Genomic DNA, 60,948 nt, shown 5'->3' on the forward strand with positions numbered 1-60,948 from the left:
CCTAGATCCAAGCATTAGGGTTTGCATGAGCACATAGGATGTTCTTATGGCCAAAACCCATCAAATATGTCATATCGTAATTCAATGTATCATGCTTGAAAACCCAAATCATAAAATAGCAACATGTCAAAGTACAAGCCCAAAATATGTCAAATGCGGAAAATCAATGCATGTGTGTATGATGTGCTGCTACCGCACCAGCTCTTTCCCCTTCGCTGAAGAGGTACCTGAAACCAAAACTATAAACTGTAAGCACGAAGCTTAGTGAGTCCCCCCCATCTTACCACATACCATACAATCACATACAATTTTGGGGTGCCCGACCTACCCTGTACGGCCATTATGAGGTGTCGACCTACCCGTGTTAAGCCATTCTGGGGTGCTAACCTACCCATGTCAAGCCATTCTGGGGTGCTGACCTACCCATCGGTCCTAAAAACCGAACATCGGGGACTATTCCACCCTCTACTGCTACAATCACATATATCATAACATAAACATATTGTCAGACATATCTGGGGTGTCCGAACTACCCTTCGGTCCTAACAACCGAGCTTGGGGACTATTCCCCTCCTACTACCACTATCACATATAACATATCATGCCAGCATATAAACATATCATCACATACTGTCAGACATATCTAGGGTGCCTAACCTACCCTTCGGTCCTAACAACCGAACTCTACTACTATCACATATAACATATCATGCCAGCATATAACATATCAGGTAGTAACAATCCTAGATGATATCACAAAGATAGTCATCTAACATACAACTCCTACTGGTGGGCCGACATTGTGGCCGTAGACCCACCGCTACTGGAAGGTAACTAACCTCGTACGAGTAGCTAGTGATAATCTGTGCGGGAAATTTCAGTCTGTTGCTGCTTCGGAAATCCTCCAACTATAATCCCCACATAACACTCGGTCAGAATCTGATATATACTCTTAGGGTAAAATGACTATTTTGTTGGATTAGTGTCTAAGTCCATAACTTTTTTGGTATGTACTTGACCCGATTATGAGCATGGTCCTTTTGGGTTGCCTTCACCATAGCAATATGTAGGATTAATTAAGGAGAGAAAGGTTTAATTATGATTTATTAATATATTATAATAATAATATATTAAAGGAGAAATCATATTGTTTAATTAATATTAGTCAAGAATTAATTGATAATTAATTTTATGGCTAAAAGATATTAATTAAACTTAAGGGACTGGAATTGCAATTATAAGATAATTGCAAGAGTGGGCTAATGGACTCTATAGAGTAGAGTAGACGGAATTTATGGGGAAGCCCATAGGATTTCGACCATGACTCTAAAGAAAGGGATCCATGGGCTGCTTGGGGCCTAAGCAGTCAAATTAGGGTTTCCTAGTTGAAAACCCTAATACCCTACATGTATATAAAGGACCCTTAAGCCCCAAAAAAGTGGACAAGCCTTCCTCTAGGGGTTCTAGACGTTTTTGGGCAGCCTCCTCTCTTCTCCTCTTCATCCAAGTTGCTTAGTGGTGTTTGTGACTCCATTAGAGGTGTAACATTTGAGGCACTAAGCTTTCTAAAGCTAATGATTAATTGTTATTCCTATATAACAATCAAAGGTAAGATCTAAACCCTATTTTATGTTAATATGATTAGTTGTATGCTAGATCTACGGTTTATAGCTTTGGATATTCAATTGCATGTTCATTAGACAAACTAGATCCAAAAGCTATTAGGGTTTGCATGTACACCATAGGAATGATGTATTGCTCAAAACCCATCAGTGGTATCAGAGCCAAGGCTGCTTGTTTGATGTATTTGATGCTATTGTGGATTATTCTTGCTTAAAAATCAAAAATTAGCCGAGTCCATGGTTGAACTCGACGAGTCCATGCCTGACTCGACGAGTCAACACGTCAGAAAGAGGTAACTTCGGGATTTTGTGCTCCTTTGGCTGTGGGATAGTTACCAAAAACGTTTTTTATTGATATAAATCAAATTTTTATGATATTGGGTGATTATCTTTGCCAAAATAAAAGATAACTTCATATTAATTAAATAATTATTTCCTTATATGATTAGATTTAATTATTTGGATTATTTGGTGAATTATCTTGCAAGAATTTGGACTAGGTCAAATTAGATAACCACCAATTAATTGTTAATTGCCTTATCTGAATTTTGTGATCTACAATATTCTTGATAAAGTTTGGAAAAGTTTCAAATTACTCCCTTTAGGTTTTATAGTTTAAATTTGAACTTAAAAGTTTTGTTTTTAAAATTTAAATAAGTTAAACCCTAATTTTTTAAATGTTTCAAAACTTGCCCTCAAGTTTTGGAATTTAAAAGTTGATTAAAAGTTTAATTTTGAAAATGTTAAATTCTAAAACCCTAGTATTTTGAAAAGTTCAAATTTCACCCTTATGGTTTTATTAATTAATTAAGGTGTATAATTAAAAGAGATTTAATAAATCCATAAAGTTTTGGTTTACATTAGTTAAATTAAAAGTATAATTTATTAAATTAGACCACCTAGTATTTTAAAAGCGTAAAATACACCCTTATACTATGTATAACATTAAAAGTCTAATATTATATATGTATAACTTAAATTGCTAGTCTTACCGTTAGTAGGCCTCATTCACGAAGTCGATCTATAAGGGGGGTATAAGGTTATGGCCTATAAAATGTTCGTTTAATGCGTTTCCACTCTCACCCACCGCTTCCTTGATTGGTGGAGGGTCGTTAGCCGAACGGGTAGGATAGGGCAAACCCTCTTCTCATTAAAAGTATAATGAATGATAAAGTAACTAAATGTTTACAAAATACCCAATCTTAGTTACTTTAGGCAAAAGTGAATTGATGCAATTCCATGAAATTAAACTGTGTGCCCTTGCGAAGATGTTAGTGGAGTGTGTGTGGTTAACCGGCACACTAAATGGTTCTAAGCAAAGGTAGCAAAGGGTGACTCAATGTTTGCCATAGTTCGGTGGAGCATGTATGGTTAACCGACACATCGAATAGGTGACTGTAACATTGGAGGCACCATGTAAGTTTGCATGGTTATTCACACCCTGATTTGTGATCCTCGGCATCCCAGTCACAAATTGAGGGGCATATCGAGATTTAAACATGCCATTGAAAAGTTCAATGAATCTCAAAAGATCTAGGAATTTTCAATAGATTTGAAACTTAAATTTCCTTTTTTGTTTTTCATTGGTGGAAATTGTTAAATCGTCATCTACCTACCTTCAAATATTCTGCAACTAGATTATGGCATCCCTCTTCTAGGTTGTAGAGTATTGTGTTGGATCCTAGCCTCGATGTTTCATTTGGGTGTCACATCAAGGATTCTAATCAACTTAACTTGAATTTTCTCCCGTTTTGTAGATGTCAACGTATGACAACTATGGTCTTCCCAAATCCCGTGGAACAAGCTTTACACATGAAGATGATATTCCACGAGTCGATCGAGGAACAAGAGATCATGCTTCACCTCCTCCAAAATTTCTCCCTACCCCACAAGTTCAAAGGCTTGAAAAAGTTCAAGCTCACTCAAGCCCTATTGGAAATTAAGCACGAAGATGGGAAACATGTGTGTAGAGATGAAGTCACACATTGATAGGTTAAGGATGTTGGGTGTCGAGATTTTAGGAGAGTTGGTTGTTGGCTGGGTTCTTCAATCGCTTAATGAATCATATAGTGAGTTCGTTAGAGATTACTATATGATGGATCACGACGTGACCCTCATTGATCTCACCTATTTGCTTATAGCGGCTGAATCAGCAATGATTTGGCATGCTGGTCAAGCAAATTTGTCTGGTGAGTAAAACTCCCAAACTGCAATGGACACTGGCAACATCGGAATTCTAGAAAGAACTAAGTCTATGATTGTCCAATGTGTTGTGCCAAAGGAGTCCATTTGCTTCTATTGCCAAGAGAATCGGCATTAGAGACGAAGCTGCCCTATTTACCTGAGAGATCTAAGAGATGGGAGAGTCAAAACATATGGCTCTACTTCAGGTGAAATCCATCAACTAACTCTTTTAAGTTCCTATTCTAGATTCTTAATACATGATGTGATAAGATTACATTTTGATGTTTTGTAGGATCGAAGAAAAGAAAGGAAGCTTAAGGGAAGAAGTGAGCTGAATGTAATCGTGAAGAAATGGATTTCGATCGCATTGCTTGAAGATTAGATTCTTGAGCTACTACTTGGAGTTAGAATAGATTGCTAAGAAATATGTATTAACATAGTTTTTCAATTGAATTGCATTGTAGGGACAAATTTTTCCGCAATAAAATAAATTTTGATTTTATATTATTTATTTATCCTTGCAATAGCGTGTATAAAAAGTTGATGTTTGGATGTTTCTATTATTAGCAATAATGGATTTGATTCTTAATTATGTTATTTATGGAAATGTCGAGAATTTACCAAATAAGGAGAGTTCCTCATCGCCCAAGTTTCAATTGGACAAAAACTTGGAATCATGCAACGTGTATTGTATGATGAATGAAAAACATTCACATTTGGGAAATTTAAACTAACTCTTTGACAAAGTGTCAATTGAAGGACTAGGATATCAAGTACACTAGGTTATGAACTGATTTAGTCCACCACAAGAGTGACAAAGATATTCGTCATGATTTACTAAAAGTTTAGTAAATATGATTATATTTATAAGATTAAGTGTAATTCTGAGTTGATTGAAAGAGTTTCAATCAATATCAGAACGAATGAGAAGAATCAAGTAAGCAGAAAGATAAAAGTTTCTCTATTCTAAGAAGAAGGGATAGTACCTTTTATTATGTTTTATGATAGGTCTTAATGATTAAGAACCATATCTCAATTGATCCTCTAAGTGAGTCTTAGTACATTTGTATGTCTAAGAAGAAGAATCGAGAATTGTGGAAATGGTTAAATTAAGAAGTCAATCATACTTCGTTCCAATATCAAGTCTTAGAGTTACACTCCAAGATTGTGAATTGAGTGACAAGTCTTAAGAAGGTTTATAACACTCAACAAATGTGGAATTTGGAAAGTTTTCTTATTCTTGCACATTTGAAATTGGTAAGTTATGTTGTCTTGGATAAGATAAAGGCCAACTCGGACCAATTATGTGAAGTGTTTTGTCTTGATAAAAGCTACACTAACTCTTGAATATTTGTTTGTCAATAAATGTTTCTTGACAACAGAATATTATATGTCAAGGAGTCAGTGTGAGTCTTAATGGTCTTGAAAGGTTTCAAGAACAAATCAAGAATAAACCATATCAATCATCATTAGCACACGACTTAAGGTTTACAACGTGTTGACACTGTTTTGTTTATGTGCCATTCCAATTGAGTTAATTATGCATGTGAGTTCTATGAGTTCTCATTTGAATGCATAAAGAGAAAGCACCTTGATCGATGGAAAGTACATTGATATGTAAGGGTAAGTTGCTAAACTACTTGGAAGACATGGTGGGCACTCGTGTTACCATAAGGCAAAAAATCTAGATTGAGAAAGTTCGGTCCATATGAGTTTGGATTTGTCGCAAACCTTGGTTTTAGCAAATTCACATGGATAGGAACACATACACCATAAAATCTAAGTGTCATAAGATTCCCTCCTTCATGAAAATGACTGTGAGGAAATTCTTTCACTAAGAGAGATTTTAAGAAGATAGCAATTGTGAAAATTGTATTCTCGAATTCGATTATGGTTACAGAATCCCTTTCCATAGTTCGAATTGTGAGATTTGGCAATTAGTCTGATATTTGGGACTTATTGATATAAGTTCTGAATTGTTTAGATACACATATGAGCTATCTAAGGCAAAGGTGTATAAGTTTAAGAAGCTTAGATAAAGTCTTATCCGAGCATCTAGTATTAGAAATATGAACTTAAGAAATTCAATGGGTATTGTTTTCTGGAAGTTCAGTTGTTTTCTGAATACATGTCAAAGCTAGTGGGAGCATAAATGTTATGCTTATATGATAATAATCATCACGATAGTGGGATCATAAATGTTATGCTTGTATGATTATTAAGGCAAGTATTGCAAGTTAGCAATATTAATTATAGAAAACAAGAGTTATACTTTGCAAAGTCGTAAGGGTTGAAAAGTTGTTTTGCTATAATTAAGGGAGAGAATATTGTACTTTGTTTCAAAATCTAAAGCTTAGGTTGAGAAATTTTAATAAATTTAGTCAAAGGATACATAGTGTGTTCTTAAATTTTGATTATGATTACGACATCCCTCTTCATAGTTCAAATTGTAAGAACGTGACACATAAACTATTATGGCAGAAGATTGATAAAGTATCGCATCTTTATGTAAGACATTATGCATTGGGGTATAGGATCGATTGCAAGTGCTGTAATAGTTGACCATTCTAAAATTTTCCAAATGTCTAGCACATTAAGAGGGAAAAAAGGACAAGAATCGGTTTTGACTAAGATAATCAAAGGACGATCCAAAGTTCGCTGAGGATTGGTCGCTTGTGAGTAGTTGGAAGTATGGTATTGGATGGACCATATCATTATTATGAATAGATAAGATTCTAATAAGAATGAGTTGTCATATGGCAAATATGGAAATGTTTCCATATTGGGAGTTGGATATTGAGAGTCTATGTCTAGATTAAAAAAATTTATGCAAAGGATGTTCAAAGGAATCTACTTTGAGTGAGAGACATCACGTCTATGGAATTGTCTTGTAAGAAACTTCAATAGAGGACTTTGTAATTTCATTGGCAATAGTCATTGTGACTTTAGTGCATTGACATTACCAAAGGATCGTTGCATGAAACGTTAGAATATAACATATTCTATAAGTGGCAAGAATTTGATATTCTTACACTAGTGATAAGGATTGGGAGTTGTGAAATGAGTGTGATTGGAAATGTGTTCATTTGATCTATTTCACAAAGTAAGGACCGTGGGTAAACATTGTGTGCATACTAAGAGCATGGGACAATTGTAGCAATAATTCAAGTAATAAGTTAATTAACAGAAACAACAAATTATGAGTAATCGATATGGTGATGAATAAAAGGTGTTTTATTTATACTCAAAGGTTTGGGACCATATAGGATTAGTATTATCCTTGTGTTTCGCTTTGCATGTTTTGATTTCCTGAATAATTAATTATTTCAGAATAATCAAATTATTCGAATGGTCCACAGTCGTTCATATGTTGGAAGTAGGTATGAATGAAGACTGTCATGAATTGGTTTGTAGATTGTCTAAAGTGTATTAGACATAGCAAAGGTTTGCTGCAACGTTCATGAGTGCTTATGAATATGATTTTGAGCATTGGATTAAACCCACACTCACAAGAATCACTTCATGGATTTTATCACAAGTGATTATGAGTCGATAATATTGTATATTCTTGAAACCGAGACGTGTGAGTTGTTATTTGCTGGTCGGTTGCACATTGATAATAAGTAAACACACCAGTAACTTGGTGTCATAAAACTTCTTGTTGTGTGCAATTCAATGAGTGAATGCAAGCGAGCATATGAGTCGAAGTTTATCCATTCCTTTTACCCAAAGTGGGATAAAAGCGATATCTTTGGGCCCCATCGATGATTTAGTGATGGCACCTAAGCGCTTGGCCAAGCCGAGACTAAGTTGATGTGTTCAATTGTAGTCTGTTGTCAGTCGTCATAAATCGGAAGTCGGGAAACAGTATAGACAGAACGATTAAAATCTATGTCTCATGTCTATACGATATCTAGAATGGAGGAATATATGATCCCTTATCTAAAGGACACGATTCTGATAAGATCAGAGTTGACAGCAACTTTTGAAAGCTACGATTGCTAATTAGGATCTGAAGTTATACGCATAATAGTTATTAGACTTATCCAAGTGGGAGACTGTTGGATTAGTGTCTAAGTCCATAACTTTTTTGGTATGTACTTGACCCGATCTAAACCCATTAGAGGTGCAACATTTGAGGCACTAAGCTTTCTGAAGCTAAGGATTAATTGTTATTGCTATATAACAATCAAAGGTAAGATCTAAACCCTATTTTATGTTAATATGATTAGTTGTATGCTAGATCTAGGGTTTATAGCTTTGGATATTCAATTGCATGTTCATTAGACAAACTAGATCCAAAAGCAATTAGGGTTTGCATGTACACCATAGGAATGATGTATTGCTCAAAACCCATCATATTTTACCCCTGACCAAGTCCAAGTCAAAGTCAAAGTCAAAGTCAACTTCTAGTTGACCCTACTCGCCGAGTTGGGTCGTCAATTCGTCGAGTCCCTATCCCTTTAACCGTCCTTATCCACAACTTTACTCGTCGTGTTTAGCAACGACTCGACAAGTTCCCCTTCCATATAAACCTCGAACGAACCTTCATCCGACTCACTGAGTTGTATGAAAAACTTGTCGAGTTCGCCTTCATCAGATGAACAAGTCATGTCCTCGACTCGCCGAGTTTTATGAACAACTCGTCGAGTTCATATTCAAGAGTTGGGAGATTGCCTTGGACTCGCCGAGTCTGTTCATGAACTCGCCGAGTTCCATGAACTCCAGGTCTAAGGCTAAGTCCAGTATGTTGGGTCACTCCTTTGGACCTTCTACAACCCTTCTAACACCCAACTGAGTTCTTTTGACCCACAACAGATTTGGGGACTTCATGCCTTGGACTCGCCAAGTCGATAACGTCCAAGTCCCATTCCTCGATTTCTGATGTACAACCCTTGTCCAAATGATAGATTTAAGCCCCTAAGCTCGATCTAGCACGTAAAGTTATGAACTTTACATGCATGCATGGGACTTTTGAGCCTAAAAGGCCCTAAAATGGCTCTTATGTTGCATGGGACCTTCCTTGAGTGCAAAAGCAACCCCAATCTGCCTTGTGACCCCTCCCAGGTCCTAGATCTGAAGTCTTGACCCCCAACCATTCTTGTAATCATGGTTGGTTACCTCATATGGCTTAAAAGCCCTAAATCTTCCCCAAAAAGGGATCTAACAAATGAACAAACAAGGTATAGAATTTATACCTTTCAAAGGCTGCAATGAAGAACCAAACTCGAACTCCTCTGTCTCCTCTTGATTCCCTTGAGCTTTTCCTTCCTCTTTGTGATCCAAACCCAAAAAAAATCACTCAAAATCTTTAGATCTTGCACCAAAACGCTTAGGGTTTGCTATGGAGGGTTTCTGGGAACACTAGGGACGAGTGGGGGCTAAATGAGATGATTAAATAGGGTGTAAACCCTCGAATTAGGGTTTTTGTCCAGTCAGAGCCTACTCGTCGAGTCTGGCTGCCGAATCGACGAGTCTGATACTTAAGTCTCACCTCCCATCCCGCTCTTACTCGACGAGTTGGCCCTTCAACTCGCCGAGTCCCAGGCCAAAAATGCAAAATACTTAAATAAAAATCATACCAGGAACCAGGTGCTACAAATCTCCCCCAATTATTTCAAACTTCGTCCTCGAAGTCTGCTGCTCGTTCCTGGAAAAGCTCTGGGTAATGCTCCATCATCTCATCCACCGGCTCCCAAGTCCACTCCGAGCCCTTCCACTGTTGCCATTGCACCTTCACTAGCTCCACCCTCTTGTTTCTCAGATCCTTCGACTTCCGGTCAAGGATCTCCACTGGCCGCTCAATGTAATTCAGGCTGTCATCAAACTGAATATCCTCTAAAGGTACCCCTGTTGAGTCGTCCACCAGGCACTTCCGCAGCTGAGAGACGTGGAAAGTGATGTGGATCTGGTTGAGTTCAGCTGGCAGGTCCAACCTGTACGCCACCTTGCCCACCCGGGCGATAACCCTGAAAGGCATGATGTACCTGGGGCCCAAATTGCCCCGCTTCCTGAATCAGATGAAGCCCTTCCTTGGAGACACCCTCAGGATGACCATATCTCTTACCTAAAACTCCAGGTGTGAACGGCACTTGTCGGCATAGCTCTTCTTCCGACTCTATGCAGTCTGAAGCCTGCTCCGAACCTGCTGAATCCTCTCTGCCGTCTTGAGCACCACTTCAGTGCTCCCCATGACCCTCTGGCCAACTTCACCCCAGCATATCGGGGTCCTGCACTTCCTCCCGTACAACATCTTGAAGGGAGGACGATCAATACTCGAATGATAGCTGTTGTTGTATGAGAATTCAGCCAAGGGGAGGTAAGTATCCCAGCTACCACCAAAGTCTAGCACGTACGCTCGCATCATATCCTCCAGAGTATGGATGGTCTGCTTGCTCTGACCATCCGTCTGCGGGTGAAACGCGGTGCTAAAATACATACGAGTACCCAGCTCGTCATGAAACTTCTTTCAGAACCTGGAAGTGAACCGAACATCTCTATCTAAAATCACCGATACTGGCACGTCGTGCCGCGCCACCACCTCCCTGATAGAGATGTTGACCAACTTTTCGGCCGAAATGCTCTCCTGAATCGGAATAAAATGGGCACTCTTGGTCAATCGATCGACGATGACTCAAATCAAATCCACTCCTCGCGCGGTCTTGGGAAGCTTTGTGATAAAATCCATTGTAATGTCTTCCCATTTCCACAGCGGGATATCCAACGACTGCATCTTGCCATGTGGCCTCTGGTGCTCGGCCTTGACTTCCTACAGGTCAAGCACCGCTCCACGTACCATGCTACATCCCGCTTCATGCAGGGCCACCAATAGTCCAGACGAAGATCCCTATACATCTTTGTCGCCCCGGGATGAATGGAGAGTCGAGATTTGATCACCTCCTCCATCAGAACCTGGCGCACACCCCCGTGGTACGGTACCCACACCCTGAGGTGGAGGGTCAACAATCCTCGGCTATCATAATCGAAGGAGGAAACTTGGCCTACAATCCGCTCACTCTTCCGATGTTCCTCCTTCATGGCCTTTTGCTGAGCCTCTCGAATCTGCTCCAACAGTGGAGTCACCACGGTCATCCTCATGCAAATATCTCTGATCGGTGCGGCCTTGCGGCTGAGCGCGTCTGCCACCACATTGGCCTTCCCCGGGTGGTAAAGGATCTCGCAATCATAATCCTTCACCACGCCCAACCACCGACGCTGCCTCATGTTTAGATTTGGCTGCTCCATGAGGTACCTCAAACTCTTGTGGTCCATGTAAATGGTACAACGGATCCCATAGAGGTAATGACGCCAAAACTTGAGGGCAAACACAACAGCACTGAGCTCCAAATCATGTGTCGGGTAGTTCGCCTCGTGAGGCTTCAGCTGCCTCGAAGCGTAAGTGATGACATGCCCTTTCTACATCAATACCGCGCCCAAACCCAAAATAGACGCATCGCAGTACACAACAAAATCATATACGCCCTCTGGTAGGGCTAAGATCGGCGCCTCGCACAATCTCTATCTTAGTGTCTCGAATGCGGCCTGCTGCTCAAGCCCCCAACGAAAGACCACGACCTTCCTCGTTAGCCTATTCAGGGGTACGGCTATCTTGGACAAATCTTGGATGAATCTCCGATAATAGTCTGTTAATCATAGGAAACTCCGAATCTCAAATGGAGACCTCGGAACCTCCCATCTCATCTGTAACATCCCAAAATTCAAGACTAAAAATTTCTTTTAATAAAATATTACTTAAAGTAAAATCATAATTTTAAAACATAAACAGAGTATTAGTTTTCAAAACACATGTTCATTATCAGAGTAAAACAATCCCAGGCTGACTAATCTACGGTGTGTGCCATGCGATCATCCCGAGCTCCATCATCCGCTACCGGAAGCACCTGAAACCAAAACTGAAAACCGTAAGCACGAAGCTTAGTGAGTTCCCCACCATACCACATACCATGAAAACATACAACAAACATACTGCTAGGCTATTTTGGGGTGCCTAACCACCCTGTACTGCCATTCTGGGGTGCCGACTACCCGTGCGGCCATTCTGGGGTGCCGACTACCCGTGCGGCCATTCTGGGGTGCCGACTTCCCATGTCAAGCCATTCTGGGGTGCTAACTACCCGTGTCAAGCCATTCTGGGGTGCTGACTACCCGTGTCAAGCCATTATGGGGTGCTGACTACCCGTCGGTCCTGACAACCGATCCTCGGGGACTGTTTCACCCCCTACTGCTACTTACACATATATCATACATAACATATTATCAGATATATCTGGGGTGTCTGACCTACCCTTCGGTCCTAACAACTGAACTCTACTACTATCACATACGCATATCATAACGTAACAGATTATCAGGCATATTTGGGGTGTCTGAACTACCCTTCGGTCAACTTGGGGACTGGTCGCCTCCTACTACCTCTATCGCATATAACATAACAGGCCAGCATGCAAACATATCCTCACATACTGTCAGACGTTTCTGGGGTGTCTGACTACCCTCCGGTCCTAACAACCGAACTCTACTGATGAGCCAGGGAGCCCCGTCCATGCTCCTACTGATAGTGAGATACGGGCCCAGCCCGCGCTCACTCTTTCCCTAACTTGGGCCTCGCCCCTGATCTGCTGCTAATGAGATGTGGAACACCATCCACACTCTGATGTTGGTGAGGTACGGGACCTCGCCCACACTCACCACCCTACCAGGCACATACAAGTATCACACAGACAACAAGTATAAACTATCACATAAACCATTCCTTGGGCGCCCGCCCGCTAACATTGGACCTCGTCCTGAACAACATACTAGCATACGATGCCTAGGGCTAACCCCCGGGTCTTCTACTCATGTCTATATGGGCCGACATTGTGGCCGTAGACCCATTCACACAAAGGGAAACTCACCTGATACTGCTGAACTGCTGTTGCTAATCCCTTTGACTGCTACCTGACCACTGACTCCGAACTGCTGCTCCACTAGCTCCCCGAGCTACCAATATCAACATAACACTTAGTCTAACTGACCTTCAAAGGTCAACTAAGTCAACTCTTGCCAAAGTCAAAGTCCTGGTCAAAGTCAACCTCCCAGGTCACCCTACTCGCCGAGTCACCCTATTGACTCGCCGAGTTCATATGTTCAGAGTCCTTCTATTCGCGACTCGACTCGCCGAGCCAGTCCATGACTCGCCGAGTCTACCGATTACCAAGTCCTGACCTGTCCAACTCACCGAGTCTCTATTCGACTCACTGATTCGAGTCTCAACTCGAAGGGTTTGGGGTTTCGCGACCTGACTCGCCGAGTCCAAGAACAGACTCGCCGAGTCCAAGACAATCTCCATCCAACTCGCCGAGTTGTTCTTTCAACTCGCCGAGTTCATGCCCAACTTCATCTGACTCGACGAGCTGTTCATCCCACTCGTCAAGTTCCTCCTCATCTTCAAGCTACTCGCCGAGTCCACTCAAAGGACTCGCCGAGTCCATCCGGTCCTCCATACATGCAGAGGACTTTTGAGTCATGCAGGGACTCAAATCTGTAGATCTACCCTTCCCAGGCCTATTCCTCACGTAAAGTTGCAAACTTTACGTGTAGAGAAGGAGATCTAGGCACAATCCACCATAAACTAGGGTTTAAGGCCAAAGGGGCTCCAAAATCGACTCAAGGGTTGATACTTTATGCTTCTCCAGCTCATAACACACTTGGATCTGAAGTAGCAACTCCAGATCCGGCTTCTAGCTCGCTTGGGTGGTAAACCATGGCTTAAAAGCCCCAAATCTCACAACCATAGAAGGTCTAAAAGAGAGAAACAACTTATTACCTTCAGATACTCAGAAATGTTCCCCAAGTCTTCAGATCCAAGACCACTTCTTGAAGCCTCAATGATTCCCTTCTTCTTCTTCCTTCAAATCACTCAATATGGCCTGGGAGCTTGAATGGGCAACAATGGGGTTTGGGGTTCGATGCTCTGGGTGCAAGAGGCAGTAAAGGGACCCTAGGAAGGAGGTTAAGGCGTTTATAAAGGCTCCAAGTCCCGAATTTAGGGTTTTCCTCGCACAGGCCAGACTCGCCGAGTCACCTTGGCCGACTCGCCGAGTCAGTCACTTACTCCTCGACTCGGATCCCGCTCGGACTCGCCGAGTCCCTCCTTGGACTCGCCGAGTCGACCCCTAAACTTAGGGTTTTCTTTTCTTTCTTGGCCTTCAAAACTCTGGGTGTTACATCATCACGGCCTCCACTTTCGTCGGGTCCACTGATATCCCGTTCTGGTTGACAAGGTGCCCAAGAAATTGCACCTCGAGCAACCAAAACTCGTACTTGGAGAACTTAGCATACAAGTTCTCCCTTCTCAAAGTCTCCAAAACCTCTCGCAGATGATCCCCGTGCTCCTCTTGTGTCTTGGAGTAAACCAATATATCATCGATGAAAACTATCACAGACCGATCCAACATCAGTCTGCATACGCGGTTCATGAGATCCATGAATGCGGCAAGGGCATTGGTGAGCTCGAAAGGCATCACCACAAACTCATAGTGGCCATAGCTCATCCGGAACGCAGTCTTCTGTAAATCCTCCTCTCTGGCCCTCATCTGGTGATATCCTGAACGTAGATCAATCTTGGAGAACCAAGATGCTCCCTGTAGCTGGTCAAAGAGGTCATCAATTCTCAGAAGTGGGTAACGGTTCTTCATCGTTACCTTGTTTAGCTCCCGATAATCTATGCACATGCAATGCGACCCGTCCTTCTTCTTAAAAAACTGGATCGGGGATCCCCAAGGCGAAGTACTCGGCCTGATAAATCCTTTGTCTAGTAGTTCCTGCAGCTGTGTAGACAACTCCTGCATCTCGGGAGGAGCCAACCGATACGGTGCCTTGGCTATCGGAACCGCACCAGAGACTAGGTCGATCCTGAACTCCACCTGTCGCTCCAGAGGTATCCCAGGAAGCTCCTCTGGGAACACATCTGCGTAGTCTCGCACCACCGGAACGTCACTCACCGTCGCCTTCCTGCCTCCCGGGTATCCATGAAATAGGTGACATATCCTGTGCAACCCTGCTGAAGGTAACGCCTAGCCCTCGCTGCCAAACATAAAGATGGTCCTCGCTGTGGCCTCTCACCCTGAATCACCAGCTCTCCCCCACTTGGGGTCCTGACTCGCACCAGCTTTTGTGCGCAATCTATCACTGCCCCATTGGGGCTCATCCAATCCATGCCTATAATCACCTTGTTCCCTCGCAACGGAATAGGAACCAGGTCTACCAGGTAGCGCTCCTCGAATAATCTCAGCACACAATCTCGGAATACTGCTAATGCTCGCACCGATCGATCATCGACAATCTCTACCTTTAAAGGGAAATTCAACATGCCCGAAGACTCAGAAAACCTCTTGCTGAGTGCAAGAGAAACAAAAGATCGAGTGGCACCTGAATCAAACAACACCTGTACTGGAATACCGTTCACATGGAACGATCCTAAACATGTATATACAGAGCATATATCAATATCATAAACGTCGTATAAATAGATCAGGGGGAAAGAATCATACCCGTCACCACATCGGGTGCGGTGAGTGCCTCCTCGGTAGTCAACTGGAAGGCCCGACTCCTCACCAATGGAGCCTCTGTCTTGCCCTTCCGGTCATCAGTGATCCGTAGGGTTGCTGGAGCTGGCGCCTTCACTGGCGTTGCTGCTGTCAACTGGGGGAATCTGGCCTTCTTATGGCCCCTCTGGTTGCAGTGGAAACACAGCAACTCAGATGTTCAAATAGTGGGTGCAGGGGCGGTACAATTCCTGCTGAAGTGCCCTGTCTTGCCGCACTTGTAGCAACCCGACGATCCCAACCTACATGCTCCCTCGTCTGGCTTGCCGCATTTCCTGCAGCGGCCCTGTCCTAACTGGCCTTTCGGCCTACCATCTGATCCCTTGGGCTTCTTCCCTAAAGCCCCAGTCGTCTGCCCCCCCTTTACCTTCCTCTTCTAAATATGCTCCATATCAATCTCCCTCTCCCTTACACTGGCAATCATGGAATCCAGGGTAGGGCAAGCTGAAAAACTAGCATGCTCCCGAATGTTGGCTCACAGCATGTCATGGTAGCGGGTCCTCCTCATGTCCTCATCTCCCGCATACTGGGGCACCAGTAACGTCCTCTCCCGAAACTTGGCGGTGATCTCCGCTACAATCTCCGTCGTCTGTCTCGTGTCTAAGAACTCCCTAGCCAACTGTTGGAGCTCCACTGCAGGTGCAAAATCCGCTCTGAACCGAGTCACAAAGTCCAGCCACGTCATAGCCTCAACATCCAAGGCTCCCAGAGAGTCACCAACCGACTCCCACCAATCTCTTAAGCACCCTATTGCAAATCTCACCTTCGACCCCTCGGGGCAGAAGTTGGTCAACTGTGCAGACTCAATGTCTGCAATCCATTGCCTGGCAGCAATGGGGTCCTTCGCCTCATAGAAATCTGGTGCACCACTGCCCCTGAAGTCCTTAAAGGACAGTGTGCATGATCCTGACTGGCTGGTCGCCATGTCACTCCTGAACGCCCTGAGGCGATCCTCCATTAGCTCGACAATCCCTTCCTTGATCGACCCAAAGATGACTGGGGTTGCATCAAGGATGCCTCTAGTGATCTCGGACGCGATGAACTCGTGTAGCCTCTCATCCACTGGTTCAGAGCCTGAGCCCGAACCCGATTCCTCTCCTGAGCTGCCAACTGCTGGCCTCGGACGTAGCACCACCATTCTACAATACACAATGACAACCGTCAGTGATACTGATGCATCTACAGGGATCACACCTATCACAAGTTCCTTGGTCTTGCCTCAGCCTTCCTTGATTCAAGTACGGATCCTCTGCTTTCAGTAGTACGGGCCCATACTACCTTCCACATCTATCCGTACTCTCCTCAAGAACTGCCTCAACTCCACCAAGTCACTACTACTTCTACTGATCTCTGCTACTCTCATCCTAGGCTTGCGCTATGGAAAATCTCTGATTCTACCCAAACCGGTCCTCAGCTGCTGAAGGCCTCCTTGTAATGCCAATTAGCCGTCACCTGAATACCATCACATGTAACGAGGCTCAGATAATCCTTCGAGTAAAAGACTCGTCCCTACAATGGTTAAACTTAAATGAGAGCTGTACAATAGGGCCAAATCCAACACTCTGAGATTATTCAACCCTGATCACATGTGACGTGATGTATTCACCTAATGGCTAACTCCCATCATTCAGAGTCCCACAGAGCACAAAGCAAGCAACATTCGGATGCAGGAAACTACTCAACCAATTTTATCCTCATAACGAGAAACTGTACTGGCATACCATGCTAAGCTCATACTATAAGGCATAACCTAAACATGCTATCCTACTAATGTCTACTCAATAGTAGCATGAAATTCTCACAAGCTGAAACACATAAAGCAGGCACATAAGGCATCATTCCTAGATCCTTAGCCCTATTCTAGCATGCTGTTCTACTGAAGCTGATAAACATAACATAACTTGTATGGGTACTTTAGGGAATACTTACTTGAGCTCGGCCGGTCGCGCACATCATACACTTCGTTCTTTCTCAAAACTCCTTTAAATTATCCTTTAGAAAAACATTTTCTTGTGAAAGCTTTTAATCCCTCGATTTGAGTCCAGACACCCCCGAGGGCGTGTCCGAATCCCTCAAACCAGGGCTCTGATACCAACTTGTAACATCCCAAATTTCGTGTCCAAAAATTTCATTTTTAATTAACTGATTATAAAAACATTCATAAGAATACAACGTAAAAATATGTCATTTTGTAATTTAACGTATCATGCCTGAAAACCCAAATCATAAAATAGCAACATGTCAGATTACAATCCCAGAATATCTCAAATGTGGAAAATCAATGCATGTGTGTATGATGTGCTGCTACCGCACCAGCTCCTTCCCCTTCCCTGAAGAGGTACCTGAAACCAAAACTGTAAACTGTAAGCACGAAGCTTAGTGAGTGCCCCATCGTACCACATTCCATTCAATCACATAGCATACTATCAGACAATTTTGGGGTGCCCGACCTACCCGGTACGACCATTCTGGGGTGCCGACCTACCCGTGTTAAGCCATTCTGGGGTGCTGACCTACCCATCGGTCCTAACAACCGACCCTCGGGGACTATTCCACCCTCTACTGCTACTATCACATATATCATAACATAAACATATTGTTAGACATATCTGGGGTGTCCGAACTACCCTTCGGTCCTAACAACCGAGCTTGGGGACTATTCCCCTCCTACTACCACTATCACATATAACATATCATGCCAGCATATAAACATATCATCACATACTCTCAGACATATCTAGGGTGCCTGACCTACCCTTCGGTCCTAACAACCGAACTCTACTACTATCACATATAACATATCATGCTAGCATATAACATATCAGGTAGTAACAATCCTAGATGATATCACAAAGACAGTCATCTAACATACAACTCCTACTGGTGGGCCGACATTGTAGCCGTAGACCCACCGCTACTGGAAGGTAACTAACCTCGTACGAGTAGCTAGTGATAATCTATGTGGTAAATCTCAGTCTACTGCTACTCCGGAAATCCTCTGACTATAATCCCCACATAACACTCGGTCAGAATCTGATATCTACTCTTAGGGTAAAATGACTATTTTACCCTTAACCAACTCCAAGTCAAAGTCAAAGTCAAAGTCAACTTCTAGTTGACCCGACTCACCGAGTTGGGTCGTCAACTCGTCGAGTCCCTATCCCTTTAACCGTCCTTATCCACGACTCTACTCGTCGAGTGTAGCAACGACTCGACAAGTTCCCTTTCCATATGAACCTTGAACGAACCTTCATCCGACTCGCCGAGTTGTATGAACAACTCGTCGAGTTCGCCTTCATCAGATGAACAAGTCATGTCCTCGACTCGCTGAGTTGTATGAAAAACTCGTCGAGTTAATCTTCAAGAGTTGGGAGATTGCCTTGGACTCGCCGAGTTTGTTCATGAACTCGCCGAGTTCCATGAACTCCAGGTCTAAGGCTAAGTCCAGTATGTTGGGTCACTCCTTTGGACCTTCTACAACCCTTCTAACACCCAACTGAGTTCTTTTGACCCTCAACAGATTTGGGGACTTCATGCCTTGGACTCGCCAAGTCCCAAAACGGACTCGCCGAGTCAACAACGTCCAAGTCCCATTCCTCGATTTCTGATGTACAACCCTTGCCCAAATGATAGATCTAAGCCCCTAAGCTCGATCTAGCACGTAAAGTTACGAAATTTACGTGAATGCATGGGACTTTTGAGCCTAAAAGGCCCTAAAATGGCTCTTATGTTGCATGAGACCTTCCTTGAGTGCAAAAGCAACCCCAATCTGCCTTGTGACCCCTCCCAGGTCCTAGATCCGAAGTCTTGACCCCCAACCATGCTTGCAATCATGGTTGGTTACCTCGTATGGCTTAAAAGCCCTACATCTTCCCAAAAAGGGATCTAACAAATGAACAAGCAAGGTATAGACTTTATACTTTTCAAAGGTTGCAATGAAGAACCAAACTCGAACTCCTCTGTCTCTTCTTGATTCCCTTGAGCTTTTCCTTCCTCTTTGTGATCCAAACCTAAAAAAAATCACTCAAAATCTTTAGATCTTGCACCAAAACGCTTAGGGTTTGCTATGGAGGGTTTCTGGGAACACTAGGAATGAGTGGGGGCTGAATGAGATGATTAAATAGGATGTAAACCCTCGAATTAGGGTTTTTGTCCAGTCAGAGCCTACTCGTCGAGTCTGGCTGACGACTCGACGAGTCTGATACTTAAGTCACGCATCCCATCTTGCTCCTACTCGATGAGTTGGACCTTCAACTCGTCGAGTCCCAGGCCAAAAATGCAAAATACTTATATAAAAATACATACCAGGAACTAGGTGATACACAATGTGTGTGATGCGTGCAATCAGTCGAGCTTAAGTAAGTTTTCCCCAAGATACCCATACATGTTATGATATGATTATGAGAACTGCATGTTAGATTAGGGCTAAGGATCTAGGAAGGATGCCTTATATGCCTACTGTATGTGTATGAGAACTACATGCTAGATTAGAGCTAAGGATCTAGGAAGATGCCTTATATGCCTGCTATATGTTCTTGATTAGCTGCATGATAGTACTTATCTCTCAGTGATAGGATTGCCTGTGCAGGTTATGCCTGATTGTATGAGCCTTAGAGTCTCATGCCAGTATAGATTCCTGATAAGAGGATATAATGATTTGATTGGAGTATGCTGGTTAGATTTTGCATTGTCTGAATGTTGCTTGCCTTGTGCTTTGTGGGACTCTTAGTAATGTGAGCTGTCTATTAAGTGAATATGCTAAGACACATGTGGCACATGCTGGATAATCTCAGAGTGATAGATTTGACCCTATCGCATAGCTCTCGTCTGAGTCCAATTGTTCTAGGGATGGATCTTTTACTCGAAGGATTATCTGATCTTTGTTGCATGTGGCTATATTCATGAGGTAGCTAGTTGACAATACTGGGAATCTTTCAGTAGCTGACGACTGTGTGGGTTTGGGAACCTAGGAAAGCCTAGGATATGTTTCAGTGGGTTAGTAGTGAGGATTAGTGAGACTTGGGTACATCAGCTTAAGGAAGTGACTTGGAGGATGTAACACCAGCAAAAATTAGGTCAAAAATAAAATATAATAAAATTAAAAGTCAAAATTAGCCGACGATGTCTAAACGAGAGTTGTAGAGCATAATCTCACCTTCACGTCGATATAAAGAACGTCGAAAACGGAGTTCTTATGCAAAAATTATGAATTTATGAAGTTCGGGGCGCGAAACCCCAAAACTATCAAAGACCACAACGTGAAATCAATGTTCACGACGTGAAATGTCTTTTGACACCCCCTGGAGTCTGCCAGACCCAACTTGCGATGACGCATGCAGTGACGATCATGCCCACGATGTGAAAATACTGTTCACGACGTGAAAATGAAGAAATCATCCCTATAAATAGAAACCAAAGGTCTCGGGTTTAAGCTGCTCGTTTCTCTTCTTCTAGCCACTTTTACTCTGCGTTTAGCATCTCGAGACTACCCCCACGCCCCAGTTACGTGTCCAGATCCCGACGAAGGCTCTTTCCAGTCGAAGTACTGCCCGAGTTTAGTCTCGTCTTCTTCAACTCACCACTTCTATCAAGTGAGTTCATACCCCCATTTCTATGCTTTTGAATACTTTTTAAATGTTTTTAACACATTACAGGGAAAAATACAAATAAACACATGGTTAATCTTGTTTCAAAACATCTATTATTCGTTATACCTTTCATATTGTTTTTAATACATATCATATGGATCTGTTGACATGAAAAACATCTTACCTTACTTTACCCTCTCAGAATGAAACATGATTATAAATACTATAAGCTTATTTATACGTTTTCATCATATCAAGGGTAACTATTTTTTAGTATACCATTTTTATACATACAAGAACATCCACCTTTTATTATGCCTTTGTTAACATTGTGAAAAAGGATAATCATTTCAGAAACAACATTATTCATTTTAATACGGGACTTAATTGAGAATCTGTGAGACATTCATCTTCATTATACCTACTAAGGTACCGTTAGAATTCCTGTTTTATAACCAAAATCTCCCGTCCGGAGAACGTGAAAAGTGTGTATAGATCTATACGGGACAAATGATCCCGCGCCCTGACTACTAGCTACAGTCCCCGGGGTGACAAGTGTCATCTCATTTCGACGCCTGAAGAACTTCGCTACAGGCAAATTATGATAGTACGGTTATGAAAACTCACGAGATAGACAATTATTATGGTATTATGTTTCCACGGGGAAAATGACTATTACAGTCACTTTTCATTTACAAATACGATCTTCTTATAGTGTTGTTTTATAATAAGACTATACATCGTTCTTTTGAGCATGCCATAGTTGCTTACAGCTTACGGTCTTGGTCATTTGAGACTGTATTTCACTTTTAGGAAAATAAGGGATTTTCCTGGTTCAAATACATACAGTTTATACAACGATCTTTCATACTCATTTCATACATCTAATAGAAAATAAGGGATTTTCTGGAAAACATACACAAACTTTTGAATTGCATTCATTTTCTCAAAACACTACTTATGAACTCACCAACTTAATTGTTGACACTATTTCTTGAAATAACTTGTATTTTCAGGAAACCGCTAATCAGGGTTAGCAACTACTTTTGTGGATTAACGCTCTGGCGTTAACATCATCTTTTGGAATTCATCATGTTGTATTTGACTTTTAAACATGTAATAGATACAATCATGTAAAATTTTCAAATATATGTTATGGTGGTGTGTACTTTGTTTGCTATTCAATTGTTGTGATACCGAATATGACGTCCTCCGCCCCCGAACGTTTCCGCCGTTCTGGTTTGGGGTGTGACAGATTGGTATCAGAGCATTATTTATAGCGAACTAAGTATACCAAAACCATTTTTGATATACACCTATAAACAAAACTGGGCAAAAACACTCTGAGTGAGAGTTATACTTTTAAAATGATATTTTTATAAAGTATACATGCATACATTATATAACAGGGCCAATATCATAATGAAAACAATATAGAAGTATTATAGATGAGTTGTGCAATACAGGTATGCCTTGGAATATGTAATCGGGACTGGGATGAATATAGCATGATCAACTATATTTGTCCGAGAGCCGACCAGTATATGCCAGCGGATAGCTATAGTGGACAACAAGTCTAAAACTTATCGAACTTATAAACCTTAGAATCAAACATAACATTTAGAATACTATAGGAGTATTTTATGCATACAATAGTTTAACTTTGATGTTCAACCTTATGTGCCTTAGTTCTGGAAAATTCTTATATCCCTATTCTCGCACAGATGCAATGGCCGGATTCCATCTACCAGGGGATCCCTACTACCCGAACCAAGACAGTGGAGGAGGGATAGAGAATGATCCGGAAGAAGAATTCAAGGAAGAAATGCACGAAGACTCCAATTCCGAAAATAATAACCTACCCTTAGTGACTCCAATCTAAAATCCTAATCCTCGACCGGGATTTCATGGCGCGACACCTCTGTAGGCAATGAACCTGAATAGGTGTAGTCGCAAACAGGGTCAACCCCCTCCGTTCAATGGAGACCGGAGCTTCTACAAACTGAGCGAGGGAGGCTCGATAGACAGAGTCCTTCCTATACTAGTTCGTCGGATGGCTCGCAACGATGAGCAAGGAAGGGCAACTATCCATCGAACCGAGGAGAATGATGTTCGCATCCGACAGTTGGATTCAGCTCATGGAAGAACCATAAATCAAAATGAAGCTTTGTAGAGAGAGCTAACTGAAACTCAAACTAAATTCAGGGAACTTCGAGCATGCCATGCAAGGTATGAATTGCGCATGCTCGAGATGGAGCGTCAAATAGTAGAACTCAAGGCTCATCCAACCAGTTCCTGTAGCAAGTAGAGGATACCCTACTTACTCCTCCTTTTGGATTGTGAAATAACCTTAGTATGTACTCCGAGTAGTACTCTTTTCATGTAAATATCCCTGTCTAGCAAGTACTGTTTTACTAGATCTTTGTGCTGTCAAGTTTTGCTTGTGTGGTATATTGTAGACCTACCCCAAGGTCGAATCTTCCGAATTCTATGTAACTTTATACCCACTACTATAATAGACATCTTGTTTCTTTTAAAGATCATCGCTATCAATTCATACTTTGGCTACATAGGCAGTTCATGTCATAAACTGTTATAGCAACTCACTACACTATCCCTGTCGATCAAATCTATTGTAGTTCAATTTTATTGAACTCAACAACACCGGCGAAGTCTTGCCACCATTTCATATGTAACCCTATAGCTGGAAATGCCTTCTCGCTATTCAAACAAACTCAATCCTTCGATAAATCCAACTTTTCTATCACATACACCCTTTAGAGAAAGAGACAGTTACCATAGAATAACAAACCTTTACAACTTCAACTAAGGGCAATCAAAACAATGACGGAGATTAAACATGCCTGAGGAAAAGCAAGGACGTCGTATATATAGATACCAGGCTATAACAAATCAGTACCACCGAGGATAGGACTGAGAATAGAGGAAACCACTCGTGAAGCATGCGAGGTGGTAGAGAACCTGATACGTCAGAGTAATAAGTAATAATTATTATTACCTAATGAGTTGGTAATTATATTACTCACGCTATGAGATAGGTACATCACATCCTTATTCATAACTTGGAATAGTAAGAAATATACCCTCTCCCCAAACCCATGAAACTGGATCGACTTAAGATTTCAACATCCCTACCCTAAATTTCTAAAACAAAACTTAAATACGATACCTATTTCAACCCTCAATCACAAATACATCATAAGGAATGTCAGTCGAAACATTAGAAACCGAATAACAAAATGAGGAAATTATAATTATAGAATCCAACTAACAACGATCATAGTTATCTAACCACCTCATTTCGCATCATGTAACAGAATCATGTCTTCACATGGAAGTAACCGACCAACCAACGAAACACCACTCCTGCATATAGACTCAGATATTTTTCAAGTTACGGTCACAGCCGCCGTGACAGCCATCATGGCACATCTCAACACAAGAAACACGAGTAAAACTGGGAAGGATGTCAAAAATTCAAATGTCTGTGACAACCAAGGAAATTAACGAATGTCTACCCACAAGGATACTCCAAACCACAAACCTAGTAACACGAAAAGAAAGTTAGGGAATGAAAAAGGGGGTAGTTCAAAACAAGGGTCTACCAAAAGACAACAGATAGTGACAGCTCACAATATTACTGTTCCTACCACCCCCACACCCACAAGGCCATACAATAGCAACCAGCCTAAGGGGGCAGTTCAAATGTAGAGGCTAGGAATGATTACGGTTAACCTATCACTGCAAATGTGTATGCAACTTGTATACACAAGGCGGTGATAAGCGGACCAGGTAAGAATTCAACCATGAACTTCAAAAAGAAATGACATGTATTACGAGTGAACAATGCTAACATTTAGATGAACATAATCAAACAAACCCAAATCCAGACAACCTCTACTGGTCGAAGCAATAGACGGAGTAATGAAGGTCCGCAGGAACACCCACGCAAGGATCTGGGCTCACTAGAGAACAAGAAAATTCAAATGGAACATAAGTACACACATATTTCCTCAACAATTGAAGTCCTAGTCAAAATGCGATTTGCGGGACGAAATTCTCTCTAACGGGGGGATAATGTAACACCAACAAAAATTAGGACAAAAATAAATATAATAAAATTTAAAGTCAAAATAAGCCGACAAAGTCTAAACGAGAGTTGTAGAGCATAATCTCACCTTCGCGTCGATATAAAGAACGTCGCAAAATGGAGTTCGTATGCAAAAGTTATGAATTTCTGAAGTACGGGGCACAAAACTCCAAAACTGTGACAACCCGAAATTTCTTCCGTTCATACCGTTAAAAATAAATCAATTCAAAATTTATTTATGCTCTTGTCAATATTATTTTGGGTCTAATTAAATGTTCTAAGCTTAGTACAATTAAGTTTTGGGTTCAAAAACGAGGTTTTCTAAATAAAGGCATAGTGTCTGGGCCAAACACCCCTTCGAGAGGAGTGTACGGCCGCAAACTTGAGTTTACAGCCGTACACCCCCACCCCACCCCTTGGCCGAAAACTCACCCCTATATAAGGGATGAGTGGCCTTCATTTCAATCTTTTAAACACTCCAAAGACTTTCTCTCTATACAATTTTCGAGTTTGCTCAAGGATCCCCCAAAAATGTAAGTGATTCTTCCTCTTGATTGTGTTTAAACCTCATATCTAGTGATAAAATCATGTATAAACTCGTTCAATCTCATCTTTGATTAGATTTTCTCTCTCACCAAGAAAACCAAGAATATACACTAGTTCTTGGTGGCTAAAAACCTCATTTCAAGCTCCTTAGCAGTAAGTAACTACCATCTATGCTTGATATCTCCTCCTTGGATCCCAGCTCACAAGTACTCTACATCTCGCTAGCATAGGCTACCCTTCGGTAAGCCTCTCCTAAGCTCCTCACCGCTATCTACTCACTCTTAAGCATCTCATAACAGCAACAACCTCCTAGGCTAAGGCATCACAAATCAGGCCACTCTAGTCCTATCATGAATACCTAGCCTACTCTAGCATGCATATCATAACCCAACATATATCATAGTATTTCACGTATCATAACACTTAATGTAAGGGTATTTTGGAAAATCACCGTTCGGGCGCTGGCTGATCGTACACACGGCTCTGCTCTGCTTGTTTCCAAAACTCTTTTACTTTTTGAAAATTGTTTTATTATTAAAAACTTTCCTCAAATCCTCAGTTTGAGTCCAGATACGCCCGGGGGTGCATCCAAATCCCTCAAACCAAGGCTCTGATACCAACTTGTAACGACGTAAATTTTTCAAAACAATTTTCCATTTCAAAATGTAACTTCATTCAAGACAAACCATAAAATCCAATGTAACATTATCATTATACAAAACATATCAACTCCCAAGATCAAAACATATCCAAATCCGCATGTGTGTGTACGAGTCAAGCCGACGCCTTCCTGCGATCATCACTAGTACCTGAAACATATTACACATAAACACTGTAAGCATAAGCTTAGTGAGTTCCCCAAAATACCACATACCACGCATATGCCTTTCCAGGTCATACTCTATGGGATCTTCCAATCCAGGTGTCTCAGGGGACTTCTGTCCCGGGTTCCGGTAGACCTTCCGGTCCTACCCGTAACGACCTTCCGGTCCGTACCCTCTTGACCTTCCGGTCCTTACCATACATATCATACATAGCACATACATATCAAATAACAACATATAACACATATATCACATCATACAGGACCTTCCGGCCACACATAAGTACCCTTCCAGGTATAGTATAGTGAGAAGACTCACCTCAGATGTCTCGGTAAATCTCTGACTCGGTAGAAATACGATCTAGCCTCCGCCTAATCACATAGAGTAAATACTTTCATAAATATAACTGTCGATGCTAGACTCAAACCTCCCTTGGCACCCTCAGAAGGGTAAAAGACCATTTTACCCCTTTCTTGGCTCAAGGCCCCCACTGTTGACCAAACCCTAAAAGTCAACAAAAGTCAACGGTCAAACTTTGACCCGACTCGTCAAGTGCACTTGGGCGACTCGGCGAGTCTACACGTTTCCACTATCTCTCTAGTCTCACTTGGCACGTCGATTCTTTCCCCTTGCTCGACGAGTTACACCTGGCATGAATCGTGGGGCCACCCGGACTCAACTCGCCGAGTCTCAAGATCAACTCGGCGAGTTCCGCCTTGAACTCCAGTCCTCTATCCCCCTTCTGACTCATCGAGTCATTCCCCCAACCTAGTAAGTTACTCACTGAGTGATTTACAGGAAACCCTAACCCTACTCGTCGAGTCTGCCCTCGGACTCGGCGAGTTCATACCATGCACAACTCAAATGACCTCCTGAGGTCAGATCTGTTCCTTTAATCCATAGATCTGACCTTCCCAAGTATGATAATCACATAAAGCTCGGATCTTGACACTCATGTGACGTCTAGGTTGTTTCACTTGGTGATTTAGCCCCAAAAACAACATCCTAAGTTCATTACCTCCATAGCTCAACATAAAGCAAGTTGGAATAAGCTCTTTAGATCACTATGGGTCCAGATCTGAAGTCTCAATATGAAGAGGGGCCATATTCTCACAAATCATTCCAATAAAGGACATAAAAACTCTACATCTATGGATTACTTCAACAAAACAGACAAAGGATAGATACAATACCTCAAAGATGAAGTCCTTTGCTCGAAATCCCCAGATGCACAACCTCCTTGGTCTCCTCTAAGCTGGAATCACCTCTTTCTTTCAAGAACCAACCACAAAGATCAAGAAATGGCTCCTTTCCTTTCACAAACGCTCTAGCTCTTTTAGGGTTTCTCTCTGGGGTTTGGTAGCCACAAATGACGGCCCTAAAGGACTTTAAATAGGTCCCAAACCCGAGAAATTAGGGTTTCATTAAACAGCGTGGACTCACCGAGTCCACTCATGAACTCGTCGAGTCCGGTCGTGAACCCGGATAAGAATTCGCGACCCTACTCGACGAGTCTAAGCACCAACTCGTCGAGCCCTTCCACAAACTCCAAAATAAATGAATAAAATAATATACCTGAGAATTCGGATGTTACAAATTCGTAATTTGAGAATTTTGCGTATAACTTCTCTTTTCTTAGCATTTCCAAGATTTGTCGGAGGTGTTGGCTATGTTCTTCTTTACTCTTCGAATAGATGAGTATATCGTCTATGAACATGATCAAAAATTTGTCCAGGAATGAACGACACACCCGGTTCATTAAGTCCATGAACATCACCAGTGCATTTCTTAATCCAAAGGGCATCACTACAAACTTGTAATGACCATAACAAGTTCGAAAGGTTGTTTTGGGAACATCTCCTTCCAGGACTCGCAGTTGATGATATCTGGATCTCAAATCAATCTTTGAGAAATAACTCACTCCTTGGATTTGGTTGAACAAGTTGTCAATGCGTGGTAGGGTATATTGATTCTTGATAGTGAGCTTGTTGAGTTCCCGATAATCGATGCACATGCAGAAAGATCCATCCTTATTCTTTACGAACAGGACTGGTGCTCCCCAAGGTGAGAAGCTCAGCCTGATGAATCCTTTGCTGAGTAGTTCGTTTAATTGGCTGGATAATTCCTACATCTCAGCTGGCGCTAGACGATATGGCGACTTAGCTACTGGAATAGCTCCGGGAATTAAATCGATGCTAAACTCGACTTGTCGTTCTGGTGGAACTCTTGGAAGATCTTCAGGGAAGACATCGGGAAAATCGCAGACTTCTAGAATGTCTTTGATGTCTTTCATTTCTTTTTTCCTTATCTACCACATGGGCTAAGAAGGCATGGTACTCCTTACGCAGGTATTTCTGGGCTTTGACTCAAGAGATGATTTGTAAATTGGTATCGGGTTTGTCACCATAAATGACAAGAGTTTCGCCGTTTGGCAGATTAAGGCGAACGACCCTTTCATGACAAAGTATATCGGCATGGTGCAGGCTTAACCAATCCATACCGATGATGACATCAAGGCTCCTTATAGTGATCAACATTAGATCGATTCGGAAGGAATGTTTGTTTAGAGTTAGTGTGCAACCTACGTACATATTGTTCGTGCTTTCTATTCTATCGTTTGCCATTTCTACTGTAAGTATCTTATTGAGTGATTGAGGGTTCTATTTTAGTAAGTGTTAGAATTTATGACTCACGAAACTCCTCTCCGCACCAAAATCAAAGAGTATGGATGCATAAGCGTTATTGAGGAGAAACGTACCCGTAACCACTGTGGGATTGGCTATTTATTCGTTCTGCCCTATTGCCGACACTCTTCCTATGCCACCAGCATTCCTTGCCTTAGGGCAATCTCTCTTGTAGTGTCCAGCCTCACCACAACCATAACACGCCTGGCCCATGCCGAATCCAGGAAGTTGGGTGATTGGTCGTGCTAGTGCCTTACAGAAATGGGCAGTGTGCCCTTTCCTGTTGCAGTTGTTGCGGTGCATCTCCCGAAAATTTCCGTTATGATGGAAATTGCATTTTACACACTTTTGTAGGTTCCCAACATATTGTTTTGCTGGAGTAGGGGTAACAGGGACAGTAGTGGGGGCAGTAGCGGCATGGATTGCCACTATCTGTTGTTTCTTGGAAGGCTCTTGCGGAAATTGACCCTTTCTCTTGTTCCAAAACTTATTCTTGTTGTTGTTGTTGGTACTGTTGTTGTTGTTGTTGTTGTTCCCTATGGGTTGCTTCAGAACGGCATTCGTGAAGCCTTGGCATATTCCATGGTCAACGAGAGCTTATGCCAACTGTTTGGCACTATCGAAAGTGACTGGTTTGGAGGCTAGTACACTTCCTTGAATCTGGGGCGACATTCCCCAGATGTATCTCTCGATCTTCTTGCTCTCAAGAGCAACCATCCCCGAGCAAAGGATAGCCAAACCACTAAACCTATTGGTATAGGTTGTGATGTCCGAGCCTATCATAGTAAGGCCCCAAAGGTCCTACTCGAGCTTTTGTACTTCGCCCCTTGGACAGTACTCTTGCATTAACATTTTCTTTAGATTCTCCCAGCCCATAGAATTTGCCACTACCAGCGTTAGTGACTTGACATGGCCATTCCACCACGTCAGAGCTCTCTCGGAGAATGTGCAGGCAGTAAACTTTACCTTGCTCCCTTCATGACATGAACAGATCTCGAAAATCGCTTCTTTTTTCTCTATCCACTGCGATAGAGCCATTATCCCTCCGGGTCCATTAAAAGGTATGGGCTTGTTATTGGTGAAGTCCTTGTAGGTGCAATCCCCTGAACAACCCTGATGTTGGCCATTTGTAGAGCTATTTATTCCCATCCGGACCCATTATTACTCATCTGTGCTATTGTTGCTGTCACTGCAGCTATTACAGCAGCTATTAAGACGACATTATCCGTTGATGGAGGTGGTGGTGGTGGAGGTGTTACGTTGTTGACATGAAGTGTAGATCTAAGAGGCGACATCGTGCTGCTAAAGAAATAAAATGAAGACCATAAGTCTTTAATGATTGGGAGTCGCGTGTTACTTAACTATTTTCATCAATTCATGAATTTGATTGACCTACCCAAAGTTTTGAACTTGATTCATAATAAAAGTTTGTAGAACAATAGATAATCTTATGAATTTGAGTGGTGTTCAAAGAATTAACACACAAAGGACTTTCTTCATATATATTAAACATATGTTGAGTTACATTCTGAAGTTAGGAAAATTTTGACCCTTCTAAGGGTCTCCGATACAGAAGTTAAAGAAAAGTAAGACTTTTAGCCGAGTTCCTATTCTATAACAAAATTTTGGGATTTGGGCAAGTACTACTTGCAACGTAGGTTGTGCTTGGAGCTCGACTCCGTGTCTGATTGCTTTTCCTCCATAAGGCGTCTATCAAAGGCGGCTTGTTGTTCCCTCATTTCCCTTATCTCGGAGAGAGTTGCAATTAGTTGTTCTTGGAGTGCGTCGGTGTGGAGTTGGGCATTATCCTGCAACCTGTCCAGACGCAGATGTCGGAGTATGAAATTGTACTTCCACGTTGACTTCACGAATCCGGTTTGCTTGAACCCCGAATTGATAGGATTGGTAGGCTAGTTTGCCCACTATGACCGGGAGTGCTCGGTCGGCTGAACCTCCACCCTTGACGTCGTAGAAGTCCCGACACATGCTGTAGGGAGGGCGTAATCCTTGTTGTCGGCTCCAATGGTGAATGTAACTTCCCCAAATGGGAGTTGGTCCCTGAAAGTTTCCCCCAAATGCAGGAGGTTGAGCGATTGGTGGGTTGATTACATCTGGCTATGAGTCTGTCCCAGAGTCTTCCCCTTCCTCCAACTCTATAGGTTCCTCATCTTCTTTGGGGTCTTCCTCTACCCATCCTCCATTGCCCTGATTTGGGTAGTAGGGATCCCCGGGTGGATAGAATCTAGCCATTTCGACTGTACGAGAATAAAGATATGAGAATTGTCTAAAATTTAAAACATGTAAATCTAAACATGTAGCTTAAAATATTGTAATTACCAAATACTCCTATAGTATTTAAATTTGTATGTTTGATAGTAGTGTTATTTTGGTAAGTTTTGACTTGTTGCTCACTATGACCATTCCTCGACATACAATAGTCCGACCTCGGATAAATATAGTTGATCAGGCTATATTCGTCCTAAATCCGATTACATATTCCGAGGCCTAGTCGTAGTGTCCAACTTGTCTTAATACTTCTTGTATAGTTCTAACTTATGAAAATAAATCGTTGTATGCATGTAGTTGTGCTTTTATGACTCAAATAATTTAAGTTAAATGAAATGCGGTTTAGGTGTAAAAAAGTTTTGTCAGAGAGTTTTAGTCCCTATGCATTTATAGTTTATATATCTTTTATGGTTCAATATACTTAGTTCACTATAAACAATGCTCTAATACCAATCTGTCACACCCCTAAACCAGAACGGCGGAATCGTTCGAGGGCGGATGACTTCATGTAGTATCGTAACAGTTGAATACATAGTAAAGAAAGTAAAATCAACCATCATATATATATATATATATATATATATATATATATATATATATATATATATATATAAGTTACATTGTTGAAAGATACTTGTTTCAAAACAAATTACAATATGATGACAAAATGAGTTTTAAACCGATGCCTTAGCGTCACTTCTCCAAAAGCTGAAGTTTACCTGTATTACTGAATCCCTGAGAAATATAAGTAGATTTGAAAGAGTAGATCGACATTTGAGCTGGTGAGTTCATAAGTATTTGATGTCAATGTTTGTATAAAATTTGAATGAAATTGTTTGTAGACGTTTGAAAACTCCTAGAAAATCCCATATTTCCTACTAGTATAAAAGTTCTTCTACCAAGACCTGACTGTTTTGAATGTTTGCTTCTAGAAATCCAATATTTTCCATAAGTGTGTGGTAGTTTAAAAGTTCCAAAATTGTAATGCAATAATGTTTTTCATGCCTAGAATAGTAGATTTATGTATGTATAAAATCACTTAGGCATTTGATAACCCCGTAAATCAACATGTTTTTAATACTCCATGTGAGTTTTATAACCATGTTATTGACCCAGACTGCCTGTAACAACGTTCTTCAGGCGTTGGAATGTTATGGCGTTTGTCACCCCAGGCCTGTCGGTCTAACTGTGGCTAACAGTTTAGGTGCGGGATTGTCAATCCCGTATAGATCTATACACAAGTATCACGCTCTCCCTACAAGAGATTATGGTATATAATGTAGGGCTTTAACAACATACTTGAAAGTACGTGAAGTTTGAATATCTCACAAAACTTAGTATCAAATAGATTTACGTATGAAAAGTCCATTTGTTCTTGTACATGAAAGTATTTCCTTGATATATTACTTATAGTATGTAAAATCTCATGATTTCCTTGTAAACTATACCTATTATAGTTTTTCCAAAAGTGTGTTTCGTTTGTATGGTAAACCCTAGTGTAATGTTGACTTTGTATATAAAGTATAACCTTTGTAATAACATTGTTGAACATTTATACTCAAAATATAAATAAAGTTTTTGATAATTATATAATAACATGTTTTATTCCATAAGGACAAAGTGTTATCGTGATATGTTGTATGAGAACGTTTTCGTATGATAGTTATAAATCACATATGATTGATTATATAACAAAAAGTATAGCATAAGATTGATGTTTTTCACACGAGGATAACCGTGTGTTTACTTGTATTCCCCCCTAAAAGTATTTAAAAAGCATTTAAAAAGTATTTAAAGTGTGTTTGTAGGGGTATGAACTCACTTGATAGATTGAAGAGGGTGAGACGAAAACCGAGCAGAATTTCGACCGGAGAGACTAATTTCTTGGGATTCTCGAGAATCTCGAGAGCGTAAAACCTTCCTTAGGAACTTGGATGTGAAGACCGGGACTTCGGGATATTTCTTGCACGCAAAATGAGGTAAAAACGCGAGAGAAGGAGAGAAAATGAGCAAGGAAACCCGGAACCCTCGCATCCCTTTTATAGGGGCTGGAACCCTCGCGTACGCGGGGTGTACCTCCGGGTTACGCCGGGCGTACCGAACGTCATGCATGACGCACTTCGGATGGGAGGTGCGATGGGAGAGCCTGTGGCCGATGGGACGAGACTCCTATCCTCTGGTACGCGGGGCGTAAATAGATTTTCCCAACTTCTAAACTCCGTAACTTTTGCTTACGATCTTCGATTTTGGCATTCTTTATATCCACGCGTAAGTGAGACTATACTCTAAAACTTTCATTTAGACTCCGTCAGCTAGTTTTGTCTTTAATTTTAATAATATATTTTTAACAGGTCGGGACACGAAAAATCCGTTTAAAATCCATAACTTCTTCATCTGATGTCCGTTTTTGACAGACTTTTTACCGTTGCTCTACTATTTTTGAGATCTTCGATTCTCATTTAGGTTGTTTCAGCCAAAAATCTCTCGATCTCTAATTCGAGTTTTTAGCTGTCTACTGTTATCCTGAAACTTAGAAAAACCATAATTTCCTTATACGAAGTCAGTTTTGGGCGTTCTTCTTATATATGATCATGGTTTGTGATAATCTACGAATTTCGTTCAGATACTTAAGGCTAAAAATTGTTTTATTGAAACTTCGCGTTTTTATGTTTAACGGTGTTTTACGGGTTTTGTTGCGGGTCTTCGATTGGTCATAACTTCTTCGTTATAACTCAAATTTTAATGTTTTATATATTTCTGAAACCTTTGATACGATATCTATCGTTTTATGCAACCCAATAGAGACTTTTGAATATTTTATTTTTGACGTTAATTTCATTATATCAAAAGAGATTACAATTCTTGACTTTTTAGGTCATTACATTGATTTGAAATATCGGGTTGTCACATCATCCCCATGTTAGATGGAATTTCGTCCCGAAATTTAACGTAAGAAAAATATTCGAGAATTAGGGAAAGAGATATGGGTACTTTTGTTTCATCTGATGTTCGCGCTCCCAAGTGTATTCAGGTCCCCGCTTTGCATTCCAACGGACCTTGACAATGGGTATGCGACTTTGTTTTGTTCTTTTAATTTCCCTATCCATGATCTCGGTTGGTTCCTCTATAAAGTGGATACTCTCGTTGATTTCGATTTCGTCTAGAGGGACTACGAGTGTCTCGTCGGACAAACATTTCTTCAAGTTTGACACATGAGAGGTAGGGTGTATGTTGTGGAGTTCCTGTGGTAAACGAAGCTTGTAGGCTATCGGGTCGATCCTGGAAAGGATCTTGAATGGTCCGATATACCTTGGGTTTAGTTTCCCACGTTTTCTGAAACGTATTAACCCTTTCCAGGACGAGACCTTCAATAGCACTCGGTCCCCAACCTGAAATTCCAAGGGCTTCCGTCTTTTGTCCGCATAATGTTTTTGTCTGTCTCTTGAAGCCTTTAGTCGTTCCCGAATTTGAACGATTTTCTCTGTTGTTTCTCTTATGATTTCCAGGCCTGTGAGAGTGCTGTCGGGTACTTGTCCATTGGCTAGTTGTGTGTCACCCACTTCAGCCCAACACAGTGGTGATCTGCACTTACGGCCATAAAGGGGTTCAAATGGAGCAACCTTTATGCTAGAGTGATAGATATTGTTGTATGAGAATTCGAATAGTGATAAATAGGTATCATATGCTTTACCAAAATCCATTACACAAGCTATTAGCATATCTTCCAAGGTTTGTATGGTCCTCTCACTTTGACCGTCGGTTTGTGGATGGTAAGTGGTACTCATGTCTAGTCTTGTTCCTAAAGATTTTTGCAGCGACTGCCAGAATCGCGAGGTGAACCTACTATTTCTGTCATAGATAATGGATATTGGCACACCATGCAGTCGTACAATCTCTCGGATGTATGTTCAAGCTAGCTTCTCCATCTTGTCGGTTTCCTTTATTGGGAGGAAGTGTGCGGATTTTGTTAATCTATCGACGATCACCCAGATGGTGTCTTGCCCACCTGCTGTCTTGGGTAATTTGGTTATGAAACCCATGGTTATCCTCTCCCACTTCCACTTGGGTATTTCAGGCTGTTGTAGTAATCCCGAAGGCTTTTGGTACTCTACCTTGACTTTGGCGCAAGCCAGACACTTACCCACATAGGTAGCGATCTCTGCTTTCATGTTCGGCCACCAATACACTTTCTTGAGGTCCAAATACACCTTGTCTGAACCTGGATGCATGGAGTATCGAGTCTTATGAGCTTCGTTCATGACAACGTCTCTGAATCCACCAAACTTTGGTGTCTAGATTCGATTCACGAAGTAACGAACTCCGTCGCTCTTGACTTCAAGATTTTTGTCTATTCCTCTTAAGGATTCACCCGCCACATTCTCTGTTTTTAAGGCTTCCCTTTGATATTCCTTGATTTGTGTGGACAGGTGTGAATGAATCGTCATGGTTAAGGATTTCACTCGGAGGCCCGAGTACTCCTTTCGACTAAGACCATCAGCTACCACATTCGCTTTTCCCGGATGATAACGAATTTCACATTCGTAGTCATTCAACAGTGCAACCCATCGTCTTTGCCTCATGTTGAGTTCCTTTTGATTGAGGATGTGTTGAAGACTCTTATGATCGGTAAAGATCGTGCATTTTGTGCCATAGAGATAGTGTCTCTAGATCTTTAGCGCGAAAACGACTACTCCTAGTTCGAGGTCGTGTGTAGTGTAGTTGACCTCGTGCGTCTTGAGTTGTCTTGAGGCGTAAACGATGACCTTTCCTCGTTGCATTAGAAAACAACCAAGACCTTGATTAGATGCATCACAGTAGACCATGAAGTCTTTTGTTCCTTCTGGTAAGGACCATATAAGTGCGTTGCATAGTGCTTGCTTCAGTGTTTGGAATGCAACATCTTGTCTTTCCTCCTAATTGAAAGTCACACCCTTCTGGGTCAAGGTGGTAAGGGGTTTAGCAATCTTCAAGAAGTTTAGTATAAATCTTTGGTAATAGCCAACAAGGCCCAAGAATTGTCGGATTCCGTTGGGTTCCTTGGAGCTGACCAATTCTCGATTGCCTTGATTTTGGAAGGGTCCACATGCATCCCGTCTTTGCTAACCACGTGACCTAGGAAATCTACCCTCCGAATCCAAAATTCTCACATTGAGAACTTTGCGTATAACTTCTCTTTTCTTAGCATTTCCAAGATTTTTCGGAGGTGTTGACTATGTTCTTCTTTACTCTTCGAATAGATGAGTATATCGTCTATGAACACGATCACAAATTTGTCCAGGAATGAACGACACACTCGGTTCATTAAGTCCATGAACATCGCCGGTGCATTTGTTAATCCAAAGGGCATCACTACAAACTCGTAGTGACCATAACGAGTTCAAAAGGTTGTTTTGGGAACATCTCCTTCTAGGACTCGCAGTTGATGATATCCAGATCTCAAATCGATCTTTGAGAAATAACTCGCTCCTTGGAGTTGGTCGAACAAGTCGTCAATGCATGATAGGGGATATCGGTTCTTGATAGTGAGCTTGTTGAGTTCCCGATAATCGATGCACATGCGGAAAGATCCATCATTCTTCTTTACGAACAGGACTGGTGCTCCCCAAGGTGAGAAGCTCGGCCTAATGAATCCTTTGCTAAGTAGTTTGTTTAATTGACTGGATAATTCCTGCACCTCAGCTGGTGCTAGACGATACGTCGACTTAGCTACTGTAGTAGCTTCGGGAATTAAATCGATCCTAAACTCGACTTGTCGTTTTGGTGGAACTCCTGGAAGATCTTTAGGGAAGACATCGGGAAAATCGCAGACTTCTGGAATGTCTTTGATGTCTTTCGTTTCTTTTTCCTTATCTACCACGTGGGCTAAGAAGGCATGATACTCCTTACGCATGTATTTCTGGGCTTTGATGCAAGAGATGATTTGTAAATTGGTACCTGGTTTGTCACCATAAATGACAAGAGTTTCACCGTTTGGCAGATTAAGGCAAACGGCCCTTTCGAGACAAAGTATATCAGCATGGTGCAGGCTTAACCAATCCTTCATTTGAATAGTAAACCCTAATGTAGTGTCGACTATGTATGTAAAGTATAACATTTGTAATAACATTACTGAACATTTATACTCAAAATATAAATGAAGTGTTTGCTATTTATATAACAACATGTTTCATTCCAAAAGGACAAAGTTTTATCGTGATATGTTGCATGAGAACGTTTTCGTATGATAGTTATAAATCACATATGATTGATTATATAACAAAAAGTATAGCAAAAGATTGATGTTTTTCACACGAGGATAACCATGTGTTTACTTGTATTCCACCCCCCCCCCTCTTAAAATTGTATAAAAGCATTTACAAATCATTTGAAAACATAGTTGTAGGGGTATGAACTCACTTGTTAGGAGTGACGATTTGATGAAAATGAGGCTTTGCTCAGGCAACACTTCGACTGGAAATAAGTCGATTTCTCGAAAATCTCGGGACTCCGGGACTTGCGTCGTGTGTTAGGGGTGTTACCGGGGTTTGGGGTGGTCTCGGGATGCTTAACACAGAGTAGAAGTGGCCAAAAGAAGAGAGATGGGCAGCCTAAACCCGAGACCTTCGGTTTCTATTTATAGGGCTGATTTCTTCATTTTCCACGTCGTGAACAGTATTTTCACATCGTGGGCTTGGTCGTCACTGCATGCGTCATCGCAAGTTGGGTCTGGCAGACTCCAGGAGGTGTCAGAAGACATGCCACGTCGTGACCACTGATTTCACGTCGTGGTCTCTGACAATCTTGGGGTTTCCCGCCCCGAACTTCAGAAATTCATAACTTTCGCATACGAACTCCGTTTTCTACGTTCTTTATGTCGACGCATAGGTGAGACTATGTTCTACAACTCTCATTTAGACTTCGTTGGCTAATTTTGACTTCATTTTTAATATATTATTAATATATGTATATAGATTATTTTTAGTAGGCCGGGACATGAAAAGTCCGTTAAAAATCCATAACTTCTTCATCCGATGTCCGTTTTCATCAGAATTTTTACCGTTGTAATACCATTGATGAGATATTCGATTCTCGTTTAGGTCATGTTGGCAAAAAGTCGCTCGATCGCTATTTCGAGTTTTTAGCTGTCTACTGTTACATCCGAAACTTCGAAAAATCATAACTTCCTCATATTAAGTCAGATTTGGGCGTTCTTTTTATGTATGTTCACGGTTTTGGGATATCTAAGACTTTCATATTGATATATAAGGTTGAAAAGTATTTTATTGAAATTTCTCGTTTTATGCTTAACAGTGTTTTACCGGTATTGTCGCGTATCTTCGATCATTCATAACTTCTTCGTTATAACTCGAATTTTAGTGTTCTTTATATTTTTGGAAACATAGTTACGATCTCTATCACTTTATTTATCCCAATTAAGGTTATTGAGCAATTTATTTTTGACCTAATTTTTGTTGGTGTTACACTTAGTGAGTCCCTAAGAGCATACCCCACCCAAACCACATATCACATTAGCTATAAAGTTACCTCTACCACATACCACATGTCAGTTAGCTATAAAAGCTATCTCTACCATTGGTACGTATCATTTAGCTATACAAGCTATCTCTACTGTTAGCCACAAAGGCTATCTCTACTATTAGCCACAAGGCTATCTCTACCATCAACCATAAGGTTGTCTCTACCATTAGCGAAAAAGGCTATCTCTACCGCATATCATGCATACATACATATCACACACCTCTACATAACAAGTATACCAACTATCATAAAATGGTCCGACCTTGGTGCCTCAGACCCATTGGTATGGTGAGAAGACTCACCTCTCGAAAGTTGAATTGATAAGCTGAAGTCAAGTATATCCCATACGCTGCTCCTTCTTAACTGTCCATATTCGATGAATAAATAACTCAACATAATCCCAAGAATACCCCCGGGATCAACCCTGGTCAAAGTCAAACTCTATAGTCAAGGTCAACAGTCCATATTGACCTTGACTCGCCGAGTACAATCATTCACTCGTCGGGTTCCCTGCTTAAGTCGTCGACTCGCCGAGTCACCCGAGAGACTTGTCGAGTTCCTTGGTGTTTACGGCCGTAAACCTCCAACCGTACACCTTTGACCGTACACCCTTGGCCGTACACCCTTGGTCGTGAACCCTCTCAACTCGCCGAGTCACCAGAGGGACTCGACAAGTTCTCACGTAATCAGTTCTTTCTAGTGGGATTTAAGGTTTCAAACTTCAGATCCATACTCTCCAAGTGAAGATATCATGTACAATTGCAAACTTTACATGCATGCATAGCCTTACATGGCCATAACACTAAAACTAACATTCAAACAAGGTTCTTATGCATGGAGATGGAATGAGCTCAATGAAAGATAGGACTTTATGATATTTGGGGCCTAAAAAGGTCCAGATCTGGAACCATATCCTTGTGATAGGTCCAGATCTAAGCTTGCTTCCATTTCCTCAAAGTTGGTCACAACTCTCAAATAGAATTTATGCTTAAGGTAACAGATTCATACCTCAAATCAATGCCCAAGACGAACTAGATGCTAGATCCAGTGTTTTCCCTTTGATTCTTCTTCTCCAAACTTGGATTCCTTCCTAAATTCCCAAAGTCAAGCTCTCAAATGCACACACTTCACACGCCAGGGAGTTTGCGGCCGTACACAGTCTCTTATGATGTTAAGGGAGGCTGCAAGAGTGTTTAATGAGGCTTATATAGGGGCAAACCCCCAAAATTAGGGTTTTTCATTAAACAGCCCTAACTCGTCTAGTTAGCCTTCTGACTCGCCGAGTCACTTCCGATTCGTGCCCATGAAATACGACCCTACTCGACGAGTCGAGCTCCCAACTCGCCGAGTTCATGCATGAAACCTCTCATTTGGCAAGTTTCCAACCAATGCTCAAACCAGGTGTTACATTATTAAATAAGTTAAATAATGTTTTATAAACAAGAAATGGTGTTTTATTTCAATGTCTTCATCCCACGTCGATGGTGAGCGTAAATAAGAGAACATTTTCTCTTCTATAAATAGGAAAGGTTGTGAAATATTTCAAAGGAACCAAACCATGAGAACTACCTTATGCCTACCTTTTTAAGATGTTAAGAGTATTATTTGGTGAGATTGTCTTTGGTGGCAACTGTCCAGTTAAGCTTTAGAATTCCAAAAATGGTTTTAAACAAGATTTTTTCAGGTTTGAGCCGAGTTTCAGATGAAAAGTCGTTATGTAGTTGGGTATATTGAGTTAAATCGGTCCGAGTTTGATCAATTTGGACCGATAAAAGAAACATTTTCCTTTCAACACATACATTTGAAACACCCATGATTTTTCAAATTGTTTCTAATCATATTGTAAATAAGTTACCCAAACATAAAATTATAATTGTTTGAAAAATGAATTTGATTCAAAAACACGAAATATATACAAATCGGTATGAGTTTGATACATTTGGACCTATAAATGAAGTATTTTCCTTTCACCGCATACATTTGAAACACCCATGATTATTTAAATTGTTTTTAATAATATTATAAATAAGTTACATAATGTTATATAAATATAAAAAAATCTACCAAAACATAAAATTATAATTGTTTGAAAAATCACTTTGATTGAAAAACACGAAATATATACTCGATTGTATTTTATAAAATGAATTCATTTTATAATGACATTTTGAATTATGAAAATACATATAAACAACCTTTCTATATTTGGTACCTAACTGGATTTATGATTTTAGGATTTAACAAAAAGTTATTCAATAAAAACTTTTTTGGATGACAACTTACAAAATTACTGAAAAATGGAACTATTGAACAATAAATTTTCTGGATAACGTTTTATTTTTATTATTTAATATTTTATTTAACAAAATAAAATTATTGGCAAATAAAGAAATGAGTTTAATTTAAATGTCTTCATCCCACATCGATGGTGAGAGTAAACAAGAGTATGTCTCCTCGACTATAAATAGGAAATGTTGTGAAATATTTCAAAGGGACTAAACCATGAGATCTTCCTTGCGTCTACCTTTGTAGGACGTTGAGGGTATTCTTTGGTGAGATTATCTTTGTTGACAAGTGACCAATTAAGTTTTAGAATTTCAAAAATGATTTTAGACCAAACTTCTTAGATTTGGATTGAGTTTGATTAATATTCGAGTGTCTTTTTCCTAAGTTAGGCAACTCGCTTCCATTGGAGGCCGAGTTCAAGTAACATGCCGAATATTTGGTTGTGTTAGCCAAGTTTTACAACCCCGTATGTAATACAATTTTAAGTTCTAACCTTATGAAAGATGTTGCTATTATCATATGTTCTACATAATTATAGTAATATTTATGATACAAAATTTTTTTAATTTACTATTTAAAACAGAAAGATGTCTCCATTATCATATGTTGTATATAATGATAATATTTAAGATAAGATAGATAAAAATATGTCTCTATTATCGTATGTTTTATATAATGATAATATTTAATATAAATATTTTAATTTAATATGAAATTATATTTAATAGACAACAATAATGATTTATTTATTTTTAAAAAATTGTTAATTTTTTCTCTTTTAATCATATAACTTTGTATATGCGCAACAACTTCAAATTCTAAACTTATCTTTTATGATATAGTTTCATATAATGATAATATTAAAAATTATTTTTTATATTTGTTATGAAATTATTATTTAATTGTTAATAACAATGAGTTAGTTATTTTTAGAGTTAGTTATTTTTAATATAAATAATTTCTCCCTATCCTGCGAACAAATTGTGTAGAGATTTGGATTATGCTCTTCATAAACTTTATCATCCTTATTTTGATTTTTTTTGGACTGATTTAAAGAAATAAAAATCCAATTTGTGCTCCTTTTGTTGTTGCTCAATGGGCTTGAAAAATGAATTGTCCACACTCTCCTACTTCCAACGCCTAGCGGTGTTCACAGTCCGGTTTGAAATCGTGAAACCGGACATCGGTTTGGATTGACGGTTTGTATTTTTTCTTTATGGTTTGGCTTGCGGTTTCAAACTTTTCAAACCGTAATCAACGTTTTGTCTTGCGGTTTCAAGTTTTTCAAACCGTATAAAAACCGAACCGGACCGTATGATTTATTTATATATACAAATTAATATTTTTTTATATGTAATTAATTTTACTTATAATATATATTAAATTTTATATATAAACTAGAAAAGTGGCCCATGCTTCGCATGGGTCGCTTTTCTTTTGAAATACACATTCAAGAGCAAACTAATTGAAACATATGCACAAAATGGCGGTTAGACCTAGTACTTAGTTGTGAATACATCAAAATAATTTTCAGGACTAACAATGACATAAACGTAAAAAGAAAAGATAGTTTTTTCATATTGTCAAACGGATTCTTAAAAAGAAATAGAAAATCAGTCGTCACAATGAAGGTTTTCCACGTCATCTGCATACTTATATGAAACAATGGCAACTCCCCAACAATTCGGAATCCTATAAGCAACAAAAGAAGAACACACCAAATCTATTTGGTTATTACTAAAAAAGGATGTGAATAGAAGCAAAAAAGAATGGAAATATAACTTTTATTTCAGTGGCATAAGTGGCTTCAAATATCATACAACATATATAAATGGAAAAAAGGGGTTCAATTCATAACAGAATTAAAGCAGAGTATAGGAAATTAACAATATATTTGGCTTAAATGGAAAAGACTGCAACTTACATTTGATATTCCACACATTATTTGTACGCATTGAAAAGCCATTGAAGCCAAAACCACATGCTAAACCTATATCAATATATTTTTAAGTTTGTAATCAACTTATTTAATTTTTCACACTACCATTTTTGGTTTTTTGTTGTATAAAAGATATATTAACTGTATGAACATACAATTCCCCTGCACTTTGGTTCTTTAAGGGTCCATTCAGATATATCCATTTAGACAACAAACAACTACAAAACTACAGTTCCAATTCAAAGGCACATTAAAAAACAAATTGGTGACAATTTGTCATCAATAAATAATCAGAAGACAAAAAAATGTCTTTTACAACACGCCACACAATTTTTTGGGGAATGATTTTCTCACCCAGTATAAATAAAAATAAATAAAGTTTAAAAAAATCTAACCTCATCAACAGAAGTCAACAATGATGTCCAATTCCTGCAAATAATTGCTAAAAGCTTGAATATCTATTTTTCATCTTCTTCAAATAAACATAAACATAAATAATAAATTTCTCCACCTTAACTTTTCAATGGTTTTTAGCGTTCAAATAAGTTGAGGGGACTTGCAAATCACATTATTATTTAGTGTGTACTTTCTAAAAAAAATTGGTCATAAAGAAAAAAAAAGTAAATTTCCACATTATCATTTGGTTTGTACCTTGCTATAAATGTAATGACTGTAACGGAGGAAGAAAAAAGTAAATTTCCATCAATCCTTGAACTCACTTCATGTTTTTTTCCATAAATATTGACCTTACTTCATAAATCCATGAACTCACTTCACTGCCATCACCTTCAAAAAAACATGAAATTCAAGTTCTTCAATTGTCGTTGGTTAGGAAGAAAAAGAAAATGATGGGAGAGATTTGAAATTTACTTTCTTCAGTTGTTACAAAATGATCTAAATGACATAAATTTCATGACTTTAATGATTAAATAAGGCACAAAAATTAGTAAAGGGACTCTTTAAAACTGAATGCACAACTTTGTTAGCCTCTAGTGAAAATTACCCGAACAATAATAATATTTAGCATTAACTTCTAATAATGATGACAATATTATCACATCGTCTTCCTCAAAATTAATTAAGTTGGTATTTTTAACCCCTTAGAAAGAAAAAAAAATGATTCTTACCCTATTTTCTTGGCTAGCATACCATCAGGTTGTTCCACATGAAGTTGTCTGAGAAATAACATAAATCAGAAAAAGAAATTTTTAAAAGATAGGAAATTATTATTTAACTAAGATTGTGCCATTTGTCCTGTGAAATATATATAAAACTAAACAGAAAAAGAAAGCTTTTTTCATAGAGGGTACTCTTGGAATAACATAAAGATTATCATAGAAGATAAAAGGTGGAACCTTTAGATCTACAGGTGTTCTATGAACCGAAGATGAAAATAACAGCTTCTCTCATAATCATCTTCAGACCCACTTGAATAACTCCCAATCTGGTTTTCATCTTTTGAAGTAAGAAGATATAAACTTTATCATAAGCCCAAATTTAAAAAAAATAGTTAAGGGGTATTTGTGTAATTTACCGTAATTGGTAGACTGAGTTTTTGACATTCCATTGATCATTGACAGATAAAAGGTACTTGAATGGCTTTACCAAAATCCACATCATGTTCTTGAACAGAATTAATGATTATTAGATGTTGATGAAAAGAACCTAATTTCACATGGTTTGTGCAAACCGGAGTGCGCAAACTGGAGTGGGAGGTTCCCTTGTTCATCTTCCTAATCAATGGAAGATTTTGAAAAATCTTCAAATTTATCTGCGGTTTTGACTCGATTCCAAAAGTATTGCCAAAGAAGTATTTGTGCCATTTGGATTTCAGAAATGGAATCCGTCAATGAATTTTGTATTCCGAAATTGTCCTTCATCACGGAAAAAGAAACGAAAATGTATTGCTTAAATTGTTAAATGCTACTCAAATTTAGAAACAATAGAAAAAGTTATACTTGTAGTAGTTGGAAGAAGAATGGTTTGTGTAAATTGGGACGTTCTCCTTGTTGGCCTATTTCCAAAATTAGGATAAAAAATCAAAAAAGGAGTAGAATGAAAAATATATGTTATAAACTGTAAAATATTGGCAAAACAAACCATTGTTGCTTAATAAAAATGACTGTTCATACATGTAACATACATGAACTGAGTAATTGAACAACGATTTGAAACCTCGTTTACAATTCAAGAATCAAACAGAGGAACCTGCAAAAATTAAACAACAGAAAATTTCAGAGCAATTCAACTATGTAAGTAATAATGTTTTGTTTCGTAGATGGAATGACGGATTAACAACAGAAAACGGACATGGTTCATAAAAATTTGCACTTTACAACCAAATTAGGGCTCTCATATTATTCAATTAAGTAGACAATGTAAAACATAGAAAAGGAAGATACCAAATAGAGAAAGATGATTGATTGGAGGAGGAAGGCATTAATGTGGGATCCTTTCCTGTAGAAACCCCTTCGTGTATGTCTCTGGTAGAAACCCCTTCACAAATCAAAAACACTTCTTCATCTATTCCATTGAACATGGGACACAGAAAAGGAAGAAAATGAGAAGTAGAGAAAGATGGTTGATTCGAAGAGGGACGCGGTGAGGGTCGCTTCAATGGGTTGCGATTCCCATCCTCCCCGTTCGCCAAAAATCGAAAACCCAATCGGTTAGAGAGAAACATCGTTCCATCCATGTAACAACCAAACCTATGGAAGCACTTATAACAAATGAAGAAGAGATACCTTGATTTACATTCTCTTACATCTCTATAACCTTCTTTAAATCGAGGAAGAATCGAGGAAGAGAGTAAGTAGCTAATCAAATTGGAAAGAACGGACAGCTCCGTGGCAATCAGCCGGCTGTTCGCTCTCGCCCCCAATTCTCTGGTCATCACCAGGTTAGAAGCCCCAAACGCCAATGGCGTTGGTAGGGACGGCATTGCAAAAGCCTCTGGGAGAAAACATGAAGAAATGGAGAAACAGATGAAAAGTAAAGGAGAAGCGGTGGAGGAGCAGGTGAGGGAAACGGGGTTGGATCTGATTGGAAGAAACGTCGGTGAAGAGCTAGGCGATAACACGTAGCCTTATGCAATTGGAAGCAGCGGGAGGTTGGAGCAGGGAATTACACATAGTTCTGCTAGTTCTGCTGATGTCACCACATGGAAAGCTGTATTTCAAACCAAAAATAGGGATAACGATAGTAGAAGAAAATTAAAAAAAAAACAAAAAAACCACCAAATAACAGAAACGACCAATATAACAAAACAAAGGGACCGGAAATGTAATTTAAAGGACCGGCAAAAAAGTCTCATGTTGTCCTTTAGTACAAATCACAGACTGTAACAAAAAAAATATTTAAAGGAACATTTTTTTCATCCCTTAGAAATCCCAAACTGCAACAAGAAATCCCAAACTGCAACAAAATGAATATTTAAAGAACCATTTTTGTCGTCCTTGGCTACTTTACTGTAGCTAAAGGTGAAGAATTTTAATCTGTAATATAATAATAAATGTTGAAAACCCACAGAGACAAACTCAACAATAGGCCAGCCCAATTCTTTTTTTGTGAAGTGAGAAATATGAATGTGAAGCCCACAAAAGTTTTGTAAGTCATTTGCAACTTGTAACCTAATCCCAATTTACAATCCCATAGACACATACTTCAAATTCGGTGTTCATCAATTCATTGGCAGAGCCGCAGGGAGAAGCACCTAAGAGTCGAAGAACGCAAACACGTCGGGCCCTCCGCAAATCCGCTTACAGCTCCGTCGCAGGTCCGCTTAGGCGCTTACAGCTCACGTCTTCTGATTGATTCGGTTAGTCGCTTACGTCTCTGCTTTCTCTCTGATTTGGTATGTTCCGTTTAGTCGCTTACAACGAAAGTAACATGTCCCTGTCCCTGATTGCTCATAACAATAGTTGAAATCAAGCAAGTATTCTTCATTCTCTTTAATGACCCTTAACACACGATTTCTTTAAATTTACAATCCTTGTACTTGAACAGTTGAACTAGATGTATCCAATACGTGAAATGGTTAACATCCCAGATTCACATAGATTCGTGTTCACACAGTAATTGGGTTGAATCTTGTACATGGTAGGCTGTATGGGCTTTAAGGAATGTTGCAGGTGATTCCCCTAAATGTCGTGACCTTGTACTTGCACAAGGTGCTTTGATTCAGCTACTATCGCAATTAAATGAGCATACAAAGTTGGCAACGCCTCCCGGACCTCCAAATACATTTCACTTGTCTCGCTGCCCTAGCCCTCCAATTGAACGCCTACTTTTCTATAGAAGAACATATAGGTATTATGTCGATCACGTGTTGAAATTTCATGAAATCATGCTCATTATATTAGATTTAGAGTCGGAGCAAATCAACTTCACTGTGAGAAATCTATGTTGAGAAACAATTAGCACCTCAGGTGATTACTGATTTAAAAACCTGCATATTTTCTTGAAATTGCATATTTTCTGAGTTTGTCATGATAGATTGAATGTACATACTAGATAGTTTAGATCTGCATATTAATTGATCATACTGAGAGATGCTTCAATCTTACATTTAACATCTAGGCATGTCATGTTATCAGTTCTTGCATTCTTTTCAATCTTAAAAATGGCTGCAAAATGTGCTTTTTCTTCTTCTTTTCAACAAATCCATTCAGTTTTAGTTATATTTGAATATTTCCTTGCAGGAAATGGATGAAACACTAATAATTACTGTGAATCTGGTGATTCTTTATTAAAATCAAAAGCTGAAGCTGCTTCAATTTCTTCTCTGCAGGAGAGCTTAGAGAAAAAGAAAAATGAACCGGTTGGTTAGAAATCTCTAATTTGAATCTCTCTCTCTCTTTTTTTTTTTTTTTTTTTTTTTCCTGCTTACACTTCATTATTAATCTTTTATTCATATTGTTCATTTTTTCTTTGTATCCTGTGGGCTTCTATGAAAGAAATTGTTCACAATCTAGAGAGACAATGGTCAAAGGTTCAAAAAGGAGTCACTAAAGCACCTTCTCTAGGTGTCTTCTTTATTTCATACACTAGTTTATAACCCGTGAGAACCACGGTTATAAAATTAATTAACCTTTCATATTAAAAAATCAAAATTGTTAATCAATTATTTTGAAAAATTATTACTTAAGAGATATTTTTTTTAGTTATATAAAATTATATTCGTTGATTTAAATAAACTAGGTTAAAACTCGTGGAACCCACGGGTGTTAATTTTAAATAAAGTTAAAAGAATTGATTGTGTGATAAAATAATATATCATTAATTTAGAAAAACTTATGAATTGTAATATTGTATTTTTTCCATGGCATATTTATAATTTATTGTTAGTTTTCAAATTCTTATTGCTATTGGATTTTATTATGTATTTTAATTTTTAATCATTAGATATTTTAATATTTTCTAGTATTATTATCTCTATGTTAAGATTATATATAGTATATACGCTGATAAGTTTGAATATATTTATTTGTGCCGGTAAAAAAATAATATTCAAATTATTGATGCTTTTTTATTGTATGAGATAATTTTTTATACAAATAACTTAATATTTAATCATCACCTTTTCATAGTCATTTTTAATTTTGTTTTATATCAAGACGATTTTTTGACTAAATCTTTGCAACCAACTTTCTCCAACTTTCTCCTCTTGTTCATGGTAGATTTGCTTCAAACCAAATAAATTAAATTAAAATTTATAAACCATATCAAACATCATTGTGAAACATAATATCAAACCCTACATAGTAGAAACACCTTGCATAAATTTCAACCAAATTCGTAGTCAAGTGATTATGCAAGAAAAAAAATGCATGTTAAAAAAAATTGCACACAAAGCATCAGAACCTACAAATAACAAATTCCAACATAATCCGGCAGTCCATTTTTAATCAAGAATACTGCACAATCACTAATACTATTAATAAATACCAAATATTTAGGAACCTGTACAAAAAGAATGAATATATGAAATCTTAAATATGATCCCTTATTTCTATTATCAATAAATTTTGTGCATAATAATATAAAGAAAAAAAGTAGGATGCTATAGAGCACAAATCAACTAAAGTACATTGCTATTTCGTGCCTTTAACCTTGAACTAAAACCCAGAAAGCAGGAAAGTTTATTTCAAATATCTAAAACTAATCGAGATCCCTTGATACTCTATATTGGTAAACCTCTAACCGACCTTAAAGTCCTTGAAAAGACTAATAAATATCCAGTGGTTGAGAATTGAGATGGTGGAAACCTGCAATAGAAAAATTCACAACCCTATTTAAATCGTACATACATGATGCTAAAGACCCCTTAAGATTCATATTCAATAGATATACATCAAAGTAACACAAAAGATCTAAAGTCAAAAGATGATTATTCTTTGGAGCAATATGTCGAACAATTGGTGTTATCTTGATTTCCTTTAAAAGAGTCCTTTAAAAGAACGACTTTAAATTTTACTTGTACCTTTTTTCCAATTCTTGAAAAAAATAATAATAACACCATATACAATTCAAAACATTTTTTTTTCTATATAAATGAACTTAATCTTCTTTATCATGAGGCCGAATTGAATCTCCAAAAAATCTTCTTAGTCAAATTCCAAAAGTACCAAATAACTTTATGAGCAAATCCATCGTATAACCCAATCACTTTTCTATATAATGATCTGTTAAAAGAGTACATCTTATGCAACATGACATCTCCTTTACCCCTCCTGCATAATGTTATCTACAACAATAATTTTTGTTTATTTTTTAATAACTTAAGTAAAGTAAATTACATAGCTATTTCCTGATATCATTAGTGTATTGTCCCAATTAAACCAAATATTAACAAACCTTTATAAGGACTATTTATGTTATTTTTTCTCTGTACATGTTAGGAAGTTTTTATTTAAATAAATATATAGGATAAATGAAAAAGTTGACAAAAATGTTTGAAGATAACATCATAATAAAATCCAAAAAAAGAAGATTTGCCACAATCTTTTTGGAAAAATACTAAACCACTATCTTTCAGATATATTAAAGTTAATGAAGTTTTTATTTAAATATGTTAGATTTCTACGTAATTTTGATGTTTATCTAACTTGTATTTGGTTATCTTAGAAGTTGGTAGTATCTCCATTGGGTCACCCATTGTGTCTGCAATAATTGTTGCCTTGTGCTCCTTTCCAATTCCATTGGTCCTAATCTCCCTGTGTGTTTTGACCCATTAGCTGAGGAATAAAAGTATTATAAATTGGTTACCTTTTTTCCTTTGAATCAAAGCAAATCAAAGCAAATCAAAGCATAAATTTCCTACAAGATTAGCATCAAACAAACATTAAATTGATTATAAGGCTTTATTAACCTATTACATTTATGCAAAAACGTTTAAAAAAATAAAAGACAAATTACCTTTTTCTCGTCTAGAATCTTTCTTCTCTCAACATAATTTTCTGCATAGTCTGTGAATATTAAAAAAGACACAAAAACGATACACAAATCTTTATCCTACTTCATCACACTTGGAAATCTTTACATCACAAACATTCACTAAGAACTATATTAACCATTATATACAAAATAAACGATAGTGTATAAATCTCTCTTATTGTTGCTTTACTGATATCACCATCTTTTTGTTTAACATCACAATATTATAAAAATAAAATATAGCGAAGACGATGTGAGTGTACATATAGGGAAAAGAAAGAAAAAACAAACAGAGTAAACATTGTAGATGAGTTACACCTATAAGAATTTTCCATGTTGGGACACTACACAAGAGTCAGCAGCAGGAATGCAACTACAAGTTTGAGAAATGGGTAGATATAATGGGAATGACCCAACAAATCGCAGATGGGCTGGGCTTAATCCATTTGTGATTTTGATGGCTAAAAATGTAATTTCGTTTTTTTTTTTTTGACTATTTTCTACAAAGTAATTAAGATATTTGGTTATATTTGTAATTTTCTCGTTAAAAAATGGAGGTAAAGACTAGGCCCGGATGAAACACCAAACCACAAGGACAATTCGTATAATTTGTGTAAATATTTTAATCCACTTCATGTCAGCCCAACAATATAACCCAACAAATTGATCCACCAAACTTGTCCATCCAATAGTTACAAATAAAACCCACCAAAAATATACACCGATGACACGCACAAGGTGTGGAATGACGCAGGCAGGGCAATCGATGGCTTAGAGCCCTCCGAATTCCAAACGGCGTTCACAACTCCTCAGGTTCTTCCTTTTGACGACAACCAGCAGGAGGACAGCGGCAACGCAAGTCCATCCATCACTCCTCTGTTTCTCCCATCCACTCTTTAGTTCGTCCTTTTGATTTCTTTTTCAAAATCACGATTTCAAACTAAATACAAAAAATTACACTAGTGATTTTCTGCTCATGAACACTGTAGATCCGGTTTTGCTTTAGGTTTGAGTTGTTATTTATTATATAATTTTTTTTTTCTGATTGTAGGGATTTTTGGAGAAGACATAAAATAAAGGTCTATGTTTCTCTTGGGCTTTGTGGAGGTGGGTACCTATTATACAAGTTTTATGATGCTTATTCAAAGAGGATTTCTGAACTCGAGAGACAACTTGCTGATGAGCAAGAGAATGATGAGCTTCTTAAGGCCCAGTAAGATAGTAGTGATACTCGTCATTTTTAGTTTATCAAGCCAATCAGATATTTTCTTATCATTTTTTTTTGGGAAATGACCGATGTACAGGATGCAAATGCACTTTGAGAACATCCAAAGAATAGCTAATACGATGACATTGCCACATGCCATGCTTTATTTGAGTAGCCGGGTCTCAGAAGAGTTGGATCTTTTGCATCTTACAGAGAGGTTGATAAAAGGAAAGGGTCAGCCCAACAGTTTGACACCTTCAGAAAAACTTGAGCTTTGGGATAGGCTTAAAATATTAAGTATGAATACATTCTTTTTCTTATGATCACATCTTAGTAGATAATTAAATTAATATGGATTAGCAGCAGGCTAACCTCTCATTCTAAATCTTGTCTGATATGCAAAGGTTTCACCAGGATGGTGTTGTCTATCTGGGCGATGACCGCAATTAGCTTATACATTAGAATTCAGGTCAACATCTTAGGGAGACATCTATACATAGATACTGCACAAGACCTTGGTGGATTTCAACCTGTAAGTGTAACAGCCTCTCTTTCTTTTTTGTCTTTTAGGTTGTGTTTGTTATATTTCATGATGGTGATGAGGACGAAAAAAAGTGCAACTATTGTCTCGTTGACATTGATCGTAGTCCGTGTCCAATGCACACCAACCACAATAGGACCTGTTGTTTCTCTAGTATTCTGTCATGCTTAACAAATCCCCCTTACTGACTTCAACATTTATACACAAATTCTCTAAACTTGGAGTTAGTGATGTGCCATCTATTTCATATAACAAATTAGTTAGGAAAACTTAGAAATTCCGCTTCACATTTGAGAGAAGTAGGTTACTACTTGATTTTAACTTTTAGTAATACCTTATACTTGCTTTTTTCATTTAGGGAACATCCTTTTTAAACATACTTGTTATATATCGAGGAGTTTAAACCATCACTTCTCCACTTCGAAATAAAAACCTAAAAATCAAGTTCATATCTGAAACTATTAACTATATTTAGTGTTGCTATGTAGTTAATCTACACAAACGTATTGTAGGAGAGGCTGTTTTCACTATTGTTGTACTTTTGAATATAAACAGAACAAAACTGCTCCCAAAATTTGTTATTCAGTTGAGAAGTCAACGTGTTGAAGAGTTTAATTTATAATTGTATTCTTTGGACATGACAACCATGCTGTTGTAAATCTAATCATTGTCTTCTGTCTTAGTCTCATTTGTAGACTAGATTATGCCTTGGCTATGGTTATGGCCTTTTTGTTGCTGTTTTGCAAGTTGATTTTTTTTGTTACTATTAGTTTTGGGGCAACCATGAACCATTAAACAAAAGTTTGGCAAAAATTTAAACTTCCATAATAACTTTAGGTTTAAAGTATAGTTATGCTTCTTTTCTTTATATTTAAATTGTGTTTTTTTACCAAATTTTGTATATATATTCTCTCCATTGTTTAGAAGATATGAAATGTAATAGGCCTTTAGTATAAGCGAGATGCACGGTGCTATTGTATATGGAAGTGATCATATAGTTTGTTAAGAATAGACTAGATATCATACTCAAAGGCAAAGTGTTTCAAGTGATTGATAACCTAATATTTTATATACTCCTCTAATAAGAAATAAGTCGATGACTGGTTTGATAAAACTAAGGATGAGAAGTAACTACAAATAATTGAAAATCAACAAGTCTTTTCTCAATAAATTTTAAAGATAAATCATATTCGGAAGAAAGTGATTTGGTTAGAAGAGGGAGGGCAAGAGATAACTACCTCCCAAAACTATTACTCAATGTAGCATTTAACTCGAACACAAAACCCTCAAAAATAAAGCGGGAGGCCAAGTTATGCATATGATAACAAAACCAAACACATCGATTCTCTGATACAATAATTGAATGAACCACACACCAATCTTTTTCTTGTGGGTGTCAAACTAGAAGTAGTTGTATGTATCATCCAAGCTAACATTGACTAATGTTACAAGGTGGCTATTAAATATTTAATACAGAAGCAGAACATAGGGAATGAGAATTATTTGATAATAATTGTCTCATGATCTATTTCTTCGTCCGAATTCTTGCCATTTTCATGAAACTAGAATTTTGTTTTTTTTTTTTACAGGAGGATGGCGAACCGATGGATAGAAGCGACGAACAACTGTTTTTGACGAGTGCTGATTTTCTTTCAAGTCAGAGAATTCCCACACTCATATCTAATATGCAAGCTGCCACAACTGAAGTTCTCAGAGGGTAAGGATTATGTATTTGAAATAATATTTATTATTTATGAGTTTTAACCATATAATACCCAAACAATACAAAACCCAGAGTCCCAGACTTCCTGAAATGGAAACTATACTATACTGATTGATTTGCTTCTTAAGTATATCCTATCCTTTGTACTTCATACATCATTCATTCTTGAAAATGCCCAACATGGAACTAACATAGAATAGATACATCCCGGACATGGATAAAATTACATCCCCAATTCTTACTATGGGACCAGACTAGTAAGGGTGAATCCCAATATTTTTCTGACTATTACAATCACATTCCCTATAGAAGTTATGGGGCTAATAAGAATACATCTCAAATCACACATTCAAATGTGATAGTAACATGTTGACTATTGGACAACTTACACAATTACTCGCCTTAATAGTAATATGCTTTAGTTTTCTCGCCATTGCAAGTTCACCATTGCTTAATCTAGGCAGGGTTTCAACTTCTATAAGGCTTAACATGGATTTTGTACATCCTTTACAATCATTTTTTTTATTGAAGCTCAATCTATCATTTGAAATCAACTACAAGCAAAGTACAAATTTTAAAGCTCTTCCAACCATCTTAAACATCATTACTTTCTTGGATAAATAGTGAGATTTGTTCAAAGTCATGACTTTCATTAGTCTTCATGAAAACACAAACTCTTATTAAGTTGGTTATTACAATACTCTTCCCTCCACAATTAGCATTTAAGAAGCTCTCTATCAACCTAAATCTTTGTTTTCATTAACACATCATGGATAAGAGCATGAATACAAAATAAGTCAAAAGATGACATCATCCATGTTATCAATAGTTTGCCAACAACTTGGTCTTTGATAAGTTTTTAGAGCTGACTTCAGGAAAAGTGGTCAAGGTCTTGGAAGTTACAAGTGCATTTGACCCCTTTTCAAGAATAATCTATTTCTTGGGTTTTGTGCATATACAAACACAATTGATTTCAGGAATTTGTAGTCTGATTCAGTTGACCCCGTGTTTTTTTTTTTTTCCAATTTTTGCTTTGGGTTTAGTTTCTAGCTAATTACTCGATTACCAGTCATAGTCGGTCAATTAGTTTCACTTGTCTGATTCTTAGATTCTTGGGTTATCGGAGAATAGGTTATTTCAGCATCCCATATAATGCCATTGATCATCCAATCCAGTTCTCAATCAGGCAATATATAGTTAGTTTCTTGGCATGACTTGAGGTTGCTATCAGGTGTGGCTTTTCTTTTTTGTTTGTTTTCAACTGAGCCAGGAAATACTAGTGGCTTGTGTTGGGTTTCTTTTGTTAAAATAATTTTGATATGTTTGGTTTGTGCTCTTTAGTTTGATATGGGATAGTTGCTATCAGTTTATGAGATATCTCCCCTTCAGATTTGTTGGTTCAGGCCCTTTTTCTGATCAATAAATTTACGCCCAAACAGGGTAAAAACACAGAGATGGAGGGAAAAGATTCCCAGTTTTCTTCTTTCTTACTTCTGATACTAAAACAAAGAGACTTACACTGCTTTAAAGAATATGCAAAGGTAAAACAGAAAAGCTTAAAGAGTAAAATCATGTGTTCCTAACAAGGTGGCAACTAAGCCACTTATTCCTTTAGACTAGGTCAACTAAGAGACCAAGTCGAAATTACTTTTCCCACATACTTCCCCTTAATTTTGAACTTTGTCCTCAAGCCTTATAAGTCCTAAAAGGTACCTCATCTCTATAAACTTAAGTATGGGCAAAGCTTTTGTTAAGGGGTTTGCTCTTTGTTCTTCGCCACTGATATGCTTCACCTCAATCTGTTTCCTTTCATACAACCTCGTATGAAATGGAATTTGGTGTCAATGTGCTTGCTTCTCCCATGAAAGACTGGATTTTGCATAAGGGCTATGGCTGATTTGTTGTCTACATACATCCTGACATGTTCTTCTTTCCAACCGGTCAACTCTTTTAGTAGACTCCTTGGCCAAAGTGCTTGGCATGCTTCGTAGTTGCTGTCATAAACTCCGCCTCGCAAGAAGATAGAGTCACAATGTGTTGTTTCTGGGACAACCATGTGATTGGATTTCCAGATAGATAGAAAATCATTCCTGTTGTACCCTTTCTACCGTCAATATCCATTCGATAACTATTGTCACCGAATCAAATAAGGTTTCTATGACCACCTTTCTTGTACACTAAAACAACGTTGGTTGTCCCCTTTATATACTTTAAAATATGTTTGACTGCTTTGAGATGACTCTCCTTTGGTGACTACATGTATTTGCTTACTACTCCAACTGAGTAGCTCAAATCTGGTCTCGAGTGAATGAGCGACGACTTCCAGTAAGACGTCCGTACTCAGTAGCATTAACCGGCACTTCATCTTCATCTTTAGTCAAACTCAGTCGTGGTTCCATTAGGTAATGTGATGGGTTGCATTCTCCCATTCTTGCTATTTGTAGAATCTTCTTAGCATACTGTGTTTGACCGATTGTGATGCCATCCTTGTCTTGGTGAACTTAAACCCAACCATTTGTTCTTCACTTGAACCTGTCACAATCATATCGTCCACATAGACCCCGACAATCAAAGACTTGTTTGACTTCTGGAGTTTATACACATCATACTCTTGGGGACATCTTTGGAATTCCATCTCTTTCAATGTTTTATCAAGTCTATCATTCCAAGCTCTTGGAGCCTAACGTAAACCATAGAAGAGCGGAGAGCCTTGTACAACTTGTATACCATGCTCTCTTTTCCTGCAATAAGAAAACTGGTTGGTTGTGTGGCATATACTTCTTATAGAATCCCATTTAAGAAGGCAGATTTTACGTCCTAGTGATGGACTTTCCATCCTTCACTCGCAGCCAAAGCCAACGATGTTCGTATTGTTTCCAAACGTGCCACTGGTGCGAAAGCTTCATCAAAATCAACACCCTTTTGCTGTACATAACCCTTTGCCACAATTCTTGCCTTGTATTTGGTTATTTTCCCTTCTGCATCCTTCTTCAATTTAAACACCCACTTCAGCCCTATTGCCTTATGCCCTTTGGGAAGATGTGTTAGTTTCCATGTATCATTCTTCTCGACCGATTCCAGTTCCTGTTTCATTGCGGTTCTCCACTCTTCATCACTTGACGCTTCTTCATAAGTGGTGGGTTCTTCACCTGCATTGCATACATTAGAACTTCCGAATCATCTTGCAAGGCTTGCGTTTGTTCGTATATATCGGTCAGGGATCGTGAAACCACGGACTGGTGTGTCGTCGTATGTTGCCTTGTCTACACTAGGGATGTAGATAAGGTATCTGCAAAGGTGCTTGGTGATTCACCCTACTCGTTGCCCGCTTGCGATTGACCGCGTGATGTCGGTTTGTAAATGACTTTCACTAGACTGCGGGTTAGGGCTTCCTATCTCCCCTTATACTGGATCGTTCCCCACGACAGTTTTTTGGGCCTTCACATTGCACCTTAGCCTAATCCCATTTTTTTCTTAGAATATAACATCCCTTGATACATAATTTTTTTTTTTCCGATTAGGGTAGTACAAACGATTCCCTTTTGTTTCTTCCTCGTTTCATAGATAAACCATTTTCTCACTTCTACCGCTCAGCGTTATGAGTTGGGTTGATGGCAGCTTCACGTGAGCAACACAACCAAACACTTTGTAGTGTTCAAGTGTTGGTTTCTTCCCATGTATACCTTCATATGGGGTCATATCCTTGACTCCTTTTATTGGAACTTTGTTGAGTATTTTAACTGCATGGCGTATGGCTTACCCCCATAGTTTTTCTGGCACTTCCATGGCCTTCAACAAAGATCTTGTGACTTCAAGAATCGTTTGATTTCGGCGCTCTACTACTCCCTTCTCCTGTGGGGAATATGGGGTCGTCAATTGCCTTTTTAATCCCTCCTGATTACATGCTTAGTGCTTCACTCTTGATTTTCATCATCGACATGTATCTGCTGTAGTCATCTACTATGAGAAGGAAATATCGATTACCACCTAGAGTTTGGGGCGTTATTGGATCACAAAGATGCATGTACCAACTCCAGAGGGTTCCTTGCTTTCCATTGTGCTTCTTTCGGGAACTGTTGTCGGGTTTGCTTGGCGACTAGACATCCCTCACAAACCTGTGTGGGATGGTGGATTCTTGGCACTCCTATCACCGATTCTTTCTCCACCATGGACTCGATCAAACGAAAGTTTACATGCCCCAGCTTTGCATGCCAAAGCCATGCAACATCGTCTAAACTTGCATTGAAACATATTGGTTGTGAGGTGGGAAGTACAATCTTGTACAACCTATTTTTTGAGCGTTGTACCGTCATGATCAACTGATTTCTTACATCATGAACTCTCAAAAGTTCATGAAGCATTTCAGTCTTGTACCCTACCTCTGTCATTTGACTAAGGTTGAGTATATTACTCTTCAAAGCTGGGATGTAATATACTTCAGATGTGCTCCCCGCTTTTACACTTCCTCTTCCTTTGATTTGCACTTTGGATCTGTCCCCGAATCTCACTTTCCCTGTTATTCTTTCATCAAGTTCTGCAAAGTACTCTGGCATCTCTGTCCCTTTTGTTGCTGGGAAAACTGTCTTCATTGAGCAATACCTAGTCATCTGTATTTTCACCCCATACAATTAACAGAGAGCCTGTATGTGTGTGAGATTAACACCAACTTCCTTCCTCTTGGGATTTGGGCACTTTGATGCAAAATGCCCAAACAAGTCACAGTTGAGGCACTTTAATTTACTTTTGTCGCTTCCTTTTCCTCGACTGTTGTTGGTATGTCGTGATTGTTGGGGATTGCCTCGACCTCCTCTTCCACGATAACCTCCTCGACCTCCCCTCTCACGGTGAAAGGAGCCACGGCCTCTTCTAGCTGTACTAGGAGAGCCTTTATTTGAATTTTGACCTACAAGATTTAGATTCAGATTACTATTACTTTTTTGTTTGTGTGTGTGATTCCACTATTGACATCTTGAGCTTTGGTCTGGATATCGGATCTTTAGTTATTTTAAGAAAAATTATGTTTTGTCTGTTGATCAAATTTGATTTTGATTATCTGCAAAGTTGTTGATAATTGATTTCAAAAAGAGGTTTGATTTTGGTTGGGTATTTTTGTAGACGATAATTTTAGTTAGAGTTTGTTGCAGGGATCATCTTGAGGGACAATAATAATAAGAGTAAATTACACGAATGGTCCTTATGGTTTAGGGTAATTTGCGCGTTTGGTCCCTAATTTATTTTTTTAACTCGGAAGGTCCCTACTGTTTGTTCTTGTTACACGTTTGGTCCCTGTCTTACCTAAAAAAACTATTTTGCCCTTGATTTTTTAAAATATTTAAATAAACACACCCCAACCCCAACCCCCATTACCTTACCTTACCTATCCTACCATTTTTTCCTATTTAAATAATAGTTTTTTTAGATAAGATAGGGACCAATCGCGTAACAAAAACAAAAAGTAGGGACCAAGCGCGTAACAAAAAAAACAATAGGGACTTTCCGAGTTAAAAAAATAAGTTAGGGACCAAGCGCGCAAATTACCCCAAACCATAGGGACCATTCGTGTAATTTACTCTAATAATAATAATTAACTTTAGCCTGCCTTCATGTGATTGGAATGAGATATGATATGGTTGGTTAGGAGGGTAGCTTTATAGCTAACACTCTCCCGTCAGTGCTAGTGCTGTTGGTTTGGTTATAATAAATAGAATTAAGTGGCTGATACAAGATCATCAACTCGAATGCATGATGATCTTAAAGTGCAAAAATACATCAGTGAAAACTGATGTTGTATATATTCTATTGATTGTTATTTGCAGAAAGCAGTTGAGGGATATCTTCAATTCTAGTGTACTTGATGAAACAATTATGCATATATTGAACACATTCATGAGCAATGGGAGACCTCATCACTGGGTGGATTATTTGATGCCTGAGGTAGTCAGTCGGGTCACTAAACTAGATCAACTCATGGGGGAGACACGAACAGTTTTATCAAGGTACTTCTTTCTAGTACAGTTACAACTTATAGTAGTTTACTAAGTGTAATTTGTTTTTTTTTTTTTTTTGATTTTGTAGTTCTGAATTTGGGAATATTCTAGAGATGTCGCTGAAAAAAGTGGTGGAGGGATTGATGGAGGACATGAAGTTACAGTTTGGTGTTGGTGGTGATGGGAGTTTGGGGGTACCGCTTGCCAAACTTATTCCACGCATTGCACAGATTAGTCCGCTGCTGCTGGAGGAACCCAGCCGGAATAAGTTTACTCATATCATTCAAAACATTCCCCAAGTTGAACTTTTCTTCACTCTGCTCTACACAAACATGTAAATCTTCTCTACTTGTACCACCAAATATTATATAGAGACTTGTATGTTGTTGCTTGTCCTTTTCTTTTTCCCTTTCCCTTTCCCTTCACTAAGTTTGAAGCTTTAGCTTTTCATGTTTCAGTTCCTGTCAAAAATAGATGGTAATATATAAAACCTTTTATTTAGCTAGTAATTATATAAGGTATTGGATTGTGTGGTCTTAGAATTTTTTCGATATGTACAAGCTTCCCACTTGCTTCTTGCAATAAGACGATGATTAAGAGATTTCTCTAATTATTTAGGCGTTGTATTTTTTTATAAGGCAAGTCTGCGAACCATATCTTAAGAAAAAGATGTAGGCTAAATGTTTGCGGTCAAGTAAAAAGTTGTTTATTTTTTAAAGTCTTTAGCCTGAATGAAAAAACCAAAATGTTAAAAAAACTCATGTTATTAAACTTAAAATATTTTTGCAACTTTAACCCAAAGGCCAGTAATATTTTAGTCTTTAGTTGTTTGAAATATATTCTTTATGTTACATGTCAA

General features: G+C 38.9%; 2 protein-coding genes across 15 annotated transcripts; one reads left to right on the top strand and one right to left on the bottom strand.

Moving 5' to 3' along the window:
* Positions 1–42,733: 42,733 nt before the first annotated feature.
* On the bottom strand, positions 42,734–46,404 carry LOC145091291 (uncharacterized). 9 transcript variants are annotated; one of them, XR_013702099.1, is made up of 11 exons: positions 45,942–46,396; positions 45,600–45,720; positions 45,330–45,405; positions 45,156–45,211; positions 44,732–45,071; positions 44,553–44,641; positions 44,325–44,372; positions 43,849–43,983; positions 43,593–43,626; positions 43,183–43,248; positions 42,734–42,950 (listed from the first exon to the last, which is right to left on the bottom strand). XR_013702099.1 is itself a non-coding variant. In XM_079028961.1 (11 exons), the coding sequence occupies exons 1-3, from the start codon at positions 46,136–46,138 to the stop codon at positions 45,385–45,387; spliced, it is 312 nt and encodes a 103-aa protein (XP_078885087.1). In that variant the 5' UTR covers positions 46,139–46,404; the 3' UTR covers positions 42,734–42,950; positions 43,183–43,248; positions 43,593–43,626; positions 43,849–43,983; positions 44,325–44,372; positions 44,553–44,641; positions 44,732–45,071; positions 45,156–45,211; positions 45,330–45,384. The 9 variants fall into 9 exon arrangements, 4 of the variants coding, with proteins under 4 accessions (XP_078885087.1, XP_078885085.1, XP_078885086.1 ...); XM_079028961.1 differs by having other exon boundaries at positions 45,600–45,693; positions 45,942–46,404; XM_079028959.1 differs by having other exon boundaries at positions 45,298–45,405; positions 45,600–45,693; positions 45,942–46,404.
* Positions 46,405–46,841: 437 nt separating this feature from the next.
* On the top strand, positions 46,842–60,598 carry LOC145091293 (peroxisome biogenesis protein 3-2-like). 6 transcript variants are annotated; one of them, XM_079028965.1, is made up of 9 exons: positions 46,842–47,014; positions 47,203–47,505; positions 47,898–48,016; positions 51,683–51,844; positions 51,936–52,135; positions 52,243–52,370; positions 53,969–54,096; positions 59,919–60,098; positions 60,178–60,598. In XM_079028965.1, the coding sequence occupies exons 3-9, from the start codon at positions 48,009–48,011 to the stop codon at positions 60,425–60,427; spliced, it is 1,056 nt and encodes a 351-aa protein (XP_078885091.1). In that variant the 5' UTR covers positions 46,842–47,014; positions 47,203–47,505; positions 47,898–48,008; the 3' UTR covers positions 60,428–60,598. The 6 variants fall into 6 exon arrangements, with proteins under 6 accessions (XP_078885091.1, XP_078885090.1, XP_078885092.1 ...); XM_079028964.1 differs by having other exon boundaries at positions 47,300–47,505; XM_079028966.1 differs by lacking the exon at positions 47,203–47,505 and adding an exon at positions 47,559–47,624.
* Positions 60,599–60,948: the final 350 nt, after the last annotated feature.

The sequence above is a fragment of the Lactuca serriola genome, chromosome 3 (genome assembly GCF_051521515.1).
Source record: "Lactuca serriola cultivar US96UC23 chromosome 3, Lser_US96UC23_V15, whole genome shotgun sequence".
In the NCBI taxonomy this organism is placed as follows: Eukaryota; Viridiplantae; Streptophyta; class Magnoliopsida; order Asterales; family Asteraceae; genus Lactuca; species Lactuca serriola.

What these genes read in the sequence shown, in the direction of transcription:
- LOC145091291 (XM_079028961.1), bottom strand. Translation starts at nt 46,138, where the DNA reads ATGCCGTCCCTACCAACGCCATTGGCGTTTGGGGCTTCTAACCTGGTG. An exon ending in GTAAGAGAATGTAAATCAAG is followed by an intron (nt 45,694 to 45,941) that starts GTATCTCTTCTT and finishes TGATTTGTGAAG; the next exon opens with GGGTTTCTACCAGAGACATA. An exon ending in CAATCATCTTTCTCTATTTG is followed by an intron (nt 45,406 to 45,599) that starts GTATCTTCCTTT and finishes TAATTTTTGCAG; the next exon opens with GTTCCTCTGTTTGATTCTTG.
- LOC145091293 (XM_079028965.1), top strand. An exon ending in GGATAGGCTTAAAATATTAA is followed by an intron (nt 52,136 to 52,242) that starts GTATGAATACAT and finishes TGATATGCAAAG; the next exon opens with GTTTCACCAGGATGGTGTTG. An exon ending in ACACGAACAGTTTTATCAAG is followed by an intron (nt 60,099 to 60,177) that starts GTACTTCTTTCT and finishes TTGATTTTGTAG; the next exon opens with TTCTGAATTTGGGAATATTC.